General features: G+C 40.9%; 1 protein-coding gene and 1 non-coding gene across 6 annotated transcripts; one reads left to right on the top strand and one right to left on the bottom strand.

The window, feature by feature from the left end:
- Positions 1–31,837: 31,837 nt before the first annotated feature.
- Positions 31,838–31,908, bottom strand: TRNAG-GCC. Its single transcript has one exon. It is a non-coding gene; the product is annotated as a tRNA-Gly (tRNA).
- Positions 31,909–31,965: 57 nt separating this feature from the next.
- Positions 31,966–41,336, top strand: LOC110621352. 5 transcript variants are annotated; one of them, XM_021765610.2, is made up of 2 exons: positions 31,966–33,287; positions 41,297–41,336. In XM_021765610.2, exon 1 carries the CDS (start codon positions 32,069–32,071, stop codon positions 33,131–33,133), a length of 1,065 nt encoding a protein of 354 aa, XP_021621302.1. In that variant the 5' UTR covers positions 31,966–32,068; the 3' UTR covers positions 33,134–33,287; positions 41,297–41,336. The 5 variants fall into 5 exon arrangements, with proteins under 5 accessions (XP_021621302.1, XP_021621304.1, XP_021621301.1 ...); XM_021765612.2 differs by lacking the exon at positions 41,297–41,336 and adding an exon at positions 38,163–38,180; XM_021765609.2 differs by lacking the exon at positions 41,297–41,336 and adding an exon at positions 33,876–34,135.
- Positions 41,337–72,089: the final 30,753 nt, after the last annotated feature.

Raw genomic sequence — 72,089 nt, 5'->3', positions numbered from 1 at the left:
ACTGACTCTGCTAATGATGGGTCACATTTGGATCCACTGACCCAGAGAGGACAGTCTAACTCAGAGACTATCAGACCCAAACTCTCCACGGCTCTCGAAGCAATAAAAGAGTGAGAAGCACCGGGGTCCATCAAAGCATACACCTCAGAACACCCAATGATGAGATTACCTGACACCACTGTGCTCGACGTGTCTGCCTCTTGCTGTGTCAGAGTGAAGATCCGTGCCGGAGCTGATGAACCTTCACCTCGGGAACCTACTCCTAAAGAAGAGGATGACCCTCTCCCTCTGCCTCTGCCACTACTCTGAGGCATGGCTGGAGCTGCTGGCTGCGCCACACTACCTGAGGTCATCTGCTCGGATGGTGCCATAAAGGCTCCTCCAGGACATTCCCGTGCAAAATGCCCCTCTTGCCCACACTTAAAGCAGGCTGTAGATCCCAACCGACAAACTCCCCTGTGCTGCCTCCCACATCTCATACAAATTGAGCTGCCTGTGCCAGAGCTTGAGCCACTACCCATTCCCAAACCAGACTTAATCTTGTTCCAGAACTTACCCTTCTTGGACTTAAACTTTTCTCCCTTCTTGCTGCCAGAAGCTGCTGCACTGGGGGACTTCACACCCGAAGACTGTGCCACTTGCTGTTTAATTGTTCCCTGAATGATGGCATTCGCCTCCATCTTTCTGGCCGCATCCACTATAGAGTGGAAACTCTCTTTCTCTGCTGGAAGAATCAAGGAGGAATACCTGGGATGAAGTCTCATAGTATATCTCCTTGCCTTCTTCTGGTCAGTGTCATAAGCCTGACCCACATACTGTAGCAATTCCAGGAACTTATCAGTGTATTCATCAAACTCATCTCTTCAGTCTGTCTCAGCTGTTCAAATTCTATCACTTTCATCTCTCTGGAACTGTCAGGAAAAGCCCACCCAGCAAATTCATTGGCGAACTCTTCCCATGACATGCTGTCCAACCTGGGGTCCATATAATTCTTGAACCACTCTCGCGCTTTCTTGCATTTCAGTGTGAACCCCGCCATCTCAATGGCTCTACTATCATCAGCTCCTAACTCATCGGTTATCATCTTAACCGATCTGAGGTACTCAAATGGATCATCTCCCGTGTTGAATTTGGGAGCATCCAACTTCAGATACTCTGTCATTTTCACTTTACTTCCCTCAGATGAGCTAGGTTGAGGTGCTTGGACAACAGGGGCTACTGGTTCTGGTGGTGAAGGAGGAGGTGCTGTATCTCTGGGATTAGGGTGTGCTGTACTTGGATGAAAAGGTGAGGATGGATACATGGGATATGGTGGGTAAAAAGGAGGATAAGGCATATAAGGAATGTAGGTAGGATATGGGGTAAAGCTGAAATAATCCGACATACCCCCCATTAGATATCCCGGGCCCTGTGGAAAGGGTGGATAGTGGGGTGGATAACCAAACCCCGAGGCCTGAGCCCCTCCTTGAGACTCTCCCATCCCTTCTTCAGACCTGCCCATACCCATGCTTTCCTCTCTTTGCTGATCAACATCCATAGCCTCCCTCACTTCATCTGACCTCTCTCCTCTATTTGTTCCTCTTCTACTCTCGTCAAAAGACCTTATAGGGTCCCTTGACGTACCCTCCCTCTTGATCTCTGAGACATTGCCCTTGGCAACGCAGGAGGACGAGCATATGAACCCTCACTCACTGGTGGGACTCTAGTCAATCGTGCAGATCGACGAGTTCCTCGCATCCTAACTCTCTGGAAAACAACACATAACATAACACATTAGCATCATATGGTCCATGTGGAAACACATGAACCCTCAAGCATACATCACATAATCATGGCATTTCACATCATCATATAGACAGAACTCTCCATCCTATCCTAGTGGACATGATTTCCTATTGTGCTTGACCTACTATAACCTCTATGAGCCTGACACTCTCTCTAGGTCCGACCATATGAACCTAGGGCTCTGATACCAATCTGTAACGCCCCGAAAATCGAATCGCTACCGGCGCTAGGGTCCAGATCGACTTAAGGTCGCCGGGACCCATAGCAAGCCTGCTAAACTCTCTGAGTACCTGTAAAGTCCCATACATGATCATACATTTTCTGTAAAAAAACATAAAACTTTGCTCTGTACCAGGGCTCAACCTGTGCATGCACTATCTCTGAACTATAGAACCCCTTCCTAGAGCTCTCATCATTGCTCTAGTCGGGTTAAAACTCTTAATCTGTTAAGCCTGGGTTTTTCATACTCATAAAAACACATTTACAAAAACAGACCATGTCTACAAAAAGGGATTTACAAACATATGGGTCAAGCACACTACGATACTCTATACAATACTAAAACAATACTAAAACATCTCTTTACAATATTACATGTCCACACTATACTATTACACAACTCTTTACTCTTCATGTACCCTGCTGAACTCCCCCTGTACTATGATCCTGCAAGCCTGGGGTTAAGGGAGAGGGGTGAGCTATACTAGCCCAGTGAGTAGAACAAAATAAACATGTTCTCATGAAATGCATCACATCACAGGTAATCACATATCGGATGGACGGAAACAAAACTCCCTCAAACTATGCCCGGCCCGCGAAAGAGCTCCTCAGGTCTTGATGTGCTCGGCCCTCAATAGGGCTCCTCAGGTCTTGATGTGCCCGGCCCTCGATGGGGCTCCTCAGGATTTGATAGGAGGGCTAATGAATCTAACTATGTCCGTCCGCAAGTACAAGAAACAATGCAATGCACATATTCGTGAATTCTAATGCAATCAACCTATTGCATAATTATGATGAATGAATCATGCTCAAAGCCTTTAATTTCTCAATAGTAGCAACATTAAGTTTAGTTCCACTCACCTCTGGCTAACTCTGTACTGACTCTGAAGCAGTGCTCACTGTTGATCTCTTCGGTTCCTCTGGTCCGTTCCTACACAGGTGGACGCAAATGAGGGACCAAACTAACTCAAGAACATCTCTATAAACTCCCCAAAAACCCTCTTAAAACATCCTCACACAATCAAGGAAAACATGCAAAAGAAGGCTGGACAGGGCACTTTCGGCAGGTTCGGCGGCCGAAAGTCCCTTCAGAGCCGAAACTCAGGCATTTTCGGTGGCACCTTCGGCTGTCGAAAATCCTTTCCAGAGACGAAAGTCCCTAACCTTTGGCGGCACATTCGGCGGTCGAAACTCCCTCCAGAGCCGAAAGTCCAAACTTTCGGGGGCGAGTTTAGGCAGCCGAAACCACCTCCTTAGCATGTTCGGCGGCCGAACCTTCCATCGGCGGCCGAAACTGGGTTCTCCAGTAAGGCAGAACCCTGCTCTGCCTCATGCAAACTTCCTCCCAACTTCCTCATACATGCAACCAACAACTGAACAACATACATATACTCAAGTACATGCACAAAGGGGTCCAAAACTACCTTAAAACCCCAACAAACATCACAACTCAACACATAAACATACTTTGACCAACAATCAACCAAAAACTCTACTTAACCTAATCATGCATCTCTACCTATAAAACTCCATAAAACCTTCATAAAACATGAAAGAAGGTAGGGATCTACACTTACCTCTTGAAGATCGAGAGGATAGGTGATCCTAACGTGGAGATATGGAGCAACTCTCTCTCAAAGTCTCCAAGCTTCAAAACTTTGGTTTTTAGCTCAAAAGCTTCAAAACAACATGAAAACTTATCAAAACTAGAAAGATTTGAAGAAAACATGAAGATCACCCAAGGAAGATCATGGTCTCACCTCTGTCCGTGGAAATGGAAAGAAAATCTTATCCATTCACCGACCTATGGCCTTTTATAGGTGGCTGGCCAGACCACCTTCGGCGGCCAAACGTGATTCCAAAGTCATGCATGTTCGGCGGCCGAACCTGGCAATTCTTCCTTGGTTCTTTTCTTTCAAAAAAACTCATTTCCTTTACACTTAAAACACTAAAACATACTAAAACCATGTAGAAAAACATAATTCTTACCCTTCAAGAGGATTCCGACATCCTGGATTCCACCGGACCGTAGAATTTCGATGCCAGACTCTAGCCGGGTATTACAGCAAGAGCTAGAGGAAATAAGACGAGATGCATATGAGAACTCTTGGAACTACAAAACAAAAACCAAAGCCTCCCATAACAATCATCTTTCAAGAAAACAATTTGAGGTTGGTGATAAAGTCTTACTCTTTGACTCTCGTTTGAAATTGTTTCCAGGAAAGCTACGGTCTAGATGGATAGGACCATTCATGGTAGAACATGCCTACCCACATGGAGCTGTAGACATCAAAAGCATAGAAACTGGAAAAATCTTCAAAGTGAATGGACACTGTCTGAAACCATACTTTGAAGGATTCGCAGTACAAGTGGTGGAAGAAATTCCACTACAACATCACTCTGCCTAAGTGATCATGCCATGCACACCACACCCCAGGGGAGTATTCAGATTCCTTTGTTCTCTTCTTTTCTTTTACATTGAGGACAATGCATGATTTAAGTGTGGGGGTGCATACTTCTTCTTTCTTCTCCTTCTCTTCTTCTTCTTCCTTTCTTTCTTCTGCGAATTGCTTTCAGTTTCAGAATGCAAATTTTTTTTTCTTTTCTTCTTTCAGTTTTGCGTTTCTTTCAGTTAAATAGCCACAGTTGAAAATTTTTTCATTTTAGTTTGTTTATACTTTCAATAAAACACACACAACCACAACCTTCTTCTTCTTTTTGTTTTGCTCTACTCAAACTGATAAACTATGTTGGATGAGTTTTTCTTTTCATGACCCCATTGATGTGATGACTCTTTAAACTTATGTTGAATCAATTGCAGTGAGTTGTATTCATGCTTGAGAATTGCCTTTTGAATTCAATCTTTGAGCTTGCCATGGTGAAAAATATATTGATGACCCTCAATTGATGAGAATATATTGAAAATTGTGTGAATGAACTTAATGTGACTTGATTTAGCAATTGGTGTTGATTTGCCCAATTCATTGAGAGAAATAAAATTCAGCAAAGGCAAAGACCTCAAAAGCACAAATCAAAAACTGTTCCAATGGTCAAAAGACTAAGAACAAAGCTAGTAGCCACTTGAAAGGGTAACCAACTGAGTAACTGGGGGTGGGTATCACAAATATGTACCTTCACGTCAAAAGGTTGGTGACTTTTTCAAGGAAAATCTAAGTGCAAAAGCCTGAATAAAGTATTTCAAGGTAAGGGCAAGTCAATCCAAAAGCTAGAAAAAGTCTTATCTTAACAAAAATGTGCATGTATGGTCTATTTTGAGGAAAATAAATCCTAGCCATGGTAAGCAAAGAGAAACAAGGAAAGAAGGTAAGTAATCTTCATGCATATATTCTTCACTGCAATGCTTCAAAATAGGGGTCTAGAGTAAGAGCTTAAGTGGAAATAAGGATCTAGAGCAAAAAAACTTATTTGACTATGTTTATTTGCTTGAGGACAAGCAAAAGGTTATGTAACGACCCGAAAATCGGACCGCTACCGGCGCTAGGATCCAGATCGGCTTAAGGCCGCCGGGACCCGTAGCAAGCCTGACATCTAACCTGTAAACCTGTATAATCCCATACATGATCAACAACATACATAAAAATTAAAATTTTTCTTTCCATATACATCAACCAAACTCAACCTGAGCATATACATTAACATAACATTGATCCCTCTGTGGGATCTCATCAGTGCCCCCAATGGGTGACATAACATGTTGAGTTGGTTTACATAACCGTCATAAAAGTCTCTAAGATCATGTAATAAAAGGGATAACAACAATCTATGGTCAAGCACACCTCTAACATACATAAACATCATCTCATTACATATCTATACTGATTAAGACATTACATCAAAATCATTTATCATGTCCACACTAACTAATACATAACCAAAACTTCATTACTCTATCCGGACTCTTGCTCTATCCTGTACCTGCAAGCCTGGGGGTAAAGGGAGAGGGGTGAGCTAAAAGCCGAGTGAGCAGAACTATAAAACATATTAACACTATGCTCTATGAAATGCATCATAACACAGACAATTCACATAAGGGTTGGGTGAACTTGTCACCAATTAGTCCAAGCTAACTCTGTGCCAGGCCGTAGCATGGGGTCCTGGTCTTCCTGTCATAACATACATTACTTACCATTGCCCCAGGTCCTCCTCTGGGCTCCTGGTCTTCGAGTCCCATAACCGTGCCAGGCCGTAGAATGGGGTCCTGGTCTTTCCTTACTCTGTGCCAGGCCATAGAATGGGGTCCTGGTCTTCCTGTCATGGACTAATTGGGTCATCCAATATTCACCCACATCAACAACAATCGATGCAATGCGGCATATTCGTGAAAACTAATGCAATCATCCTATTGCATAATCATGATGCATGAAATATGATAAAACATTTAATTTCTCAATTTAAAAGATTAATTTTAGTTCCACTCACCTCTGGCAGACTCTGACAACACCGAAGCAGCTGAACTCACTGCTGGGGTCCTCGGTTCCTCGGGTCCGAACCTACACAGGTGGACTCAAATGAGGGACCAAACATTCCTGAACATAACTATAAACTACTCCCCAAAAGCCCCCTAAAACATCATGAAACAACCATAGAAAAACATGCAAAGGAGGCCTGGACAGGGCACTTTCGGCGGCAGGTTCGGCGGCCGAAAGTCCCTACAGAGCCGAAAGTCAGGCAGGTTCGGCGGCACCTTCGGCGGCCGAAACTCCCAGACAGAGACGAAACTCATGCATGTTCGGCGGCACTTTCGGCGGCCGAAACTGCCAGACAGAGACGAAAGTCTCCTTTCGGGGGCAGGCTTCGGCAGCCGAAAGGCTTGCCTCCCCAGCCATGTTCGGTGGCCGAAAGTCCTTCGGCTGCTGAACCTGGTTTCTGCCAAAGGGCAGAAACTTGGCTCCTTTTGCACATTTCGCCTCCCAACCTTCCAAACATGCATAAAAATATTCTACAACACACATACACAAGCATACATGTTCCTAGGGGCCTCAAACCATCATAAACCCCATCTACAACACATTAAGCATCCACATTGTTCAAAAACACACATTTATACCCATAAACATAACCATAACCTAAACATGCATTCTATCCCATAGATCTACTTAAAACTTACTTAAAACATGCAATGAGCTGAAGATCGGCTCTTACCTCTTGAAGATCGAGAGAGAGACGACCTAAACTCGAAGTTGGGAGAGATTGGGTTCTTGAACCTCCAAGCTCCAAAACTTTGCTCAAAAGCTCAAATCTTCAAAACAAAGTTAAAACAAATGAAAATCTTGAAAGATCTAGAGGAAAAACATCAAAGATTGGTGAGGGACGACGGAGAGCTCACCTTGGCCGAAAATGGGGAAAAAGCTCGCCCGTTTTCGGCTAAAGGACCCTTTTATAGTGGCTGGCCAGGCCACGTTCGGGGGCTGAACGTGCCTCCGCATGCATGCCATGTTCGGCGGCCGAACCTGGACTTCCTCACTTATGCCTTCGGGGGCCTAAGGCACACCTGAAATGCCTGTATGTTCGGCGGCCGAACTTGAGTTTCGACGGCCGAACCTGAGTTTTCCTCCAAGGTTCTTTTCATGCAAAAACTCATTTCCTTTTTACTTAAAACCATAAAACACATTAAAACATTTTATGAAAACATGGTTTTACCCTTCTAGAGGTCTCCGACATCCGAGATTCCACCGCACGGTAGGAATTCCGATACCGGAGTCTAGCCGGGTATTACATTCTCCCCCCCTTAAGAACATTCGTCCCCGAATGTTCCTCAACTAGCACTTGCAAGGCATACAACATAACATACACATAAAACACATAAGAAACTAACCTTAGAAAAGATAAGGGTACTGCTGGAGCATGGACTCCCGTGTCTCCCAGGTGCATTCTTCCATATTGTGGTGGTTCCACAGGACTTTCACCATCGGGATTTCCTTGTTTCTCAGCTTCCTGGTTTGAGTGTCCAGAATCCGTACGGGCTGCTCAACATAGGTGAGATCCACTTGGATCTCCACATCTGGCTCACTAAGAACCTTGCCCGGATCTGACACGAACTTCCTCAACATGGAAACATGGAAAACCGGATGGATTCTCTCCATGGAAGCAGGTAAATCCAGCTTGTACGATATATTCCCAATCCTTTGCAGGACTTCAAAGGGTCCGATGTACCGTGGAGCCAGCTTACCTTTCTTTCCGAAGCGAACCACTCCTTTCATTGGAGACACCTTAAGCAATACCAGATCCCCCTCCTGGAATTCTACTTGTCTTCTGTGGATGTCTGCATAACTCTTCTGTCTGCTTGCAGCCGTCTTGATTCTTTCTCTGATTAAGGGTACCACCCTGCTGGTGATCTCTACTAACTCAGGCCCTGCCAAGGCCTTCTCTCCAACTTCTTCCCAGCAAACAGGTGACCTGCACTTCCTTCCATATAAAGCTTCATATGGAGCCATCCCGATGCTAGCATGATGGCTGTTATTGTAGGCAAACTCCACCAAAGGTAGATGCTGCCTCCAAAAACCGCCAAAGTCCAGCACACACATTCTTAGCATATCTTCTATGGTCTGGATGGTCCTCTCTGACTGTCCGTCTGTCTGTGGATGGAAGGCAGTACTAAAATCGAACCTGGTACCCATGGCATCCTGCAGACTCCGCCAAAACCTGGAGGTGAACTGGGGTCCTCTATCTGACACTATAGAAACAGGAACCCCATGCAGTCTGACTATCTCATCAACATACACCTGCGCCAACTTGTCCACAGAATAGCCACTCCTGACAGGGATGAAGTGAGCAGATTTGGTGAGTCTGTCCACAATCACCCATATGGAGTCCAATCTGTTGGACGTCGCCGATAACCCCACTACGAAGTCCATAGCTATATTCTCCCATTTCCATTCTGGAATAGGTAGCGGGTTAAGCATTCCAGACGGCTTCTGATGTTCCAGCTTCACCCTCTGACACACTTCGCAGGCTGACACAAACTGTGCCACTTCTCTCTTCATAGCTGGCCACCAATAAACCTTTTTCAGATCTTGATACATCTTGGTGGCTCCGGGGTGAATGTTGTATCTTGCATTATGAGCCTCTCTCATAATGTCTCCTTTTAGCCCTATGTCATCTGGTACACATAAACGACTCCCATAGCGGAGGATCCCCTTGTTGTCGAATCTGAACTCGTTGTCTTTGCCTGACTGAACAGTCCTGGCAATCTTCACTAACTCTGGGTCCTCATGCTGTTTCTGAGCCACTTGCTCCAGAAACACAGGTGTCACTCTCATCTGGGCCACTAAAGCACCTGTACCAGACAACTCCAACTGTAGACCTTCATCAATGAGCTTGTAAAACTCCTTCACCACTGGTCTCCTCTCTGCCGTGATGTGGGATAGACTGCCTAGTGACTTCCAGCTTAGGGCGTCTGCCACGACATTCGCCTTACCCGGATGATACTGAATCTTGCAATCATAGTCACTCAGCAGCTCTACCCATCTCCTCTGTCTCAAGTTTAAATCTCTTTGACTCAGGATGTACTGCAGGCTTTTATGATCTGTGAAGATCTCACATTTTACCCCATAGAGGTAGTGCCTCCACATCTTGAGTGCAAAGATTACTGCTGCCATCTCAAGGTCATGTGTGGGGTAATTCAACTCATGCTTCTTTAGCTGTCTAGAAGCATAAGCAATCACCCTCTCGTTCTGCATTAGTACACAACCCAGTCCCACACGGGACGCATCACAAAAGACTATAAAGTCTGCATCACTAGATGGCAGAGCTAACACTGGTGCTGAAGTCAACCTCTTCTTAAGCTCTTCAAAACTCTCTTCGCACTGGTCAGTCCACATGAACTTCTGATTCTTCCTGGTCAGTCTGGTCAGAGGAGCTGCTATTTTCGAGAAGTCCTGAACGAACCTCCTGTAGTAACCTGCCAAACCCAAGAAACTTCTAATCTCTGTCACTGAAGTGGGTCTAGGCCAGTTAGCCACAGCTTCTACCTTCTTGGGGTCTACCTCTATACCATTTTTTGACACCACATGCCCCAAGAATGAAATGCTCCTCAGCCAGAACTCACACTTGGAGAACTTGGCATACAAGCCATGTTCCCTCAAGGTCTGTAGAACCAACCTCAGATGATGGGCATGCTCCTCTGCATTCCTGGAATACACTAGGATATCATCTATGAAGACGATAACAAAGTGATCCAGGTATTGGCTAAACACTCTGTTCATGAGGTCCATGAATGCTGCAGGGGCGTTGGTTAACCCGAACGGCATCACAAGGAACTCAAAATGCCCATATCTGGTCCTGAAAGCTGTCTTTGGCACATCTTCTTCTCTGATCCTCAGCTGATGATACCCAGATCTCAGATCTATTTTGGAGAAACAACCCGCTCCTGTTAGCTGGTCGAATAGATCGTCGATCCTTGGCAATGGGTACTTGTTCTTGGTAGTGACTTTGTTCAACTGCCTGTAGTCGATACAAAGTCTAAGGGACCCATCCTTCTTTCTCACAAACAAAACTGGAGCACCCCAAGGTGAGGTACTCGGTCGGATGAAGCCCTTGTCTACCAGCTCCTGCAACTGCTCCTTCAACTCTTTCAATTCTGCTGGCGCCATCCTGTAGGGAGGGATAGAGATCGGTCGGGTTCCAGGCATCAGTTCTATCTCGAACTCTATCTCCCTAGCAGGTGGTAAACCTGGCAGCTCGTCTGGGAATACATCTAAGAACTCTCTAACCACTGGCACCGAGGCGGGCTCTCTGACCTGACTGCTAAGCTCTCTCACATGAGCCAAATACCCCTGACATCCCCTCCTGAGCAACCTTCGAGCCTGAAGAGCTGATATTAGACCTCTAGGTGTACCCCTCCTGTCTCCTCTGAAGACAACCTCAGACCCATCCTGACCTCTGAACCTGACTACCTTGTCCCTGCAGTCCAAGGTAGCACCATGGGTAGATAACCAGTCCATCCCTAGAATGACGTCAAAATCTGTCAAATCTAGAACCACTAGGTTGGCGGACAAGCATCTTCCCTCAACAAATACAGGACTACACTGGCAGACTGACTCTGCCACTGATGGATCACACTTGGGTCCACTGACCTAGAGAGGACACTCTAACCCAGAAGTCATCAGATCCAACCTCCCCACGGCTCTCGGAGCGATAAAAGAATGAGATGCACCAGGGTCCATCAAGGCATACACATCTGAACAACCAATGATTAAATTACTTGCCACCACGGTGTTAGATGCATCTGCCTCCTGCTGTGTCATTGTGAAGATCCGTGCTGGAGCTGATGGACCTTCACCTCTGAAACCCGCTGAAGAAGAGGCTGCCCCTCTCCCTCTGCCTCTGCCACTGGCCTGAGTCATGGCTGGAGCTGCTGGCTGCACTACACTGCCTGAAGCTGTCTGCTGGGACTGAGCCATCGGGACTGCTCTTGGACATTCTCGAGCCATATGCCCCTCCTGATCACATCTAAAACAGGCGTTCGTTCCAAACCGACATACTCCCTTGTGTGGCCTACCACACCTCGCACAAACTGCATTATCTGCACCAGAGCTTGAGCCACTCCCAAATCCCAGACTGGACTTGACTTTGCTCCAGAACTTGTTCTTCTTACCCTTGGGTTTACCCCATCTCTTACTGCCTGAGGCTGCTGCACTTAGGGTAGAGGGATCTAACCTTCCCCCACCCGGAGTTTTAGAACCAGAAGACTGTGCCACTGTCTGCTTAACTGTCCCCTGAATGATGGCACTGGCTGTAATACCCGGCTAGACTCCGGTATCAGAATTCCTACCGTCCGGTGGAATCTCGGATGTCGGAGACCTCTAGAAGGGTAAAACCATGTTTTCATAAAATGTTTTAATGTGTTTTATGGTTTTAAGCAAGATGGAAATGAGTTTTTGAATGAAAACAACTTTGGAGGAAAACCCAGGTTCGGCCGCCGAACCTCAAGTTCGGCCGCCGAACATGGCATGCATGCGGAGGCACGTTCGGCCCCCGAACGTGGCCTGGCCAGCCACTATAAAAGGGTCCCTTAGTCGAAAATGGGCTAGCTTTTCTCCCCATTGTCGGCCAAGGTGAGTTCTCCGCCGTTCCTCACCAATCTTTGAGTTCTTCCTTCAGATCTTTCAAGATTTTCACAAGTTTTTGCTTTCCTTTGAAGATTTTCAAGTTTTGAGCAAGTTTTGGACTTGGAGGCCCAAGGAGCTAAATCTCTCCCAACTCCAAGTTAGATCGCCTCTACTCTCGATCTTCAAGAGGTAAGAGTCGATCTCTAGCTTACATTATGTTTTAAACAAGTTTTATGCAAGTTCATGGGGTAGAAAATGCATGAGTAAGCTTATGTTGAGTTTATGAGTTTTTGATGAGTTTTGAACAATGTGGCTTGTAAATGTATGTTTGATGTGTTGTAGTTGGGGTTTAAGGTAGTTTGAGACCCTTAGGAGCTTGTATGCATGTTTTGGTTGAGCTAAATGCATGATGGTATAAGTTTGGAGGCATTTGTGCATGTTTGAACCTAGTTTCTGCCCTTCGGGAGAAACCAGGTTTGGCAGCCGAAAGGGCTTTCGGCCGCCGAACCCTCTTATGGGAGCAGCCTTTGGCTGCCGAAGCTTGCCCCCGAAAGAGGACTTTCGCCTCTGTCTGGGAGTTTCGGCCGCCGAAAGTGCCGCCGAACATGCATGAGTTTCGCCTCTGTCTGGGAGTTTCAGCCACCGAAGGTGCCGCCGAACCTGCCTGACTTTCGGCTCTAGAGGAACTTTCGGCCGCCGAACCTGCCGCCGAAAGTGCCCTGTCCAGCCTTTCTTTGCATGTTTTTGCATGATTGTTTTGAGGTGTTTTAGGGGGTTTTTGGGGGATGTTTGTAGAGTTATGTTCTAGTTATTTGGTCCCTCATTTGAGTCCACCTGTGTAGGTTCGGACCCGAGGAACCGAGGACCCCAGCAGTGAGTTAGCTGCATCAGTCTTTGTCAGAGCTAGACAAGAGGTGAGTAGAATAAAGCTTTATATTTTAAAGCAAATGAATTATACAGTTGAGCATGTTCATGCATCATGAATGCCATGTGATGAATTAGGTTGTTTGCATTAGAAATCACGAATATGTTGCATTGCATTTATGATGTTGATGTGGATTGGTTATTGGATGATCCTTTAGTCCTCATATGGTATGATGATGTTACGGCATGATATGGTATGGAAGTCTAGGTTGTACCCATTCTACGTCCCTGGCACTATGTAAGAGAAAGTCCAGGTTGTACCCATTCTACGTCCCTGGCACATTGGAATGTTATGATATGTTATGTTAAGAGAAAGACCGGTTGTACCCATTCTACGTCCCGACACTTTGGAATGTAGAGGACTATTGGTCACAATACCATCCGAGATGTGATTTGTTGTGATGTGTTGCATTACATGATGGCATGAGATTTTTAAATGTTGTTTTCTATTATTCTGCTCACTAGGCTCTAGTAGCTCACCCCTTTTCCCTAATCCCCCAGGATTGCAGGTACGGGCTAGACAGAAAAGTCAAGAAGAGTAAAGTCTTGTAATTGTAATAGTTAGAAAGTGGACATGATAAATTGTAAGATGATATAAAGTTGAATAGTCATGTTATGTATAATGATATTGAGGATTAGAAGTTGTGCTTGACCCTATGGATGTTGTTATCCCTTTTAATACATGATCTTATATGTTTATGATGTGGATGTTTAACCAACTCAACACATGTTATGCCACCCATTGGGGGCATTGATGAGATCTCCCAGAGGGGTCAAGTTTATGATTATGACTATGTTCAGTGCATGCACAGGTTGAGTTTGGTGTATGATAGAATGTATAAAAGAAAAGTTTTAATTTTTATGTATGTTCTTGATCATGTATGGGATTAAACAGGTTTACAGGTTGCATGTCAGGCTTGCTACGGGTCCCGGCAGCCTTAAGCCGACCTGGATCCTAGCGCCGGTAGCGGTTCGATTTTCGGATCGCAGCTCCATCTTCCTGGCCATATTGACTATGGCATGGAAGCTCTCCCTGTCTACTGACTGAATCAAGGAGGAATACTTGGAATGAAGTTTCATGACATACCTCCTTGACTTCTTCGAATCTGTATCCAGACTCTGCCCAGCAAAAGGCAACAGCTCCAAGAATCTGTCGGTGTACTCCTCTACACTCATATCCTCTGTCTGCCTCAACTGTTCAAACTCTATCATTTTCAGTTCCCTTGAACTATCGGGAAAAGCCCATCCTGCAAACTCGTTTGCAAACTCTTCCCAAGACAAGCTTTCCACTCTCGGGATCACATAACTCTTAAACCACTCTCGGGCTTTCTTGCATTTTAATGTGAACCCAGCCATCTGAATGGCTCTACTGTCATCCGCCCCTAACTCCTCTGTAATAGTCTTGACCCTCTCAAGATACACAAACGGGTCATCACCTGACTCAAACTGGGGAGCACCCAGCTTCATGTATTCAGTCATCTTGACCTTGCTCCCACTGGCTGAGCTAGGTCTCGAAGGTTGAGTAACTGGGGCTGCTGGTTCTGTGGGTGGTGGAGGTGGTGCAACATTTTCTGAGGTAGGGTTTTGTAACGACCCGGAAATCCGACCCGTTACCGGCGCTAGGATCCAGATCGGCTTAAGACCGCCGGGACCCGTAGCAAGCCTACATACCTCCTGTAAACCTGTGGAATCCCATACATAACAACATATACATGATCTATAAAAATTTTTCTTTCCTCTTATCCAAGCAAAACCTGTGCATGCACAAAATCATACATAAACCCCACACTGGAGTCCTCATCAAATACTCCAATGGGGTATCATCATCATACATATCAGCTTGGATAATCATGGTCATTAACATCATTACTCATTAAACACTCTGTACATAATGGGGATTCACACACCTCTAGGTCAAGCACTACTATAATCCTCAATACATCATCAAAACATTCATTATATTACATGGCCATAAATACTCATTACATCATGTTCATGTCCACTACTATCTATTACAACATACATGACTTAACTTCACTCTAGCCGACTTCCCGATCTATCCTGTACCTGCAACTCTGGGGATAAAGGGAGTGGGGTGAGCTACTAGAGCCCAGTGAGCAGAATCATAAAACATCAATTTAAATCATGCTTTCATGTATGCGCCATAACACAAACATTTCACAACAAGGATGAACTTGTCACCATTTAGCCCCTATCTTTCTTACTTAGACATGCCGGGGGCGTAGAGCCGTAGCTGGCACACCCGGACTTCCATAATCTGTCATAGTGCCAGGGGCGTAGAGCCGTAGCAGGCACACCTGGACTCACATAGGCTATCATGACATACAAGGGCTAATGGATCATTCAACATTCATCCACATCAACAACAAAGTATCCAATGCAACATATTCGTGAATTCTAATGCAAACAACCTGATATATCTCATGGCATTCATGATGCGTGAATCATGCTAAAACATTTCATTAATTTGCTTTAAACTTAAAGTTTATTCCACTCACCTCTGGCTAGCTCTGAAGAGACTCTGAAGCAACTGGCTCACTGCTGGGGGTCTCGGTTCCTCGGGTCCGAACCTACACAGGTGGACTCAAATGAGGGACCAAACATACATGAATCTGACTCTAAAATACTCCCCATAAACCCCCTAAAACATCCTGAAAACATCACATGAAAACATGCAAGAAATGGCTGAACAGGGCACTTTCGGCGGCAGGTTCGGCGGCCGAAAGTCCCTCTGCAGCCGAAAGTCATGCAGGTTCGGCGGCACTTTCGGCGGCCGAACCTCCCAGACAGAGACGAAACTTGAGTTTCGGGAGCAGGCTTCGGCAGCCGAAACTGCCTCCACAAGGGGGTTCGGCGGCCGAAAGTCACTTCGGCGGCCGAACCTGAGTTTCTGCCGAAGGGCAGAAACTTGGCTCCCTTGTGTCCACAGCCTCCAAAACACCTCAAAACATGCATAAACTTGTTTCTACACATGCATACACATCATACATCACACTTAGGGGTCTCAAACTATAATATACCCCAACTACAACACTTTAAACAACACATTTCCAACATACATTGTTCAAATCACAACATAAACCCATAAACCTAACAACAAGCCTAAACATGCATTCTACCCCATCAACTTGTATAAAACTTTCATAAAACATAAAAGAAGCATAGATCGAAGCTTACCTCTTGAAGATCGAGAGGAAGAACGACCCTAGCTCGGAAAATGGAGGGATTTAGCTCCAAGACTTCCAAGCTCCAAACTTGCTTAAAAACACTCAAAAACCTTTGTGGAACCTTAAAACTCAAAGAAAATGGTGGGGATTGAAGGAAAAACACAAGATTTGGGAGAGGGAGGTCGGAAGCTTGCTGTGGCTGAAAATGGGAGAAAACTCTCCCATTTCGGCTAAGTGCCCCTTTTATAGGTGGCTGGCCAGGCCACGTTCGGGGGCCGAAAGTGCCTCCGCATGCATGCAAGGTTCGGCGGCCGAACCTGCATTTCCCTCACTCAAAATTTTCGGGCGCCTAAAGTCCCTCCGAAAGCATGCATGTTCGGCGGCCGAACCTCAAAGTTCGGCGGCCGAACCTGGGTTTTCCTTCAAGGATTTTTCATGCAAAAACTCATTTAATTCTTACTTAAAAACATGAAATACATGAAAACATTTCATAAAATCATAGTTTTACCCTTCTAGGGGTTTCCGACAACCGAGATTCCACCGGACGGTAGGAATCCCGATACCGGAGTCTAGCCGGGTATTACATTCTCCCCCCCTTAAGAACATTCGTCCCCGAATGTTCCTCAACTAACATACAAAGCATGGCATCAATCATAACATATAACATAGCATACAATATATCATACATGCAACACATAGAACAACTAACACTCACCTCAAAACAGATGGGGGTATTGCTGGAGCATGGACTCCCGTGTCTCCCAGGTGCATTCCTCTAAGTTGTGGTGGTTCCAAAGGACCTTTACCATCGGGATTTCCTTGTTCCTCAACTTTCTGATCTGGGTGTCTAAGATCCGCACTGGCTGCTCTACATAGGTGAGATCCTCATGGATCTCTACATCAGGCTCACTAAGAACCTTTCTCGGATCTGACACGAACTTCCGTAACAGAGAAACATGGAAAACCGGATGGATTCTCTCCATCGAAGCAGGCAAGTCTAGCTTGTACGACACGTTACCGACCCTCTGAAGCACCTCGAAAGGACCGATGTACCGTGGAGCTAACTTACCCTTCTTCCCGAACCGAACCACTCCTTTCATAGGAGACACCTTGAGCAAAACCAAATCCCCCTCCTGAAACTCTAGCTGTCTTCTGCGGATATCTGCATAACTCTTCTGCCGACTAGCAGCAGTCCTGATTCTCTCTCTGATTATGGGTACCACCCTGCTGGTAAGCTCTACTAACTCCGGACCCGCAAGAGTCCTCTCTCCTACTTCCTCCCAGCAGATAGGTGATCTGCACTTCCTCCCATACAAAGCTTCATATGGAGCCATCCCTATGCTAGCATGATAGCTGTTATTGTAGGCAAACTCCACCAAAGGTAGATGCTGCCTCCAAGAACCGCCAAAATCTAGCACACACATTCTGAGCATATCCTCTATTGTCTGGATGGTCCTCTCTGACTGTCCGTCTGTCTGTGGGTGGAAGGCAGTACTGAAGTCTAATCTGGTACCCATAGCGTTCTGCAGACTCCGCCAAAACCTGGAGGTGAACTGGGGCCCTCTATCTGACACTATAGATACTGGGACCCCATGCAGTCTGACAATCTCATCTACGTACACCTGCGCCAACTTGTCCACAGAGTAACCACTCCTGACAGGGATGAAGTGAGCAGATTTGGTGAGTCTGTCCACAATCACCCATATGGAGTCCAATCTGTTGGACGTCGCCGGTAACCCCACTACGAAGTCCATAGCTATATTCTCCCATTTCCACTCTGGAATCGGTAGTGGATTCAACATTCCAGCCGGCTTCTGATGCTCTAGTTTCACCCTCTGACACACATCGCAGGCTGACACGAACAGTGCCACGTCCTTCTTCATAGCTGGCCACCAATACACTCTCTTCAGATCCTGATACATCTTGGTGGCTCCAGGGTGAACACTATACCTGGTATTATGGGCTTCCCCCATAATATCTCCCTTCAGACCAATGTCATCTGGCACACATAATCTGTTCCCGTAGCGGAGGATCCCCTTATCATCAAACCTGTACTCATTACTCTGGCCTGACTGAACCGTTCGGGCTATCCTGACCAACTCTGGGTCCTCATGCTGTTTCTGAGCTACCTGCTCCAGAAACACGGGTGTCACTCTCATCTGAGCCACTAAGGCACCTGTGCCAGACAACTCCAACTGTAATCCCTCACTCATAAGTCTGTGGAACTCCTTCACCACCGGCCTCCTCTCTGCTGAAATGTGGGATAGACTGCCGAGTGATTTCTGGCTTAGGGCGTCTGCCACAACATTCGCCTTACCCGGATGGTACTGAATCTTGCAATCATAGTCACTCAACAGCTCTACCCATCTCCTCTGCCTCAAATTCAAATCTCTCTGACTCAAGATGTGCTACAGGCTCTTATGATCTGTGAAGATCTCAAATTTTACCCCATAGAGGTAATGCCTCCACATCTTGAGTGCAAAGATGACTGCTGCCATCTCAAGATCGTGTGTGGGGTAATTCAGCTCATGCTTCTTCAGCTGCCTAGAAGCATAAGCGATCACCCTCTCATTTTGCATTAGCACACAACCCAGTCCCACACGGGACGCATCACAATATACTGAGAAGTCATCATCACTTTTTGGCAGAGCTAACACCGGTGCTGAAGTCAACCTCCTCTTAAGCTCCTCAAAGCTTTCCTCACACTGATCGGTCCATATGAACTTCTGATTCTTCTTTGTCAATTTGGTCATAGGAGCAGCAATCTTTGAGAAGTCCTGAACGAACCTCCTGTAGTAACCTGCTAAACCCAGAAAACTCTTGATCTCGGTCACTGTGGTGGGTCTAGGCCAGTTAGCTACAGCCTCTACCTTCTTGGGGTCTACTTCAATACCCTGTTCTGACACAATGTGCCCCAAGAATGATATGCTCCTAAGCCAAAACTCACACTTGGAGAACTTGGCATACAAGCCATGCTCTCTCAAGGTTTGCAAAACTGTCCTCAGGTGATGGGCATGCTCCTCTGCATTTCTGGAATACACTAAGATATCATCTATGAAGACAATAACGAAGTGATCCAGATACTGACTGAATACTCTGTTCATGAGGTCCATGAATGCTGCAGGGGCGTTGGTCAACCCAAACGGCATCACAAGGAACTCATAGTGCCCATACCTGGTCCTGAAAGCTGTCTTCGGTACATCTTCATTCCTTATCCTCAACTGATGGTACCCTGATCTCAGATCTATTTTGGAGAAACAACCTGCTCCTGCTAGCTGGTCGAATAGATCGTCGATCCTCGGTAAAGGGTACTTGTTCTTGGTAGTGACCTTGTTCAACTGTCTGTAGTCGATACAAAGTCTGAGGGATCCATCCTTCTTCCTCACAAACAAAACCGGAGCACCCCAAGGTGAAGTACTCGGTCGGATGAAACCCTTATCTACCAGCTCTTGCAACTGTTCCTTCAGTTCTTTCAATTCAGCTGGTGCCATCCTGTAGGGAGGGATAGAGATCGGTCTGGTACCAGGCATTAACTCAATCTCGAACTCTATCTCCCTAGCAGGTGGTAACCCTGGCAGCTCGTCTGGGAAAACATCTAAGAATTCACTCACCACAGGCACTGAGGCGGGCTCTCTGACATGACTATCTAACTCCCTCACATGAGCTAGAAACCCCTGACATCCCTTCCTAAGCAACCTACGAGCCTGAAGAGCTGAGATCAGACCTCTAGGTGTACCCCTCTTGTCTCCTCTGAAGACGACCTCTGACCCATCCTGATCTCTGAATCTGACTACCTTGTCTCTACAGTCCAAGGTAGCACCATGGGTCGATAACCAATCCATCCCTAGAATGACGTCAAAATCTGTCAAATCTAGAACCACAAGGTCGGCGGAAAGGCATCTTCCCTCTATGAAAACTGGACTACATTGGCAGACTGCCTCTGCCACTAACGGGTCACACTTGGGTCCACTGACCCATAGGGGACACTCTAACCCAGAGACCATCAATCCTACCCTCTCCACGACTCTCGGAGCAATAAAAGAATGAGATGCACCCGGGTCCATTAAGGCATACACATCAGAACATCCAATGATGAGATTACCTGCCACCACGGTGTTGGATGTGTTGGCCTCCTGCTGAGTCATAGTGAAGATCCGTGCCGGAGCTGATGGACCTTCACCTCTGTATCCTGCTGATGAAGAGGCTGACCCTCTCCCTCTGCCTCTGCCACTGGCCTGTGTTGCGGCTGGAGCTACTGGCTGCACTACACTGCCGGAGGCTGTCTGCTGAGACGGTGCTGCAAAGACTGCTCTAGGACAATCTCGAGCCAAATGACCCGCCTGTCCGCACCTGAAACATGTGTTTGTCCCTGCCAGACATACTCCCTTGTGTGGTCTCCCACATCTCATACATGCTGTAACCTCTGCGCCAGAGCTTGAGCCACTGCCTAAACCCAGACCTGACTTGATCTTGTTCCAGAACTTATTCTTCTTAGATTTTCTATGGCCTCTGTCCCACTTCTTACTGCCTGCAACTGCTGCACTCAGAGAAGAAGAGTCTAACCTTTCCCCACCTGGGGTCTTGGAACCAGAAGACTGTGCCACTGACTGTTTTACCTTCCCCTCAACGATAGCACAAGCCTCCATTCTCCTAGCCATATCCACTATGGCATGGAAACTCTCCCTCTCTGCTGATTGTATCAAAGAGGAATACCTGGAGTGCAGCCTCATAATATATCTACTTGACTTCTTTTGATCTATGTCCAAATTCTGCCCAGCATATGGCAACAACTCCAGGAACCTGTCTGTGTACTCCTCCACACTCATCTGTTCAGTCTGCCTCAACTGTTCGAATTCTATCATCTTCTGCTCTCTAGAGCTCTCAGGGAAAGCCCATCCTGCAAACTCATTTGCGAACTCCTCCCAGGACATACTGTCAGCTCTCGGGTCCACATAGTTCTTAAACCAACCACGTGCCTTCTTGCACTCCAGTGTGAACCCAGCCATCTGAATGGCTCTACTGTCATCAGCCCCTATCTCATCTGTAATAGTCTTGACCTTGCTCAGATACTCAAATGGGTCATCGCCTGCTCTGTACTGAGGAGCACCCAACTTCATGTAATCGGTCATCTTGACCTTGCTCCCTCCAGATGAGGTAGGTTTGGGTACTTGTGTTTCCGGGACAGTAGGTACTGGTGGTGGTGGAGGTGCAACATCCCCTGGGGTAGGGTTTGCTGTACTGGTATAGGGAGGTGGAGGTGGGTACGTGGGGTACTGAGAGTATGGTGGGTAGTAAGGTGGGTGTAATACCCGGCTAGACTCCGGTATCGGAATTCCTAACGTCCGGTGGAACCTCGGATGTCGGAGATCTCTAGAAGGGTAGAATTATGTTTTATGGAATATTTTCATGTTTTTAATGGTTTTGAGTATGAAATTGAATGAGTTTCTACAAGAAAAGTCTTTGGAGGAAGACCCAGGTTCGGCCGCCGAAAGTCAAGTTCGGCCGCCGAACATGCATGCGTTTTGGAGGCACGTTAGGCCCCCGAAAGCATGAGTGAGGGAAGTAAAGGTTCGGCCGCCGAAAGGCAAGTTCGGCCGCCGAACATTTGCATGGATGCGGAGGCACATTCGGCCCCCGAACGTGGTCTGGCCAGCCACTATAAAAGGGTCCCTTAGCCGAAAACGGGCGAGCTTTTTCCCCATTTTCGGCCAAGGTGAGCTTCCCGCCGTCCCTCACCCATTTTCAATGTTCTTCCTCTAAATCTTTCAATATTCTCACTTGTTTTCACTTGGTTTTGAAGATTTAAGCTTTTGAAACAAGTTTTGGAGCTTTGGGAACTCAGGAGCTCACTTTCGTGGATCTCCAAGTTTAGGTCGTCTCCCTCTCGATCTTCAAGAGGTAAGAGCCGATCTTAAGCTCCTTATGAGTTTTAAATAAGTTTTATGCAAGATCTATGGGTAGAAATGCATGTTAGGTTATATGTTGAGGTTATGGGTATATATTGATGTTTTGAACAATGTAGCTTGTTTGTGTGTGATTGAAGTGTTGTAGATGGGGTATATGTATGTTTGAGGCCCCTAGGAACTTGTATGCATGTTTTGGTTGAGATATATGCATGATTTATGGTTTTGGGAGGCAGGAGGTTCATTTGAACCAAGTTTCTGCCCGTTTGGCAGAAACCAGGTTCGGCAGCCGAAGGGAGTTTCGGCCGCCGAACCCCTTTTGTGGAGGCAGCATTCGGCTGCCGAAGGTGCCCCCGAAAAGAGACTTTCGTCTCTGTCTGGCACTTTCGGCCGCCGAAGGTGCCGCCGAACCTGCCTGACTTTCGTCTCTGGAGGGACTTTCGGCCGCCGAACCTGCCGCCGAAAGTGCCCTGTCCAGCCATTTCATGCATGCATTCTTATGGTTAATTTATGATGTTTTAGGAGGTTTTTGGGGAATATTTTAGAGTTATGTTCAGGTATGTTTGGTCCCTCATTTGAGTCCACCTGTGTAGGTTCGGACCCGAGGAACCGAGGACCCCAGCAGTGAGTTCAGCTGCTTCGGTATTGTCAGAGTCAGTCAGAGGTGAGTGGAACTAAACTCAATCTTTTAAATTAAATGTTTTATCATGTTTCATGCATCATGATTATGTAACAGGATGATTGCATTAGTATTCACGAATATGCCGCATTGCATTGATTATTGTTGATGTGGGTGAATGTTGGATGACCCAGTTAGTCCATGACAGGAAGACCAGGACCCCATTCTACGGCCTGGCACGGAAATGAAAGACCAGGACCCCATTCTACGGCCTGGCACGATTGTGGACTCGAAGACCAGGAGCCTAGAGGAGGCCCTGGGAAAATGGTAAGTAATGTATGTATGACAGGAAGACCAGGACCCCATGCTACGGCCTGGCACTATGTTAGCTTGGACTAATTGGTGACAAGTTCACCCAACCTTTATGTGAACTGTTTGTGTTATGATGCATTTCATTTGAGCATAGTGTTAATGTGTTTTTACTAGCTCTACTCACTGGGCTTTTAGCTCACCCCTCTCCCTTTTCCCTCAGGCTTTCAGGTACAGGATATAGTGCGGGAGTTCGGATAGAGTGAAGAAGTCATGCTTATGTAATAGATAGAAATGGACATGATTAAAATTGTAATGTAAAAGTACAGTATAGTTATGTAATGAGTTTTATGGATGTTAGTGTGTGCTTGACCATAGATTGTTGTATCCCTTTTATGCATGATCTTAGAGATTTTGTTGTTGTTTATGTAAAGCAACTCAACAGATATATGTTACCCATTGAGGGTATAGATGAGATCCCACAGAGGGATCAAAGTTATGTTAATGTTATGCACAGGTTGAGTTTGGTTGATGTTCAATGGAAAGAAAAGTTTTAATTTTTATGCATATTGTTGATCATGTATGGGATTATACAGGTTTACAGGTTTTATGTTAGGCTTGCTACGGGTCCCGGCGGCCTTAAGTCGACCCGGATCCTAGCGCCGGTAGCGGTCCGATTTTCGGGTCGTTACAGTGGGTATGGCATGTGTGGAGGATAAGGGCTAAAACTGGGGTAATCCGATGTACCTCCCATCGAATACCCTGGATGGTGTGAATAGGGTGGGTAGTGATGTGGCTGGACATAACTCGAGGCCTGAGCGCCTCCTTCTGATTCTCCCATGCCCTCTTCCGGCATGCTCACACCGAGACTGCCATCCCTCCTCTGATCTACTTCCATATCCTCAGACATTCCTCCCTGCACTGTTCCCCTTACTGATCTGCTTCTACCTAGATCCAAAGACCTTCTAGGGTCTCTAGCTACTCTGTCTCTGTTGGACCTACTGGACATTGCCCTAGGCAATGCTGGAGGACGGGCATCAGCGCCCTCGTCCTGAGGTGGCACTCCAGTCAATCGTGCAGATCGACGAGTTCCTCTCATTCTATCTTCTGAAAAACAGCACATAGTATAAGAAATCATTAGCATCATATGGTTCATGTGGAAACACATGAACCCTCATCACATACATAGCATCATATCATAGCATTTATGCACATGCATATCATCATGGCATATCATATCATCATATAGACAGGACTCTACATCCTATCCTAGTGGACATGATTTTCCTAGTGTGCTTGACCTTCTAGAACATCTATGAGCCCGACACTCTAGGTCTGACCATATGAACCTAGGGCTCTGATACCACTCTGTAACGACCCGGAAATCCGACCCGTTACCGGCGCTAGGATCCAGATCGGCTTAAGGCCGCCGGGACCCGTAGCAAGCCTACATACCTCCTGTAAACCTGTGGAATCCCATACATAACAACATATACATGATCTGTAAAAATTTTTCTTTCCTCTTATCCAAGCAAAACCTGTGCATGCACAAAATCATACATAAACCCCACACTGGAGTCCTCATCAAATACTCCAATGGGGTATCATCATCATACATATCAGCTTGGATAATCATGGTCATTAACATCATTACTCATTAAACACTCTGTACATAATGGGGATTCACACACCTCTAGGTCAAGCACTACTATAATCCTCAATACATCATCAAAACATTCATTATATTACATGGCCATAAATACTCATTACATCATGTTCATGTCCACTACTATCTATTACAACATACATGACTTAACTTCACTCTAGCCGACTTCCCGATCTATCCTGTACCTGCAACTTTGGGGATAAAGGGAGTGGGGTGAGCTACTAGAGCCCAGTGAGCAGAATCATAAAACATCAATTTAAATCATGCTTTCATGTATGCGCCATAACACAAACATTTCACAACAAGGATGAACTTGTCACCATTTAGCCCCTATCTTTCTTACTTAGACATGCCGGGGGCGTAGAGCCGTAGCTGGCACACCCGGACTTCCATAATCTGTCATAGTGCCAGGGGCGTAGAGCCGTAGCAGGCACACCTGGACTCACATAGGCTATCATGACATACAAGGGCTAATGGATCATTCAACATTCATCCACATCAACAACAAAGTATGCAATGCAACATATTCGTGAATTCTAATGCAAACAACCAGATATATCTCATGGCATTCATGATGCGTGAATCATGCTAAAACATTTCATTAATTTGCTTTAAACTTAAAGTTTATTCCACTCACCTCTGGCTAGCTCTGAAGAGACTCTGAAGCAGCTGGCTCACTGCTGGGGGTCTCGGTTCCTCGGGTCCGAACCTACACAGGTGGACTCAAATGAGGGACCAAACATACATGAATCTGACTCTAAAATACTCCCCATAAACCCCCTAAAACATCCTGAAAACATCACATGAAAACACGCAAGAAATGGCTGAACAGGGCACTTTCGGCGGCAGGTTCGGCGGCCGAAAGTCCCTCTGCAGCCGAAAGTCATGCAGGTTCGGCGGCACTTTCGGCGGCCGAACCTCCCAGACAGAGACGAAACTTGAGTTTTGGGGGCAGGCTTCGGCAGCCGAAACTGCCTCCACAAGGGGGTTCGGCGGCCGAAAGTCACTTCGGCGGCCGAACCTGAGTTTCTGCCGAAGGGCAGAAACTTGGCTCCCTTGTGTCCACAGCCTCCAAAACACCTCAAAACATGCATAAACTTGTTTCTACACATGCATACACATCATACATCACACCTAGGGGTCTCAAACTATAATATACCCCAACTACAACACTTTAAACAACACATTTCCAACATACATTGTTCAAATCACAACATAAACCCATAAACCTAACAACAAGCCTAAACATGCATTCTACCCCATCAACTTGTATAAAACTTTCATAAAACATAAAAGAAGCATAGATCGAAGCTTACCTCTTGAAGATCGAGAGGAAGAACGACCCTAGCTCGGAAAATGGAGGGATTTAGCTCCAAGACTTCCAAGCTCCAAACTTGCTTAAAAACACTCAAAAACCTTTGTGGAACCTTAAAACTCAAAGAAAATGGTGGGGATTGAAGGAAAAACACAAGATTTGGGAGAGGGAGGTCGGAAGCTTGCTGTGGCTGAAAATGGGAGAAAACTCTCCCATTTCGGCTAAGTGCCCCTTTTATAGGTGGCTGGCCAGGCCACGTTCGGGGGCCGAAAGTGCCTCCGCATGCATGCAAGGTTCGGCGGCCGAACCTGCATTTCCCTCACTCAAAATTTTCGGGCGCCTAAAGTCCCTCCGAAAGCATGCATGTTCGGCGGCCGAACCTCAAAGTTCGGCGGCCGAACCTGGGTTTTCCTTCAAGGATTTTTCATGCAAAAACTCATTTAATTCTTACTTAAAAACATGAAATACATGAAAACATTTCATAAAATCATAGTTTTACCCTTCTAGGGGTTTCCGACAACCGAGATTCCACCGGACGGTAGGAATCCCGATACCGGAGTCTAGCCGGGTATTACAGGTTTGCTGGATTTGGATAGTAAGGAGGGGGTGGATACATTGGGTATTGTGAATATGGTGGGTAGTATGGTGGGTATGGCATCTGTGTGGGATAAGGGGTGAAGCTAGGGTAATCCGATGTACCTCCCATCGAATACCCGGGATGTTGTGAGAAGTGTGGGTAGTGGGGTGGCTGAACAAATCCCGAGGCCTGAGTGCCTCCTTGGGACTCTCCCATTCCCTCTTCTGACATGCTAACTCCCAGACTACCATCCCTCCTCTGCTCTACATCCATATCATCCCCCATGTCCTCTGACATTCCTCCCTGAACTGTTCCCCTCACTGATCTGCTCCTACCCAGATCCAGAGACCTTCTAGGGTCTCTTACTGCTCTTTCTCGGTTAGACCTACTAGACATTGCCCTAGGCAATGTAGGAGGACGGGCGCTCATGCCCTCATCCTCAGGTGGCACTCCAGTCAATCGTGCAGATCGACGAGTTCCCCTCATCCTGTTTTCTGAAAAACAGTACACAACAAGCAAACATTAGCATCATATGGCTCATGTGGGCACACATGAACCCGCATCACATACATCACATATCATAGCATATCATTAATGCACATGCATATTATCATGGCATTTCACATCATCATACAAGACATGACTCCACATCCTATCCTAGTGGACATGATCTTTCCTATTATGCTTGACCTTCTATAACATCTATGAGCCCGACACTTTAGGTCCGACCATATGAACCTAGGGCTCTAATACCACTCTGTAACGACCCGAAAATCGGACCGCTACCGGCGCTAGGATCCAGATCGGCTTAAGGCCGCCGGGACCCGTAGCAAGCCTGAAATCTAACCTGTAAACCTGTATAATCCCATACATGATCAACAACATACATAAAAATTAAAATTTTTCTTTCCATATACATCAACCAAACTCAACCTGAGCATATACATTAACATAACATTGATCCCTCTGTGGGATCTCATCAGTGCCCCCAATGGGTGACATAACATGTTGAGTTGGTTTACATAAACATCATAAAAGTCTCTAAGATCATGTAATAAAAGGGATAACAACAATCTATGGTCAAGCACACCTCTAACATACATAAACATCATCTCATTACATATCTATATTGATTAAGACATTACATCAAAATCATTTATCATGTCCACACTAACTAATACATAACCAAAACTTCATTACTCTATCCGGACTCCTGCTCTATCCTGTACTTGCAAGCCTGGGGGTAAAGGGAGAGGGGTGAGCTAAAAGCCGAGTGAGCAGAACTATAAAACATATTAACACTATGCTCTATGAAATGCATCATAACACAGACAATTCACATAAGGGTTGGGTGAACTTGTCACCAATTAGTCCAAGCTAACTCTGTGCCAGGCCGTAGCATGGGGTCCTGGTCTTCCTGTCATAACATACATTACTTACCATTGCCCCAGGTCCTCCTCTGGGCTCCTGGTCTTCGAGTCCCATAACCGTGCCAGGCCGTAGAATGGGGTCCTGGTCTTTCCTTACTCTGTGCCAGGCCGTAGAATGGGGTCCTGGTCTTCCTGTCATGGACTAATTGGGTCATCCAATATTCACCCACATCAACAACAATCGATGCAATGCGGCATATTTGTGAAAACTAATGCAATCATCCTATTGCATAATCATGATGCATGAAACATGATAAAACATTTAATTTCTCAATTTAAAAGATTAAGTTTAGTTCCACTCACCTCTGGCAGACTCTGACAACACCGAAGCAGCTGAACTCACTGCTGGGGTCCTCGGTTCCTCGAGTCCGAATCTACACAGGTGGACTCAAATGAGGGACCAAACATTCCTGAACATAACTATAAACTACTCCCCAAAAACCCCCTAAAACATCATGAAACAACCATAGAAAAACATGCAAAGGAGGCCTGGACAGGGCACTTTCGGCGGCAGGTTCGGTGGCCGAAAGTCCCTCCAGAGCCGAAAGTCAGGCAGGTTCGGTGGCACCTTCGGCGGCCGAAACTCCCAGACAGAGACGAAACTCATGCATGTTCGGCGGCACTTTCGGCGGCCGAAACTGCCAGACAGAGACGAAAGTCTCCTTTCGGGGGCAGGCTTCGGCAGCCGAAAGGCTTGCCTCCCCAGCCATGTTCGGCGGCCGAAAGTCCTTCGGCTGCCGAACCTGGTTTCTGCCAAAGGGCAAAAACTTGGCTCCTTTTGCACATTTCGCCTCCCAACCTTCCAAACATGCATAAACCTATTCTACAACACACATACACAAGCATACATGTTCCTAGGGGTCTCAAACCATCATAAACCCCATCTACAACACATCAAGCATCCACATTGTTCAAAAACACACATTTATACCCATAAACATAACCATAACCTAAACATGCATTCTATCCCATAGATCTACTTAAAACTTACTTAAAACATGCAATGAGCTGAAGATCGGCTCTTACCTCTTGAAGATCGAGAGAGAGACGACCTAAACTCGAAGTTGAGAGAGATTGGGTTCTTGAACCTCTAAGCTCCAAAACTTTGCTCAAAAGCTCAAATCTTCAAAACAAAGTTAAAACAAATGAAAATCTTGAAAGATCTAGAGGAAAAACATCAAAGATTGGTGAGGGACGGCGGAGAGCTCACCTTGGCCGAAAATGGGGAAAAAGCTCGCCCGTTTTCGGCTAAGGGACCCTTTTATAGTGGCTGGCCAGGCCACGTTCGGGGGCTGAACGTGCCTCCGCATGCATGCCATGTTCGGCGGCCGAACTTGAGGTTCGGCGGCCGAACCTGGACTTCCTCACTTATGCCTTCGGGGGCCTAAGGCACACCCGAAATGCCTGTATGTTCGGCGGCCGAACTTGAGTTTCGGCGGCCGAACCTGAGTTTTCCTCCAAGGTTCTTTTCATGCAAAAACTCATTTCCTTTTTACTTAAAATCATAAAACACATTAAAACATTTTATGAAAACATGGTTTTACCCTTCTAGAGGTCTCCGACATCCGAGATTCCACCGGACGGTAGGAATTCCGATACCGGAGTCTAGCCGGGTATTACAGGCTAAGTGTGGGGATATTTGATAGAACATATTTTAGTCCATATTATCATGATCTTATTAATGTTTATTTACTCTATTCTACCTAATTTTGTGGTTTTAATCATGTTTTGCAGGTATTAGGTATAAAGGAACAATTTGGAGAAAATGCTCTTAAAAATACCAAAAAGTGCCAAAAACAGAAAAGCCACTTTCGAAAGCCGAAAGTGAAGTTCGGAAGCCGAAAATCCCCTACCTTCGGCAGCTCCTTCGGCGGCCGAAAGCCTTGTCCAGAGACAAAAGTCCACCACCTTCGGCGGCACCTTCGGCCGCCGAACCTTTGCTCCAGAGCCGAAAGTCCAGCCTCCGAAACTTACCTTAGGCGGCCGAAAGTGCCTCCGAACAGTCTCCTCCTTGTTCAATAAGCCAAATCTTGAAGATCACATGTTTTCCACTTTATGCCATGCACATTCAATATTCAAATCAAGGCTCCACCTTCCTCTTTAGTGCATGAATAATGTGAAGAAGGCTTCTTGGACACACCTTGAGCAATTAAAAGACCAAAAAGGGCTTGCTACTCCACATGTGCACATAGAAGACATAAGGGCACTTTGAGCAGCCTCTAAAAGATACATGAAATCCTAGGCAGCCTCCCAAGACCTATTTAAAGGCTTCATGAAGGCAAGAAAAGGCAGATTTTGATCCCCACATCACCAAACAAAGGCAGCCGCACCACCTCCTTCATCCTCCCACTTTGGTTCTTCATCTTCTTCTTCTATTTTTCTGTTTTGGTTCAGCCATGAGTGGCTGAAACCCTTATTCTAGTTGAAGTTTAGTTGAAACTAAGGTTGTTTAAAGGGTTGTGAGATCTGAACATAAAGTGTTTGCTTTTGATTTATTCAATATTCATGCAATTGTGCTTAATTCTAAGATTGCTTTGTTGTTTTGATCAAATTGGCCACTTGATTCTTGATTGCAAAGTTAATTGATTGTTGGTAGGAATATTTATTAGTCCGTAATTGCTGAAAATATTCTGACCTAAGAACGCTTGGTGTAAAAACTAAGAAATTGTATGATCTAGCAATATCTCATGCGTTTGAGTAGCTAGGATTGAATCTCTCTCATTCTTTATGCAATTGACAATTGTTTTGATGCCTATGGCCCAAGGACATTCCTTGGCAATTTGTTAATTAGTAATTGATTTGAGGACGTTCCCTAATTGATTTAATCATAAGGAGAGACATGGTGGTGAAAAGCGTCTTCCACCTCCATAACTAATCTATTGAACCAATCAAGAAAACCTAAGTTTCAATGATCAACCCAAACAACCAAAGTGGATCCATATCTTCAACTAGACCTTTTTCATATTGATTTCCTCTTTTATCTTGATTACTTGCTGTTTTAATTGCTTTCAATAGTTGTTAATCAAATCAATCTCAAAACCCCCTTTATACTTTATTGAACTTTACTTTTGAACTACTTGCTTTCAATTGTGCTTTCAATAAGTTCTCTTGGTTTTGATTAAGAAAAATAGACAGGTACTCAATTCTCTGTGGATTCGATCCTTCACCACTATCTGCAGTTGTAAATTGTTGATAACCAAGAAGGTTATTTTTGACTGGTTTCGACAACCGCGAGTCACCTCATACTGAAGTGGTGAAACTCAACGGTCATCAAAAAATTCAAAATATATATATATATATATATATATATATATATATAGAAACAAAAGTTTAAGACATTTTTGTTATTTAACATTCTATTTTTCTGTTATGTTTTATAATTTTTTTTCTATTCAATGTAAATTGAAACAATGCACAAGTTGATGTAGAGAATTTTTTAAATTATTTTTTTATTCTTATTCTTCATGTATATAAGTTATTATTTTTGCTTCATATAAATCATTATTTTCATCTCTTATTATTTATATAACTTATTTTTTTCATTAAATTGAATTTCTTTCTTTTACTTTTTTAAATTACTTATTAAGGTATGTAGAAATATTAAATTAATACAATTTTACAAGCACCATGCATGGCGTGGAAATTTGACTAGTGTATAAATTATAAGCGACCTTTTACTCGAGGGGAGTTTGCGGCCATATATTTATGGATGCTTAAAAAATTCTTCAATGATTCACAGATATTTATTAAGGATTTTTCTATTTTAAAAAAGGATTAAAGGCAAAATTAACAAATACTACCCAAGTTTCAAGGAATAAGAAGAAAAAGAAAATGCACCAGCCGGGAATCGAACCCGGGTCTGTACCGTGGCAGGGTACTATTCTACCACTAGACCACTGGTGCTGCGACAAACGATCATTGCCAGATGATTATTAATTAGTTTCTAGTGGATGTCGGACTTCCCTTTATCCGCTCCCAGCTCCTCGTCTCCTCCGAGTCCGCCAGTTGGTTTGCAGTGGCCAGAATCATAGAGCTGTAAACTCGACATTGATTTCCATCATCCATGTCTCTATCAATTCCGATGCAGCTCTCCTTCTCTAAAACCTTATCTTCCCATCACCCACTCTTCTGCTCTCGGTTTTCCCACCTCTCCCTCCATACCTCACCCGTTCCCCGCAAAACCACTATAATTCGCATGGGCGGCGGGCCCAGAACCTACCCAGGCGGAGTATCCAAGTGGCAATGGAAGCGGATGCAGGCGAAGAAAGCTAAACAGCTTCTAAAAGCTCGGCTCTGTCGCGAGAGACAAATTTACGAAATGCGAAAGAGATCTGAGCTGAAAGCGGCGGTTTCGGAGCTCGAGCGCCCCTGGGAGGTGGTTGAGAGAGCACCGACGTTGTTCTCTGTTAGTGCGGATGAGCAAGTGAAGGTATTGGCTGATCGGTTTCAGAAACCTGGTGGGTTCGATTTGTGGTCGGAGAGGGATGGGCCTCAGTTGTTTGAGACCCCCGATGGGATCCCCTCCGCAAGATTTTTCCCGAAAGGTGTTGTTCATAGTGTCAGACCTTACGGTAAGATTGCTGGGAATGGTGATGGTGATCGTGAAGAAGAGGATTCTGCATTGGAAAGTGAAGGTGAAAATGAGAATGGAAATAAAGATAGATATGGTATGACAATGGCAAAAAATGGGTACAAGAGTAATGCTGTATCAGTTAATGGGAAATTTAGGAGGGGTGGTCTGAACAATGGAAGGAAGAAGGACTATATGGATTCTTTGGCAAGGGAAGATAAATCAGATTCAGAGAGTGGATATAACAAGAATTCTGCTGGAAAATGGGGCATGGATAAGAATTCTAGAAGTAGAAATGGTGGTGAAATTAGGAAGCAGGGCAACAGAAGTAGATTCAGGAGTGGTTTAGGCTCATTAGATTCAGGGCAAGTTGGTTTAGGTAGAAAGCAAAGAGGAGGTGGTGATTTCAAGAATAGTAGGAGTAAGATTGATGGTAGGATTAATGGGAGTAATGATTTTGGAAATCGTAGATATTCCAAGTCTGAAGTTCTGGATATGAATTTACAACAGGATGGGAGTTATGGGTTCCAATCCAAAAACAGGCAGATTGAGTCTTAATTTTCTAGCTTTTAAGTGCTGTCAGCGAAATGGGACTAATGGATTGAATAGCATTTGAGGCTAGCAATTGATGCTATCAAATTGTGAAGACTGGTGAGGATATCATATTTGGCACTTGATGTAAAAGAGATGTCAACAAATACAAGATGATCAGGTAATTTTTGTTACCGTCTCAAGCATAAATTGATGTATATTTGTGTACTATGTGTTGTGTTCAATTTAGTAAATCTGTATATGAGCTGTGAAATGATTCAATGGAGATTTTGCCCGATTTTAGTGTTTGGGATTTGCATCTTGTTTATTTTATTTTATTTTATTTTTTTATTAGAGTAATATATACTTGAAACATACATATGGTTTGTTGCTTCATATAACTTCCAGTATGCAAATTCTTAAGAGATCAAGAATGATTGATAAACAAGACTGGCATTGTCCAAAGTAAGCTATCTCCCCCATTACCCACCAAACAATAATAAAGAATAAATTATAAGAAAGCTTTGCATTTGCATTTGTATGCCTAGCATGGGTGCTACTTGAATTTGTTGCGAATTGAAAACAAGTGATTGCTACTTTCAAGGATCATTGTTTTACTTTTAATACATATAAGAGTTGGATTAGGTTAGATCTTTGAAAGAAGATTTAACTGAGCGGTGGTTGTGTGGACAAGTAAATGGTCTAAGCCTAATCTAATATAAACAAATTGACATCTGTACAAGGGTATGATTACGAGCTAACAGTGCAGGATGGAGAACTGGGTGAAGACGAAAATTGGCCCCTGTTTAGGCAAAATGCCATTGTTGCATGTACTTGATAACCAAAGATGCACGCATGGGGCTACTTTCAAGTAGGAATACTGGATAGCCTATTAGCCTATGTACTGCCTTCAAATGGAAATTTAAATAGTGAAATTTCAAGTGTAATGTGGGTATAATGTATATCTATATATTTTGTAAAATTGCTGATTGAGGAGTTACAAGAAGATTGATTAATTGTGTTGTTGAATTGGATTGCTTGTGCTTTTCAAACGAAGTCTTTTCAATGTCAAATGAAAATGATGTAGCATAGATAGCCCAAGACTATATTTAGAGTTAAGACACTTTCTATTAGGAAGAAATGGTCATATCATAGCATCATGGATATCTTTGGAGTTTGCACCAAATGATATAGAAACCATTGAGGCATTACAGACGAGTGATTCATAGACTTAGCCTCTCTGATTGTTGATGCATTTGGTCAAGGGTATGAGCAGAGTTTTGGAGAGGTAGGGCTTTTTGGGAATTTTGAGTGCTGGCACATATAATTTAGTAAGCCAATATTGTAAATAATTGAAAGATATTGCCTGGGAGGAAACTGAATAACCAAGGACATTGAAATTTGAACTTTGAATGCTTGGTTAACTAGCTGCATTATCATATTGTGTTGTTGAAATTAGGTTTGAAGTTAAGAAAAAAGTGGGTTTGCCTGGAAATGAATGAACATGAAAGGCTTTGAATACTATATAAATGGAATCTTCAAGTTTGTTGGTTACATTCCAGCTAGGTGCATGGATCTGCTCATAGTTGTCAAAGGCTTGCCTCATGCTCAAGGCTCGTCAGACTTCAACCCTAACGCCTTAAGTGCCTAAGCGTGCACCTTGTTCCAGGCTCATGGCTGTAGGAAAGCAAACCATTATTGCCACCATTGGCAAGTACTTCCATCGACAAAAAACCACTTTGGCTTGAAATTTTGCCAATCTATCACCATCCAATGTTGATGACTAAGATGTTCTGGGACTTAATATCACTAGTGAATAGCGATAATCAGTTGCCTTAATCTCTCTTCTCATATGTTGGTGTAATCTGCTCTTATTGTCTTTCTCATTTTAACTGTTTTTTATAATCTGTTTTCTTTTCTAGTTTATTTGACATTATCCCTTTTAATTATCATTGACAATTCTATATGAGTAATTTATTATAGCATTGTGATATTGCTTCTTTATTTTTTTTTTTTCAAACTTTTAACAACTGTGTTCTAAATTATTTTTTAACAAGTTTTCCCTAAACTATGACACTTAATTTAATTGTACCCTACGATGAATTTTCTTCTGTTAAATTTAGTTCTTTTGCTACATAAGCATCCTAAATGACTAACATTAATTTATCTTAACTTCGAATTAAAAACTCTAAACACTCTAACCCTATATTGGCATGAATTTTTTTTTTTTCTTCTTTTTCTTTTTCAAGATCAGGAGCATGCATATTCTTAAGATTTTTGTTTTAATTTTGTGAATTGTTTGGACGTTATCTGTTAGGGTACTCATGGAATCAATATTATGAATAGGCGCTCTACTGTTTCTGTTGTGTTGAAAGATTTTCAAAATATAAATATTTATTGTGAGGGGTTTGATAGTTTAATTTAGAGGCTATAGTAAAATTAGTGTTTAATTTAGAGGTTATAGTAAATTAATATTAGTTTGTTTAATCAGATACTTTATATAGAAAAGGTGTTAAATTTAACAGAAAAAAGCAACAGTGGGTACAAGTGAATTAAGTGGCATAGCTTAGGGTGGATTTGTTAAAATAAAAAAATAGTTTAGAGTAGAATTGTTAAAAGTAGAAAAGTTTGGAGTTTTCTTTTACCATTAATACTTTAGGTAATATTATAGTTATCAAATCTAGATTCGAATGGAGAATTGAAATCTTCATTTCAAGAATCGAATTGAATTATAAAATTCGCTAAAATTTCTAAAAATCAATTAAAAATAATAGATGTTCTAAAAATAAATGAAAAATATATTCTAATAACATTTTTTTGATAAATATAGAATTATCATTTACCTAATTAGAAATTTTATCGTATTTTAATTTTTTCATAATAGAATATAATGGGTGTCGAAACTATCAAAAATAAATTTCTGCATTAAAAATAAATTTCTGCTTTAAAATAAAACTTGTGATAATGGTAAGCAGAATTGATCCCACCGAGACTGGTAAATGGATTAATTCACTGAGACCGGTAAATAGATTAATTCTATTGAATGAAATAAAATGAAATGAAATGAAGAGGTTTTGAATGGAAAGAAATAAATAAAATCAATTTAAAAGAAGAAACGATTTAAATTTAAGAGAAAGAATCAAGGTGAGACATATTTAATTTTAGTTTCAGTTTTTGTGGATTCAGTTTTTGTGGATTGATCATAAATATAAAATAATTTCAATTTAATTATTGATAAATCAGTTATAGATATCGATATCGAAAACATTTCAGGTATCAAACTTTTTCTTAATTTTAAACTAGTTAAGAGACACTCATTAACTAGCTCTAACTTTTAGACAACCGTAGAAGACGCTCCAACAATTTAATCCAATTATTGCATTAAGAATTAAAAGAATCTGATTCTAACTAATAAATGCGAGATGCTCGGTTTATTTAAGTTAGATTATACTATTTTTTAGGAAGGCCTTACGCAATCTAATTCACTATTTATTTCTGTTTAATTAAATAATTACGAATAGCAATCTATCATTCTATAAATTGAGAAATGACGCCTTAATGCAACAACCCACAGAATGATATTGAGCAATAAACACAAGAATAATTGAGAGAACTATAGAATCACACAAATCTCACAACCGATTAAACTAAAACTTTAATTATCTTTTAACTAAAAAAAAAATTTAGCCACATATGTCCATGGCTAAGAATAGAAGATGAAAGATAAGATAAGATATCTAATACATCAGATTGCCCCTTTTTATAGTGCTAAGAGTCCTAAATACAAGTAACTAAAATCAAAATCAAGTACAGCTTGGCAAATGAGAGTTGTTTGTTTGATTCGCGAATTTAAAGCTGAATTTCGTTTGTCAAGTATGTTTATGTCCATAACGTAGTCCATAATTGTAATACCCGGCTAGACCCCGGCATCGAAATTCCTACCTTCCGACAGAATCTCTGTTGAAATTCGGAATTCTCGGATATCAGAGCCTTCTTGAAGGGTAAAATAAGGTTTTTATAGAATGTTTTAATGTTTTTAAAGTTTTAACAAAGAAAGAAAATTGAGTTTTGAAATAAAAAGTCATGGAGGAAAAACTCAGGTTCAGCTGCCGAACATGGGGAGTTTGCGGAAGCACCCTTGGCCCCCGAAGGTGGTCTAGTCAGCCACCTATAAAAGGCCCCTTGTTAAAAAATGGGCGAGTTTTCTCTCTCTATTTTCGGGCATATGTGAGATTTCGCCCTCCTTTGGTTGATTTTATGTTTTCCTTCAAATTCTTCAAGTTTTTGATAAGTTTTTACTTTGTTTTGAAGATTTTTGAGCTAAAATCAAGGTTTAGAAGTTTGGAGAACTCCGGAGACCTATCCTCCTGATCTCCAAGTTTGGATCACATATCCTCTCGATCTTCAAGAGGTAAATGTAGATCCACGCCTTTTACGATGTTTTAAGAAGGGGATAAGGATTTTGATGCATGTTTAGAGTAGATGTAAAATGTTAGGGTTATGTTAGTTTAATGATAAATGTGATGCTATGTTGATGTTTGTTGGGGTTTAGGCTAGTTTTATGCCCCTATGCGCTTGAAAATGTGTTTATGCATGTTTTAGAATAGTTGGATGCAAGTTGGAAAGTTTTAGGTGGCTGGATGAGTGAGGCGGAATCGGGTTCTGCCCTTTGGGAGGACCCAGGTTCGGCCGCTAAAGCTAGTTTCGGCCGCCGAACCTGCCTGTGGAGGCAGTTTTGGCCGCCTAAACTCGCCCCCGAAAGTTTGGACTTTCGGCTCTAGAGGGGAGTTTCGGCCGCTGAACCTGCCTCCGAAAGTGCTTGACTTTCGGATCTGTGGAGGACTTTCGGCCGCCGAACCTTGCCCCCGAAAGTGCCTGACTTTCGGATCTGTAGGGAACTTCGGCCACCGAACCTGCCGCCGAAAGTCCCCTGCCCAGCCTTCATTTGCCTGTTTTCTATGCATGTTTTATGATGTTTTGGGGGGGGGGGTTTTGGGGAGTTGTTTAGAGTCATGTTATAGTGTGTTTGGTCCCTCATTTGAGTCCACCTGTGTAGGATCGGACCTGAGGAACTGAGGTGATCAGCAGTGAGATAGCTGCTTCAGAGTTAATTCAGAGTCAGACAGAGGTGAGTAGAACTAAACTAATCTTTTATTGCAAGAAATCAAATGTTTTAAGCATGTTCATGCATCATGTATATGTAATAGGTTGGTTGCATTAGACCTCACGAATATGCCGCATTGCATAATTGGTTGTTGATGTGGATGGACAACAGGACGACCCATTCTGCTGATTCCAGACCAACTCTATCCCCCCTACAGGAATGCTTAACCCACTGCCGATTCCAGAATGGAAATGAGAGAATATAGCTATGGATTTCGTGGTGGGGTTACCGGCAACGTCCAACAGACTAGACTCCACATGGGTGATTGTGGACAGACTGACCAAATCTGCTCACTTCATCCCTGTCAGGAGTGGCTATTCTGTGGACAAATTGGCGCAGGTGTATGTTGATGAAGTTGCCAGGTTGCATGGGGCTCCCGTTTCAATAGTGTCAGATAGGGGACCCCAGTTCACCTCTAGGTTTTAGCGGAGTCTGCAGAATGCTATGGGTAACAGGCTGGACTTTAGCACTGCTTTCCATCCACAGACGGATGGACAGTCAGAGAGGACCATCCAGACTATTGAAGATATGCTCAGGATGTGTGTGCTAGGTTTTGGCGGTTCTTGGAGGCAGCATCTACCTTTGGTGGAGTTTGCCTACAATAACAACTATCATGCTAGCATAGGGATGGCTCCATATGAAGTTTTGTATGGAAGGAAGTGCAGGTCACCGGTCTGCTGGGAGGAAGTGGGAGAACGGGCCTTAGCAGAGCCTAAGCTAGTAGAGATCACTAGTAGAGTAGTGCCCATTATCAGAGAAAGAATCAGAACTGCTATGAGTCGGCAGAAGAGTTATGCAGATGTCCGCAGGAAGCATGTAGAGTTTCAGGAGGGAGATATGGTGTTGCTCAAGATGTCTCCTATGAAAGGGGTAATTCGTTTTGGGAAGAAAGGTAAGCTAGCTCCACGGTATATCGGACCATTTGAAATCTTGCAGAAGATTGGGAATGTATCGTACAAGTTGGATTTACCTGCTTCAATGGAGAGAATCCATCCGGTTTTCCATGTTTCTATGTTACGGAAATTCGTGTCAGATCCGGGTAAGGTTCTTAATGAGCCTGATGTGGAGATCCTAGGAGATCTCACATATGTTGAGTAGCCAGTGTGGATCCTAGACACGCAGAGTAGAAAGCTGAGGAACAAGGAAATCCCGATGGTGAAAGTCCTTTGGAATCACCACAACATAGAAGAATGTACCTGGGAGACACGGGAGTCTATGCTCCAGCAATACCTTCATCTCTTCTAAGGTTAGTGTTTTATGTTTTATGTGTGCTTCCTAGTTGCTTTTGTTTGTTTGTTGAACATTCGGGGACGAATGTTCTTAAGGGGGGAAGAATGTAATACCGGCTAGACCCCGGCATCAGAATTCCTACCTTCCGGCGGAATCTCTGTTGGAATCCAAAATTCTCGGATATCGGAGCCTTCTTGAAGGGTAAAATAAGGTTTTTATAGAATGTTTTAATGTTTTTAAAGTTTTAACAAAGAAAGAAAATTGAGTTTTGAAAGAAAAAGCCATGGAGGAAAAATTCAGGTTCGGCCGCCGAACATGGGGAGTTTGCGAAAGCACCTTTGGCCCCCGAAGGTGGTCTGACCAGTCACCTATAAAAGGCCCCTTGTCCGAAAATGGGCAAGTTTTCTCTCTCTATTTTCGGGCATAGGTGAGATTTCGCCCTCCTTTGATTGATTTTATGTTTTCCTTCAAATCCTTTAAGTTTTTTATAAGTTTTTACTTTGTTTTGAAGATTTTTGAGTTAAGATCAAGGTTTTAGAAGTTTGGAGACCTCCGGAGACCTATCCTCCTAATCTCCAAGTTTGGATCACATCTCCTCTCGATCTTCAAGAGGTAAGTGTAGATCCATGCCTTTTACGATGTTTTAAGTAAGTTTTAAGAAGGGGTTAAGGGTTTTGATGCATGTTTAGAGTAGATGTAAAATATTAGGGTTATGTTAGTTTAATGATAAATGTGATGCTATGTTGATGTCTGTTGGGGTTTAGGCTAGTTTTATGCCCCTATGTGCTTGAAAATGTGTTTATGCATGTTTTAGAATAGTTGGATGCAAGTTGGAAAGTTTTGGGTGGCTGGATGAGTGAGGCGGAATCGGGTTCTGCCCTTCGGGAGGACCCAGGTTCGGCCGCTGAAGCCAGTTCGGCCGCCGAACCTGCTTGTGGAGGCAGTTTTGGCCGCCTAAACTCGCCCCCGAAAGTTTGGACTTTCGGCTCTGGAGGGGAGTTTCGACCGCCGAACCTGCCCCCGAAAGTGCTTGACTTTCGGATTTGTGGAGGACTTTTGGCCGTCGAATCTTGCCCTCGAAAGTGCCTGACTTTCGGATCTATAGGGACCTTCGACTGCCAAACCTGTCGCTGAAAGTCCCCTGCCCAGCCTTCCTTTGCCTGTTTTCTATGCATGTTTTATGATGTTTTGGGGGGTTTTTGGAGAGTTGTTTAGAGTCATGTTAGAGTGTGTTTAGTTCCTCATTTGAGTCCACCTGTGTAGGATTGGACCTGAGGAACCGAGGTGATCAGCAGTGAGATAGCTGCTTCAGAGTTAGTTCAGAGTCAGCCAGAGGTGAGTAGAACTAAACTAATCTTTTATTGCAAGAAATCAAATGTTTTAAGCATGTTCATGCATCATGTATATTTAATAGGTTGGTTGCATTAGACCTCACGAATATGCCGCATTGCATAATTGGTTGTTGATGTGGATGGACAACAGGACGACCCATTAGCCCTCTAAATGTTATGTAATGGAAGACCAGGGCTGCCATTCTACGCCCCTGACACAGAGTACAGAAAAGACCAGGTGTGGCCTGCACTACGCCCCTGGCACAAAGCTTATGTTATGTAATAGAAGTCCTGAGGAGCTCCACCGAGGGTCGGGCACATAGTATAGGGATTTTTGGGTCAGTCCATCCGTGATGTGTATTGTTTGTGTTGTGATGCATTTCATGAAAGCATATATTTAATGAATCGTTTTTACTGTTCTGCTCGCTGAGTTCTTGTAGCTCACCTTTTTCCCCTAACCCCCAGATTTGCAGGGTCAGAGATAGCAGGAAGTCAGAAAGGGTAATGGCTATGTCATGTAATAGGCTAGCAGTGGACATGTAATATCAATGGATTAAAATTGTGCTTGGCCCTAGTCTATGTTGTAAATCCCTTTTTGTACATGATCTTTATGTAAATGTTTTAATAATAAGTTACGTGAACCAAGCTTGATGTATGAGATGTTGACCCAACTGGAGCATTTGATGAGGGCTCCAGTATGGGGTTTTTATGTTTACAGTTATGATGCATGCACAGGTCAAGTTTGGTATATGAAAAAGTTTAAGTTTTTATAAAAATGTGTGATCATGTATGGGATTCTATCAGGTATGACAGGTTGGATATTAGGCTTGCTACGGGTTCCAGCGACCTTAAGTCGATCTGAATCCTAACGTCGGTAGCGGTCCGGTTTTTGGGTCGTTACACTAACACAGCTCATCTAGAAATTAGAGTTCAAATTAAAAAATTTGATTGTGATCACGTTTGATCTCAGAATGTGGATTCCGAATTGGATTTTTCTCTTGTTATTCTCCAATCGTACCAAAATAACAAAATTTAAACGAATCAACCTGTTTTAAACGAAATCAAACTCAATATCTAAGTATTTTGTAATATTAAAGCTGAATAATTGTGCATATTATTAATTCTCCTACACTTAGATCAGACTTGCCCTCAAGTATGTACTCATTAATCAGAAAAAACTCACAAAAGCTACTCATAATCAGTGGCTCACAAAGTTAACTTAACTTATTTGAAGCAACCAACATTTCATAGCAAAGTCTCATCAATGTATATAAATCATAAAAAAAATACCAACACAATCTTTAAAACTGAAATGTAGCAAACTCATTCTTAATATGTGACCATGCAATTAAGTTCCATCAAATTCTTAAATTAGTGCATACAGAAACATATATTCAACTAACCAAGAAAATCTCTTAAAATTATAATTTTTACCAAGGATTTCGGAAATTCATTTTTTATTTATTTTATCATTTTTATTTTTATTTTTATTTTTATGGTCTTAGTTCGAGATTTTTTTGGCTCCTATGAGGGTATACTCTTTCAACACTGGTTTTCTCCATTCACAAGGGGAATGGGTCCGAACCACCCAAACCACTCAAACCAACCGATGATGGTAAATCATATTATTAGTGGTACATTTTGAATTATTGACGACCCCCTACGGGGTATAATTCTCTCAATCATTAGTTTTTTTCCATCTACAAGAGACATCACTTGCTTAAGGGGATCAAATGCCATACCATTTGAACCAGCTAATGTTGGTAAACCACCCAAAAAATAATTTTATTATTATTATTATTATTTTTTAACTTAGTTCCCTGATATAGTATTAAGACTCATTGCATTAGGTTAAAGTAGAGTTTCAAAATGCAATATTGGTTTTTTATCAAACAATATCAATTCACTTAAACATAAGTTTGCATATTTCAACCCATAAAGAAAAATGCTAGAATCTCTTAATGATTTGCATAAAAAAAAAAAGAGAATGTCATTTGTGCTAGCTACCTAAAATAATTCCATTTAACTCTGAAAGTCAATTTTTATTTTATTTTTATTTTTTTATTTATTTTTATTTTACTTTTTAGTTTTTTTAATGAGGATAAACGAATCAAACAAAAAAAAAATAAAAAAAAATTAAAACTAAAGCAAATGAATAGCATGTATATAAACGGACTCTCCCCCACACTTGGATCACAATATCCTCAATGTGATAAAAAAAAACAAGACAGTCAAAGCAGATATATGTTCAGTTTTTCCCCTACACTTGGATCACAATAAAAAAAAAAAACAAGAAGATAGTTTAGAATGTGACCTGGAAGAATGTCATGTGACGGGTTGCGCCCATTGAAGGTGCAAGCTCGTCGCCCATCAGTGGTGGAGGATTTGCATTTGGGATTCATGAGAGTATGTGAGGTGCGGCTACCTAATACTATTTCCTTCACCTAAAACACACCGTTTTGTGAGAGAAAAAAAAAAAGAATAAAAATCACAAACCTGCAAAATACTTACGATTAGAGAAGAAGACGGAGAATAACAAAAAATTAAATGAAACAAATAAAACAGAAATAAATAAAGATCAAAACAGAGGGTTTTTTTTTGTACCCATCATAGGATTGGTTATGGGCATAACCAAAAACACAAATATATCCCTGTAAAAAAATTTTTATTTTATTTTTTTTAACAAAAGAATTAAAATCTAACTAGAGAATGGAAGAAGTAGTTCTAGTTTATAGTCGTAGCTGGACTTCATTTGAATATCATGGCTATCAGACAATTGGTGTTGGTTCACTGAAAGTGATCTCTTTAGCTGATTCCACCTTGAACCCTTTATAAAATGGCTTAAGGAATACTTGTTGGAATGGTAATTTCAAATTGTATGAAGTGCAATTCTCATTTATGAATGGAGGTGGTTGATCGGGTAGTTGTAATACCCGGCTAGACTTCGGCGTCGAAATTCTAACCTTCCGACGGAATCTCCATTAGAATCCGGAACCTCGGATGCCGGAACCTCTTAGAAGGGTAAAATAAGGTTTTTATAAAATGATTTTTATGGTTTTATTGTTTGATTTTGAAATAAAGTTTTAAAAGAAAAGAAAATGTTTTTTGGAGGAAATCCAGGTTTAGCTGCCGAACCTTAAGTTCGGCCGCCGAACATGGTGCTGCCGCAGGAGCTCTCCTTTCGGCCCTCGAAGGTGGTCTGGCCAACCACCTATAAGAGGCCTCCAGTCCGAAAATGGAAGAGTTTTCTCTCTCCATTTTCGGGCAAAGATGAGTTATTGCCCTCCCTTTGATGATTTTATGTTTTTCCTTCAAATCCTTCAAATCCTTCAAATTTTCATGAGTTTCCTCTTGTTTTTGAAGTTTTAAGCTTGGATCCAAGATTTTAAAGTTTGGAGACCGTTTCTCCTCAACTCCAAGCTTGGGTCACATCTACCTTAGATCTTCAAGAGGTAAGTGTAGATCTTTGCCTTTTCATATGTTTTAAGTAAGTTTTAAAAAAGGGATAAGGGTTAAAAATGCATGAAATGGCTAGATCTAAGGTTATAGGCTTTGAGTTGGGTTTTGATGAATGTATGCTCCCTCTTGTGTTTTGTTGTTGTTTGTTGGGGTTTAGGCTAGTTTTTATGCTCCTTATGCATATTGGAGTGAGTATGCATGTTTTGAGAAGTTGAGTGTGAGGATTTGAGAGTTTTGGGGTTGAAATGCATAAGGCAGAATCGGGTTCTGCCATTCTGGAGAACCCAGGTTCGACCGTCGAAGCAAGGTTCGGCCGTCGAACCTGCATGGGAGGCAGCCTTTTGGCCGCCTAACCTGCCCCCGAAAGCATGCACTTTTGGATTTGTAAGGGAGTTTTGGCCGCCAAACCCGCCCTCGAAAGTCCCTGACTTTTGGATTTGTGGAGGACTTTCGGCCGCCAAACCCGCCCTCAAAGGACCCCCCCGACTTTTGGATCTGTGGAGGACCTTCGGCCGTCAAACCTGCTGCCGAAAGTCCTCTGCCTAGCCTTCCTTTGCTTGTTTTATATGTATGTTTTGAGATGTTTTAGGGGGTTTTTGGGGAGTTGTTTAGAGTCATGTAATAATTGTGTTGGTCCCTCATTTGAGTCCACCTGTGTAGGATCGGACCAGGGAGACCGTAGAGGCCTTCAGTGAGCTAGCCATTGTTAAGCAAACGTAGCCAGAGGTGAGTAGAACTGAACTAATTTATTGTTTTAAAGTAATCAAACTTTTGAGTATGTTCATGCATCACGAATGCCATGTTATATGATAGGTTGTATGCATTAGAATTCATGAATATGATGCATTGCATATTTTACTGTTGATGTGGATGAATATTGGATGACCCACTGGCCCTCGAGTAGATTATGTTATGACGGATACGGAAGACCAGGGCTGCCCATTTTACGTAACCTGGCACTATGTAAGAGAAAGACTAGGGCTGCCCATTCTACGCCCCTAGCATTTATGGATATGTTATGTTATGTTTAAGAGGAAGTCCTGAGGAGCTCCGTTGAGGGCCGGGCACTATTTGGAATATGTAGAGGGTTACTGGTGACAAGTCCATCTTGTTGTGATTTGTTTGTGCTGTGACGCATTTTATATGATCATATGTTTATTAAACTGTTTTTGTGGTTCTGCTCACTAGACTCTAGTAGTTTATCCCTTTCCCTTAACCCCAGGTTTACAGGATCAGAGATAGCACGGGGAGTCAGCTTAGTGGCTGGTGTAGCTGATGTAATAGAATAGTTGTGGACATGTAATGTTTAATGGATTAGTATTGTGCTTGACCCTAGTTTTCTTTGCCTTGTAATCCCTGTTAATATGATCTTTATGTAAAAGTTTTAAATATGTTTTATGTTTGAACCAAGCTTGAGGCATGTGATGTTAACCATACTACAGCATTTGATGAGGGCTCTAGTATGGGTTTTATGTTTTCAGTATGATACATGTACAGGTTGAGCTCGGTTTCATGGAAATGTTTAAATTTTGTTATTATGTATGATCATGTATGGGATTTTATCAGGTACACAGGATGTATAGTAGGCTTGCTACGGGTTCCGGCGACCTTAAGTCGATTTGAATCCTAGCGCCGGTAGCGGTCCGGTTTCCGGGTCGTTACAGTAGTGATTTATGTTCCACTTTTATTCCTGCACAATAGAAAGTGAAAATTTAGTATGAATATTAGGTGATTCCTCAATAGAAACAATATGGTATAATGGTTTGTTTGCTTTTAATTCATATACGCGACTTACCTGACGAGGATCGTCATGCAGTTCTTTTCCACTTTTAAGTGTAGCGGCACTTACATTCTGCTTAGAGTTCACTATGATCTGAGAGGGTAGTTTACCTTGATTTTCCAGTTTGTTCATTAATATTGCCAATTGACTTATTTGTGTTTCCAAGTTGCGAATACTCATCCGGGTCTCTTGTTGAAACTGTTGATTCTCCTGTTGAAATTATTGAGTGTTAGTTGCGAAACTTTTAATAATATCTTCTAAGGACATACCTGAATTAGATGAAAACACTTGCTGCTGAAATAGTTTAGGCTGATAGCTTTGAAAATTTTACTGTTTATAGCTAAAATTCGGATGATTTTGCCATCCTGGATTATACATATTTGAGAAAAGATCGTACCCTCTTTGTGGAGGACCTAGGAACCCATTGACAGCATCCACATGCTGGTCATCCTCTTGAAGTGATGGGCACATGTTAGTGGGATGACCCGTGTTAGTGCAAATTCCACACGCTTTGGCTTGTGCCTTCTCTGCAACAAGATTTTCAAATAAAGTGGTTAGATGAGAAAGTCTAGATTCAACAGAATAATTACTTACCTCAAAAACTCTCCTATGAGAGTCTTGTATAGATACAAATTGTTGTGAATTTGCTGCCATCGTAGATATCAATTCTCTGGCCTCTCGGGGTGTTCTTTTGCGTATCGCACCTCCACTTGCAGCATCTATTCTTTCCATGCTTGTGAGCCCCTCATAAAAATGGAGTATGAGTTGTTTATTTGAAATTTCATGCCTAGGACAGCTAGCACATAGGCGTTTAAATCTCTCCCAATAGTCATGGAGAGTTTCTGTTTCCTTTTGCTTAATTCCTAATATTTCTCTTCTTATTGCAGATGCTCTAAAAGCAGGAAAGAATTGGTCTAAGAATAATTTTACCATTTCTCCTCATGTAGTGACTGAACTTGGAGGTAGGTAGTACAACCAGTCTTTTGCATTATCAGTTAGAGAAAAAGGAAATGTCCTAACGCGGAACCCTATAGCACAAGCCTTAAACCCACACGCACAAGTAGATATGGAATCCAAAGATTTGATAAATCCACCTCCTATGGCACCCCACACTTAGAGAAGCTGAAACACCAATGATTGAAGGATTTAGATGAGAATCTGACAAACGCCACAACGAATAGTTGATAAGTTAGCCAAGATTCTTGGTGCCATTGATGAAAGCAAATCCTCACTTTCACTCAAAGTAATACACGCCAAAGGCATGAAAAGAATTCTGAAATTTTAATTAAAAGCTGTATCTTACAAGTGTTTCTTATCCTTATATAATAAGGAGAAAACAAATAAAATCCTAAGACACTCTACTTAGGCCTGGTCAAAACATATATAAGGCCCAAGCCCAATCACACACTAAAATAACACATCAAACACATAAGAATTAAAACATAAGCCCAAAACATGACCCAATACTCTAAAACTTAAAAAGATAAAATATGGCCATAATACAAGACCAAACAAAACTAAAATAAAACAAGTGTTTAAATAATAAAATATAGCAAGCCCATCATAACAAAGCTGAATCTTCACAAAAGCCTTTCTTGATCTTCACTTTAGGCTTCCTTTTGTGTAGTTTTGGCCCATAGGTTTGATTAGGCTCCCTAAACCTATGATTGCAAGTGTTGCATAAAATCTGCCCCATATGAGTTTAAACATGCCCCAAATGTATATGGATGATATGGATATGATTTTGAACTCCTTTTAGATCCATTTGAATGATATAAGTTCCCTCTTTCTTTAGAAAAAATTCATCCTCGAATCTTGCTGATATTTATGTCAGGAAGGGAAGCTTTAGGAACCAATGCATCTTCAAAGACCTCCTCTTGAATAGGTGAAAATAGCATAAAACTTTCGTCATGGATGTTTTCATCAACAATCTGCACATCAAGAACAAATGAACTAGGCATAAAAATATTAGTCATAGAAAGATCCTGTGGATGTGACCCATTTTCCTCTACAACTTCCAAAACAGTGTCATTCGCCTCCTCCACCTCATCAATCACGTGATCCCTATGTCCACCATCATTCACAATCTCTTCTATAAGCTCATTGATGGAATTTTCAGCAACAACTATATTAACTTCATGCATTACAACTTCCTTTTCAATTTCAATCTCTATGGAAGTTGAGATTGGAACTTTAGCCTTTTCTTTCTCCATCTTCCCTCCTTGAACTAGTCTTGATTCTTTTCCAGCCTATTTACCCTCAAACTCACTCTTTTCTCTCATTTTTTTCCGCAGAATTCAAGCTCTCATTCCCTTTTGTGGCCAAGGCCGAAGCCTCCCTCTCCCTCTCCAGCATCTTTATTTGATCAGCATATACCTCTTGAGGTGATAAAGGAGCAAGTATAACTTTCTGTCCTTCATGAGTGAAGGAGTACTTGTTATTGAACCCATCATGTTGCACCTTTCTATCATATTGCACCTTTCTATCATATTGCCACGGCCTACCCAACAACATATGGCTTGCCTGCATAGGTACCACATCACACAAGATCTCATCCTTGTACCTACCAATAGAAAATGGTATAACCATCTGACGTGTAACTCTAACCTCACCACAATCGTTCAACCATTGCAATCTGTATGGCTTAGGGTGTTTAATAGAAGCCAAGCCTAATTTCTCCACCATATACACACTAGCCACATTTGTGCAACTACCTCAATCAATAATGAGAGTACACACTTTTCCATTAACCAAACACCTAGTGTGAAATATGTTTTCCTGTTGTTCTAGGCTTTCTTCCTTAACCTGTATATTCAGAGCACACCTAGCAACAAGCATCTCACCATGTTCAGCAAGCAACACATTATCAACAAACGCATCCGAATCATCACAGTCATTATTGCAATTAAGAGTTCTTTGAGGTATTCTTATAGAAGTGAAAGCTTGTGAGACATTCAAATTCTCCATAGTTTCAGTCAACCTCTCAAGAGTTATAAATCCTTCTAAACTCACCACTAACTGACTTTTTGAAGAGAACTAGCAAATATGGTGTCAGAAATAAAAGCACTCAAGTGTTTGTACTCTTACCACTCTTTTTGTTGATTCTTCAATTGCACTTCAGAAACTAAGGTCAACCAACCAACCACAAGGTGCGTTTAATGAAAACAAAGAAGAAAACCTAACGAAAGAAGGAAGCACACAAAACTAGAAAGAATACGCTGACAATTTAGAAAGTAACACAAGAACTAGGTTTTGTGCTACTTGAAAAATATCACCTAGAGTATAGACGCAAGCAAACAATACTCCAGCAATGTCAAGGAAGTAAAAGCAAGCTTAAACCAAAAAGGAAACTTAGAATTCAAATAAAAACGAACCTGGACAAAAGTTTGAATTTAATTCACTTCAAAGTAAATTAAATATAGATCTATTTAAATCTACCCAAAAAGGCAAGTATCAAGACCCACAAATAGAAACAGAAAAGAAAAAAAAAATTCAATAGGCAGATTTCTTTTGTCTCCTAATCTGGAATCAACCCAATTCAAAATTTAAAATTTAAAATTGATTCCCATAAACTACAGCAATCAATTGAGATAGGTAAGAGAATATAGACATAAAAGGGAGCATATCACAATTTCTGCCAGATCAAGATAAGTAAGGCAAATGCAATTTTTTTTTTTGATTTTTTTTTTTTATGGATTTCTATTTTTTTTGTGATGATTAATAATCAAGAAGGTGCAGCCATGGACACAAAAGCTTTCACCGAAATCAATAACGAAGAAAAGAAAACTAAAAAAAAAACTCTAGATCCTGAGATAAATAAGAATTTACCTCACTTTGGCTCTGATACCAACTGACGCAGAACCCTATGGCACAAGCCTCAAACCCATACGCACAAGTAGATATGGAATCTAAAGATTTGATAAACCTACCTCCTATGGCACCCCACACTTAGAGAAGCTGAAACACCAATGATCGAATGATTTAGATGAGAATTTGACAAACGCCACAATGAATAGTTGATAAGTTAGCCAAGATTCCTGGTGCAATTGATGAAAGCAAATCCTCACTTTCACTCAAAGTAATACATGCCAAAGGCATGAAAAGAATTCTGAAATTTTGATTAAAAGCTGCCTCTTACAAGTGTTTGTTATCCTTATATAGTAAGGAGAAAAGAAATAAAACCCTAAGACACTCTACTTAGGCCTGGTTGAAACACATATAAGGCCTAAGCCTAATCACATACTAAAATAACATATCAAACACATAAGTATTAAAACATAAACCCAAAACATGGCCCAACACTCTAAAACTTAAAAAGATAAAATATGGCCATAATACAAGCCCAAACAAAACTAAAATAAAACAAGTGTTTAAATAATAAAATATAGCAAGCTCATCATAACAAAGCTGAATCTTCACAAAAGCCTTTCTTAATCTTCACTGTAGCCTTCCCTTTGTGTAGTTTTGGCCCATAGGTTTGATTAGGCTCCCTAAGCCTATGATTGCAAGTGTTGCACCAAATCTGCCCCATATGAGTTGAAACACACCCCAAATGTATATGGATGATATGGATATGATTTTGAACTCCTTTTAGATCCATTTGAATGATATAAGTTTGCTCCACACTATTGTTAGAAATCTGCCCTATTGGATCCGTATCATGTCCTTAGCTTGATTTGTTCTTCTGTAACTCCTTGTGGTCTCATGCTGGAGCATACTGACGCGGAACCCTATGGCACAAGTCTCAAACCCACACGCACAAGTAGATACGGAATCCAAACATTTGATAAACCCACCTCCTATGGCACCCCACACTTAGAGAAGCTGAAACACCAATGATCAAAGGATTTAGATGAGAATTCGACAAACGCCACAATGAATAGTTGATACGTTAGCCAAAATTCTTGGTGCAATTGATGAAAGCAAATCCTCACTCTCACTCAAAGCAATACACGCCAAAGGCATGAAAAGAATTCTGATAATTTTGATTAAAAGCTGCCTCTTACAAGTGTTTTTTATCCTTATATAGTAAGGAGAGAAAATAAAACACTAAGACACTCTTTTTAGGGCTGGCCAAACCACACACAAGACCCAAGCCCAATCACACACTAAAATAACACATCAAACACATAAGTATTAAAACATATGCCCAACACTCTAAAACTTAAAAGATAAAATATGGCTAGAATACAAGCCCAAGCAAAGCTGAAATAAAACAAGTGTTTAAATAATAAAATATAGCAAACCCAATATAATAATGCCGAATAAATTAGACAACGCTATATCCATTACATACCTTAAGCAAGGGTAGTAGCTTAGGTGTGTCTTCAAGCTTCACGAGACATTTGCTAATGGAAAACTCAGTCAATTCTTGTGTTACTTGTTCTTGAATGTGTAAGTTCATAGCTGCTTCAAGCTTCTTAGCTTTGCTTCTTGTCACTGGTCCACTAGGGAGCACCAATAGATCCTTGCTTCTTTGATTCTCATGTGATTGTGCTTGCTGGTTCGTATCATTCCCTCCTTCCTCAAAAAGATTTGTCCTCAAATCTGCAATATGGTCAAAAGGAGACAAGTCAGACACATTAAATGTAGCACTAACCCTATACTCACCTGGCAAGTCTATTTTATAAGCATTGTCATTGATTCGCTCTAAGACTTGAAATGGACCATCACCACGAGCATCCAGCTTATTCTTCCTCTGATTTGGAAACCGTTCCTTTTGGAAGTGCACTCAAACCCAATCACCAGGGACAAACACCACTTTCTTCCGTATCCTATTTGCCTTGTCAACATACACCTTGTTCCTCTTCTCTATGTTAGACCGAGCCTTCTCATGTAAGGACTTCACCAATTCTGCCTTTTTAGCACCATCTAAACTAGCAAGCTCATGTAAAGGTAAAGGAACAAGATCAAGTATAGTCAGTGGGTTAAAACCATAAACAAGCTCAAATGGAAAAAAACCCCATGGAAGAATGTATGCTACGGTTATATGCAAACTCAATGAAAGGCAAGCAATCTTCCCAAGTGTTCAAATTCTTACCTACTATAGCTCTGAATAAGGTACCAAGAGTTCTATTCACTATCTCTGTCTGGCCATCTGTATGTGGATGACAAGTAGTAGAATATAAGAGTTTAGTACCCAACTTACCCCACAATACTTTCTAAAAATGCGAAAGGTACTTTGCATCTCTATCTGACACAATTGTCCTTGGCACTCCATGAAGTCGAACCACTTTCCTGAAGAACAAGTCAGCTACATTGATGGCGTCATCAGTTTTATGGCAAGGAATGAAGTGAGCCATCTTGCTAAACCTGTCGACAACAACAAATATGCTATCTCTACCACGCCTAGTCCTAGGTAAGCCAGGTACAAAGTCCATAGAAATATCCATCCAAGGTGAACTAGGAACAGGTAAACATATAATGACCATGAGGCATAGACTTAGACTTTGCCTGTCTACATGCAATACAAGAAGCGCACACTTTCTCAACGTCTTTGCACATAGAAGGCTAATAAAAATGCTCAAATAAGGTGTCATAAGTCTTATGTACTCCAACATGCCCCATCAAACCCTGGCAATGAGATTCAAGCACAAGCAAATCATGCATAGAGCATCTAGGCACACAATTTCTTACCCTTAAACAAGTAACCATCATGCCTATAAAAAGAGTTAAAAGCTCCATGACTCGCGGTTGTCGAAACCGATAAAAAATAACCTTTCCGGTTATCAACAATATTACTACTGCAGATAGTGGTAAAGGATCGAATACACAGAGAATTGAAAACTAATCTATTTTTTCTCAACAAGACCAAGAGAATTAACTGAAAGTGCAACTAAAAGTAAGTAACTGAAAGCGGAATAAAAATAAAGTGCAGTAAAAGTAAAATGGGGGTTTTGAGATTGATTTGATTAGCAACTACTGAAAGCAATTAAATAAGCAGAATATGAAAAATAAAAGGGAAATTCAATATGAGAAAGGTCTAGTTGAAGAGTTGGATCCACTTTGGTTGTTTGGATTGATCACTGAAACTTATGTTCTTTTGATTGATTCAATAGATTAGTTATGGAGATGGAAAACACTTCTCACCACCATGTCTCTCCTTATGATTAAACCAATTAGGGAACGTCCTCTAATTAATTACTAATTAACAGATTGCCAAGGAATATCCTTGGGCCTTAGGCATCAAACAATTGTTAATTGCATGAAGAAAGAGAGAGATCCAATCCTAACTACTCAAACGCATTAGATATTGTTAGATCATACAATTCCTTAGTTGTTACACCAAGTGTTCTTATGTTTGAACAATTCAAGCAATTACGGACTTAAAATTATCCAAACTAATAATTAATTACCTTGCAATCAAGAATCAAGTGGCCAATTTGATCAAAACAACAAAGTAATAATAGATTTCAAGCATGAACTGTATGAATATTGAATAACCAAAAGACAAACAATGTGTGTTCAGATCTCACAATCCATAAAACAACCTTAGTTTCAACCAATCTTCAACTAGAATAAAAGGTTTCAGTCACTCATGGCTGAACCAAAACCAAAAATAAAAGAAAAGAAGAAAGGTAGAAGAAGAAGATGAAGAGAAGATGGAGCCGGATGAGAGGCTTGCGCAGAAGGCGTTGCAAAACGTGGAGAGAGGCTCGGCTGGCCTTTAAGGAGTCTTTACATAGGTTTTAGATGCTGACCTTGCTGCCTTAGAGGTACTTGCTGCCCAAGTTGTGTCTGAAAAGGAAAGATTCACGTTCCAAAATTATTCAGAAGGAAAGAGGCGTGCGCTTGCTCTTCAGATGGAAGGTGGCGCGCGGAATGGACTGCAGAGGGAAGGTGGCGCACGGTCATTGAATGCAGAAGGGAAAGTGAATATGTCTAGTCTTTCCTTTTTAGGTGGAGCCTTCGTTTGAATTTTGAATGCTGAATGCAGGAGAGGCAAGTGCGTCTTCATGAAATCTTGCTGCCTAAATAGGAAGATATGACTACTGCAGTGTGTGTACATCTTTGAATAAGGAAAGAAAGATCTGTGATTTGAATTTCAAATAATCTTCTGATTGAGCTTTCCTTATTTGCTTTTGCTTCTGCACTTTCCTTATTTGAAAACTTTCCTTTTCTGAAAACTTTCCTTATTTGAAAACTTTCCTTTTTTGGCACTTTCCATATTTGGCACTTTTAAGAGCATTTTCTCCAGATCGTCTCTTTACACCTAATATCTGCAAAACATGATTAAAACCACAAAATTAGGCAGAAAAGCTGTAAATAAACATTAAGAACATAATGATAAAATGGACTAAAATATACTCATCAGTCCATGTTCACAAGCCACAAACACATTGCCGAAATTAGCATCATTAATGTACAAGTCCTTAACATGCTCAAAACCAAGCAATTTAGAACTCACAACATTAATTAAAGCACACCTCCTAGACAAAGTATCTGCAACCACATTATCTTTCCCATGCTTATACTTAATCACATATGGAAATTGTTCAATAAACTCAACCCACTTACCATGCCTCTTATTCAAGTTGCCTTGTCCCTTCAAGTGTTTTAAGGACTCATGATCCATATGTATCACAAACTCCTTGGGCAAGAGATAGTGTTGCCACACGTCCAGTGCTCTCACCAAGGCATACAGCTCTTTTTCATAGGTTGAATAATTGAGATGTGCTCCGTTCAACTTCTCGCTGAAATAGGCTATTGGTTTCTTCTCTTGCATCAACACAGCCACAATACCTACGCCAGAAGCATCACACTCAATTTCAAAATTTTTATCAAAGTTAGGTAAAGATAATATAGGAGCGGATGTTAACTTCCCTTTTAAGCAGTCAAAAGCTTTCTATTGCTCTTCTCCCCACTTGAACCCAACTTCCTTTTTAATAATTCCTGTGAGTGGTGCTGCAATCGTAGAGAAATCACGCACAAACCTCCTGTAAAAGCTTGCAAGGCCATGAAAGCTCCTCACATCTGAAATAGATTTAGGAATAGGCCACTCCTTTATAGCTTTCACCTTCTCTTCATCTACCTCAATTCCCTGTGCACTCACAACAAAACCAAGGAAAACAAGTCTATCTATACAAAATGTACACTTCTTAAGTTTAGCATACAAGCTCTCTTGCCTCAAAACCTGCAGAACCAACCTAACATGCTCAATATGTTCGTCGAGAGACCTGCTATAGATCAAGATATCATCAAAATAAACAACTACAAATTTTCCCAAGTATGCACGCAACACATGGTTCATTAGCCTCATAAACGTACTAGGTGCATTTGACAAACCAAAAGGCATAACTAACTATTCATACAAACCATACTTTGTCTTAAATGCAATTTTCCATTCATCACCGGGTTTCATCCTAATATGGTGATATCCACTCATAAGATCAATTTTTGTAAAGTACCTAGCACCATGAAGCTCATCCAACATGTCATCTAGCCGAGGTATAGGATGCCTGTACTTCACTGTGATCTTGTTAACTGCTCTACAATCAACACACATTCGCTAAGTGCCATCCTTCTTGGGAACAAGCAGCACAGGAACAACACATGGACTTAAACTCTCTCTCACTAATCCCTTCTCCATAAGCTCGTCAATTTGCCTTTGCATTTCCTTTGTTTCCATTGGATTGCTTCGATAAGCTGGTCTATTTGGGATGCTAGAACCAGGTATGAAATCTATCTGATGCTCAATCCCTCTCAACGGTGGCAATCCACTAGGTAGCTCACTTGGAAAAACATCAGTCAATTCCTGCATCATAGACTTAAAACTAGATGGCAAAGAAGAAAGGTTAATATCAGTGTCAGCAAATAAAATCTCCTTATACTTTATAAGCAACACGGGTTGCCCTAAAGAAATAGCATTCTTAACCTCTTTCGCTCTCACATAAAATGTCTGTTTTGCCCTCCCCTCTTGCATCTTTTCTCTCACCAATGGGCCATTTATTGGTCTTGATTCTTTTCCAGCCTCTTTACCCTCAAACTCACTCTTTTCTTTAATTTTTTTCGCAGAACTCAAGCTCTCACTCCCCTTTGTAGCCAAGGCCGAAACCTCCCTCTCCCTCTCCAGCATCTTTATTTGATCAACATATACTTCTTGAGGTGATAAAGGAGCGAGTATAACCTTTTGTCCTTCATGAGTGAAGGAGTACTTGTTATTGAATCCATCATGTTGCACCTTTCTATCATATTATCACGGCCTACCCAACAACATATGGCTTGCCTGCATAGGTACCACATCACACAAGATCTCATCCTTGTACCTACCAATAGAAAATGGCATAACCACCTGGCGTATAACCCTAACTTCACCACAATCATTCAACCATTGCAATCTGTATGGCTTAAGGTGTTTAATAGAAGCCAAGCCCAATTTCTCCACCATATACACACTAGCCACATTTGTGCAACTATCTCCATCAATAATGAGAGTACACACTTTTCCATTAACCAAACACCGAGTGTGAAATATGTTTTCCCATTGTTCTAGGCTTTCTTCCTTAACCTGCATATTCAGAGCATGCCTAGCAACAAGCATCTCACCATGTTCAGCAAGCAACACATTATTAACAAACACATCCGAATCGTCACAGTCATTATGAGCATCAATCAATTCAGTCATATTAGCATATATCTCATCATCACTATGATCAGAATCAGACACTAGACCCCATCAGCAGTTGCTATCATAACTCTCTTATTAGGACATTGAAATGCAATATGTTCTTTCCCCAAGCATTTAAAACATTTTATTCTACTAGGGTTAGAAGAGTTAGAATTACCTGACTGTTGCTTATTATTCCCTTGAGAAGGTCCTTTGTTAGTGGAGACAGAATCTTTGGCCCTTTAGATTGGGCTTTTGTAATCTTTCTTTTCTATACTTCTATAGCTTGGAAATCCACCACCACTATTTGAAGACTTGTATGTAATTTTAAGGTTATTTCTATCCTTGTGATGCCTTTCTATTTTCATTGCTTTATCAACCATATCCTCCATGGTATTGTATTGGTACATGTCAAGTTCTTCAGCAATATAGTGGTTAAGACCACCTAGAAACCTAGACATCAGCATTTGCTCATCCTCCTTAATATGAGCCCGAGCCAACATCATCTCCATCTCCTTGTGGTATTCTTCCACACTCTTTTCTCCTTGCACCAGTCTTGCCAACCTGTTGTACAAATCCCTATAATAGTGCGAAGAAATAAATCTTTGGCGCATCAACTCTCTCAAGTATTCCTATGGTGGAACTGCCCTTAAGCCCTTATTCCTCCTAGTGGATTTCAATTGATTCCACCAGAAAGAGGCATAACCCGTGAACTCAACAGCGGCGATATGAGACTTCTTTTCCTCAGTATAGTTATGACACTCAAATATTTGCTCAGTTTTTCTCTCCCATTCAATGTATTCTTCAGCATTGTTATTCCCTTTAAATTCAGGAGCTTTCATCTTTATGAAGCTCAAGTCACCGTCAATAGTGTTGGTTTGGTATGTCTCGGTGTCATCATCATTTCTACCAAGTCTAGCATGCGCATCACCACCTCTATTCCACCAAATGCCTGTTCTATTACCTCCATGAACTTCTCCTCTCCCCCTTCCTTGTCCGACATTATCTTATGTATCATCAACTTCACCTCAGACTTGAGATTCTTGGACTTGTGGTCTATCGGGGGTTAAGAATTCGATGAGTCATTCTTGTAGAAGTGGAAGCCCATGAGACTTTCAAACTCTCCATACTTTCGGTCATCCTCTCAAGAGCCCTATTGAGTCTTTGTAACTCACCGTTGATTGACTTCTTAAAGAGCTTATAATCGTTACCGATGTCTGATTCACTCTCATCAGTACTATCCACCAGATTCTTGTCTTTACTCATCCTACCTTAAATCAATAAAGAACAAAGAGAACTAGCAAATATTGTGTTAGAAAAGAAAGCACTCAAGTGTTTGCACTCTTACCACTCTTTTATTGATTCTTCAATTGCACTTCAGAAACTAAGGTCAACCAACCAATCACAAGGTGCATTTAAAGAAACAAATAAGAAAACCTAAAGAAAGAAGGAAGCACGCAAAAACTAGAAAGAAGACACTGACAATTTGGAAAGTAACACACGAACTAGATTTTGTGCTACTTGAAAAATATCTCCTATAGTATATATACAAGCAAACAATACTCCAACAATGTCAAGGAAGCAAAAGCAAGCTTAAACCAAAAAAGAAACTTAGAATTCAAATAAAAACGAACCTGGATAAAAGTTTGAATTTAATTCACGTTAAAGCAAATTAAATATGGATCTATTTAAATCTACCTAAAAAAGCAAGTATCAAAACCCCACAATAGAATCAGAAAAAAAAAAAATTTCACTCAATTCAGCATCATGGACGAAAATTCTGGTGTTAAAAGAAGGATTTAATATCAAATCAATTTAAATGCAATTGCCTTAAATGTGCGCTTTAGGAAATAGGCAGAATTTCTTGTCTCCTAATCTGGATTCAACCCAATTCAAATTTCAAATTTCAAAATCAATTCCCATAAATTACAACCATCAATTGAGATAGTTAAGGCAATATAGATGACATAGGAAGTATATCACAATTTCGGCCAGATCAAGATAAATAAGGCAAAAACGATTTTTTTTTTTTACGGATTTTAAATTTTCTTCTAAAAGAGATTATGTGATGATTAATAATCAAGAAAGTGTAGCCATGGACACAAGCTTTAAGCGAAATCAACAAGAAAGAAAAGGAAAACTCAAAAACCCTAGATCCTAAGATAAATCAGAATTTACCTCACTTTGGCTCTAATACCAACTGACGCGGAACCCTATGCCACAAGCCTTAAACCCTCACGCACAAGTAGATATGGAATCCAAAGATTTGATAAACCCACCTCCTATGGCACCCTATACTTAGAGAAGCTGAAACACCAATGATCGAAGAATTTATATGAGAATCCGACAAATGCCACAACGAATAGTTGATAAGTTAGCCAAGATTATTGGTGCAATTGATGAAAGCAAATCCTCGCTCTCACTCAAAGCAATACACGCCAAAGGCATGAAAAGAATTCTGATAATTTTGATTAAAAGCTGCCTCTTACAAGTGTTTCTTATCCTTATATAGTAAGGAGAGAAAATAAAACCCTAAGACACTCTTTTTAGGGTTGGTCGAACCACACACAAGACCCAAGTCCAATCACACACTAAAATAACACATCAAACACATAAGTATTAAAACATAAGCCCAAATCATGGCCCAACGCTCTAAAACTTAAAAGATAAAATATGGCTAGAATACAGGTCCAAACAAAACTAAAATAAAACAAGTGTTTAAATAATAAAATATAGCAAGCCCATCATAACAATGCCAAATAAATTAGATAGCGCTATATCCATTACGCACCTTAAGTAAGGTGAGTAACTTAGGTGTGTCTTCAAGCTTCATGAAACATTTGCCAATGACAAGCTCAGTCAATTCTTGTGTTACTTGTTCTTGAATGTGTAAGTTCATAGCTGCTTTAAGCTTCTTAGCTTTGCTCCTTGTCACTAGTCCACTAGGGAGCACCAATGGATCCTTGCTTCCTTGATTCTCATGTGATTGTGCTTGCTGGTTTGTATCACATACCACATGGAACTCTTTCAAATTTGTATGAGGATCCTCCCTTTCAACTCCTTTAAAGATGGGGAGGACATTAATTAATCCTGACTTTAGCTCAAGTGGTGCATTTAGTGCAGGATAGACAATGCAAAGGGGTTGAGGGTCATCCACATTGTCAACATCATGTATTGCTTGTTCTTCAGCCATTTTCATTGCTTGTTCTTTAGCCATTTTCTCTTCCACGTCAGATTCACCAGAGGTATCGTCTGGGTCAGATGTTGTTTCCTTCGTGCCCACGACCTGTTCGTTGATAGCAACCTATTCTTCAACCACCATCTCCTCTTCAACCTCAGCAACCTGTGCTTCAATTGCGAGTTATTCCTCAACGCTGGATGATGAGAGGTCTTTGTTCCGCTGTTTAGCCTCTTTTTTCAATTTTCTTGCAGTTTTCTTAATTTCTGCGTTGAACTCGAGCCTGCCTGCAAGATTAGAACATGTCATTCAAAAAGAATTAATAAAACAATTTAGAACCAGTCCCCGCAAACGGCACTAAAATTTGATGGGCGTCGAAACCACCAAAAATAAATTCCTGCTTTAAAATAAAACTTGTGATAATGGTAAGCAGAGTCGATTCCACAGAGACCGGTAAATAGATTAATTCTATTGAATGAAATGAAATGAAATAAAATAAAATAAAATAAAATGGGGAGGTTTTGAATATAGAGGAATAAATAAATCAATTTAAAAGAAGAAACAATTTAAATTGAAGAGAGAGAATCAAGATGAGACACATTTAGTTAAAGGAATAATTTTAGTTCCAGTTTATGTGGGTTGATCACAGATACAAAATAATCTCAATTTAATTATTGATAGACTAATTATAGATATCGAATACACTTTAGATATCCAATCCTTTCTTAATTTTAAACTAGTTAAGAGACGTTCGTTAACTAGCTCTAACTCTTGGACAACCGTAGGAGACGCTCCTACAATTTAATCCAATTATTGCATTAAAAATTAAAAGGACCTGATTCTAACTAACAAACGCAAGACCCTCAGTTCATTTAAATTAGATTATACTATTTCTTAGGAAGGCCTTACGCAACCTAATTCATTATCTATTCCAGTTTAATTAAACAATTACAGATTTAAGTAACCTGAATAACAATCTACCATTCTATCAATTGAGCAATGGCGCCTTAATGCGACAACCCACAGAATGATATTAAGCAATAAACCCAGAAATAATATAAATATCAAGAATGATTGAGAGAACTATAGAATCACACAAATCTCACAACCGATTGAACTGGAACTTTAATTATCCTTTAACTGAAAAGAAGAAATTTAGCCACACATGTTCATGACTAAGAGTAGGAGATGAAAGATAAGATGAGATATCTGATACATTAGAATGCCCCTTTTTATAGTGCTAAGAGTCCTAAATACAAGTAGCTAAAATCAAAATCAAGTATAGCTTGACAGATGAGAGTTATCTGTTTGATTCCCGGACTTAAAGTTGGGTTTCATTCGTCAAGTATGTTTATGCTCATAACATAGTCCATAATACAGCTCGTCTGGAAATTAGAGTTCAAATATGACTATGTTTCGTATTCTTCTATGAATTTAATTGTGACCACGTTTGATATCAGAATGTGGATTCCAAATTGGATTTTTCTCTTATTATTTTCCAATTATACCAAGATAACAAAATTTAAACGAATCAACCTGTTTTAAACGAAATCAAACTCAATATCTAAGTATTTTGTAATATTAAAGTTGCATAATTGTGCATATTATCATAACAATATGTATATATTATATTATATAGTTTTATGTTATAAATTATGAACTTTAGAATTGTAGACAATAGTCATTATTATACATATATATCATTATACATATATTGAAACTTTCATTTAAATTTGATCAAATAGTTAAATAGTAAAAGATAGCAGATTATTTTATTGATATAAATTGTCATAATTTGACAACTAAACTAATTAAATTAACTATAAAAAAAAAAAAGAAAAAAGAGGGAGAGGAAAAAGAATGGTCGGTGAAAGCAAAATAGTTGAGGGTTTATATACACTTTTATAGTAAAAATGAATAAGATCTTAAATTTTGTAAAAATAAGATCTAACAAACTCTTTATAAATAATTAGTTGAATCGAGTGATTCACCTGATTCAGATTAAGTCACAATTCATATATTCTATAAATTTGAATTCCTAAGATATAGAATCGAATCATAAATTATAAGATTAAAATTAAGAATAATAAAATTCATATGCATTTAAAATTCAACTTATAGATTCGAATCGATTTATTGGAAAATAGATTAAGATTCTAATAATAGTGGGTAATATATTTCTTATTTAGGTCTTATGCTTCTTAGTTATCTAAAATTACTTTTTTATTAAATTTTATTTTTCGCACCTCACTTCATTAAGGTGCAAGTTTAGTGTGCTTGAGCCTTTAATGACTGAATCTCCTTAGCATTTTAGATTTCTTTTTCCCACTTTAACAACCTATTTTCTTCCACCCAAAATTAGGTGGTGTTCATAATGCCCCATTCTCATTGCCAATAGCCCAATATGGAATCTTCATAGTTATAGGAGCTAACTTGCTTATGAAGATGGAATAGAAGGGAAATAGCAGCTTACAGAATAGTTCGGACAGTCAAAATCATATTGATATTTTCTTTTTTTTCTAATCTATTCATTTTACATTTAACTAATCTGCAAATGAAGGCTACAGCTCTTTTCTCAATCTATATATGAACTGCGAATCACCTTTGTCACATGATTGTACGAAAGTGATGCCTCCCGAAGTGTATCTACTAAAGAAACCCTTTCAATGGTCTAAATTAAGCTGCATTTATGAAGTGGATGAAGTTTGAAATGCCTTCTTGTTGGATGAGGGTGAGCTGTCATACGCCAAATATACCAAGTTGCTACCTTTTATTGTCCAATCTTAGGTCCCTGCTGCTTTTTGCATACAACATTAGCCTGTCAACAAGATTAGGGAATCCTAAAGTTGATCTGTTGTAGAACAGTGGATAATGTAACATTAACCTGTCGGCATAAGGCTGTCATAATTGAGTAATTGACACAAAACTGTACTGTGGATAATGTAACTTAACCTGTCGGCATAAGGCTGTCATAATTGAGTAATTGACACAAAACTGTACTGTGCAGCAAGGATTTTGTGGTGGCTTTCTCAGTCAGATTCATTGCACTGCCAAAAGGAAAAATGAAGAATAATAATAAAAAAGAAAAGACAATATGTTTGCTAGTGTGTAATGCAATGTAATGTAATCAAAATTTTATTTAGAATTTCAGTAGAAAAAGTTGATTGCGTTACACTGTAACATGATCTACCAAAGGCAAGCTATTTCTGAGACTTACTGTATCAACCTTGAAGCTTTTGGCAGTTTACACTCTTGTGCAATTTGTTTCTCATTTTTAGGTAACTGTTACTTGTACATGAAGAACCTTGTTCTGCATCTCTCTCACCCGCACACGCGATCATGTATCCGCACGCATTTGTGCACGGTGCAGGCATGCACATTTATCTGGTAGAGGATTATTGTTTATGAAGGAATAGGATTAATATTCCTCATTGAGATCCCACATTGGAGAATTATGTAGTAGTGTCAAATCTTGAAAATGGCTTAGTTAGGATGGATCAGTCTTCCCACAAAAAACCTTATCTGATCTGGGGATATTGGTTTCTTACTCATTTTGGAGAAGAGTCTCTTTTTAATCCTTTTTTAGAGCAATGAAGATAATCAAATTTGATAAAGTCGCACCCACTTTTCTATAGTCGTCAAGCAAAGGGAATGATAACTTAGATCTTCTGAGATCTTGACTGCATTTTGTTTATTGACTGTTAACACAGTCAACCATGTCAACTTCTGCTCACAAATCCTGAGTGGTGTAGTGGGCCGTCGCACTTTTCTTTACCTACCCACTTATACAGATGTTAGTGGATCTCTATAGAATTTGCTTCATAATTTTCTTACAAATTTGACTTGCTTTACAAGGAGGATTCAAGTGTCACCAGTTTATCAAGCCATACCTATTTTTTTGGGTGTTGAGATAAGACATATACCAGTGGTGATCACATTTGTGCTTCCTTTTCTTGACGTTGAGTGTAAGTCTAGATGTTTCTTTACCTTCTTGATGTTGCCCAAATTGTCTTTTGACTCCTCAATCAAGATATCATCTATAAAATAAGAGAAAATGAGATAGTGTCTAATTAGCGGCTGTTCCGAAACTGAAATAAATAATTGTTATAGGCGGTGAACTTAAAATATAATTAAGTGTTAATATAATACTTTAAAAAATTGTGTATTTTAAATGTTGATTTTCAATTACTTTTATATTATAAAAAAATAAGGTTAGTTGTGTATTATTTAGAAAGTCGAGATTATTGACTAATGGATAATGAACATGATGTTTATAGGGATTTTATAGATGATGAATCATCTGTTGGCAATGGCTAAGTGAAGAATACTACGCTTGCACAGTCCAAACGAGTCTTGTCATGCCTAGTCCTGATGGAACTGAATTGAAAAAGAATCTACATTGTAGGAGCCGAACCGAATTATACCTAATTGAATTTATTTAATTATTTGGTTATTGTTCTTTTTTAAATATTATACTAAAATTACATCGAAATAAAACTATATCGAAGAGTTGTATTGAAACTGAAAAAAAATTGACGTTTTATGAATCAAACCATATTGAATCAAATTTAATCAGTTATTTGGTTCTGATTCTATTTTCTTGTCAAAAATTTTAGAATCGTACCGAAAAATACACCAGAAAATTAATTTTATATGTATGTTTTTTTTAAATATTTTTAATAATACTATAGTTTCATTAATAATTTTATTAATGTATTTTATATCTTATATAATTTTAATAAACTTAAAAAATATATTATTAAAATTATAATATTTTATTTAATGAATTCAAATTTTAATTTTATAAATGGTTAAATATAATATAGTAGAAAATTATAGTATTTGATTTAATGAATTTAAATTTTATAAATCATTAAATATAATATAGTAGAAAATTATAAATAAGTAAGAGTATAAACAAAATAATTATTTGAGAGTTATTTTTATTTTAATAAAAATTTAGTTTATTATATGTGTATACATATGCTTTTTTTATTATTTTTATTATATAATATTATTTAAATATTTTTATAAATTAAATTATTCATATAATTTTAATTATAATTCTCTCTTTTAATTATTAAATAATTATTAATAATATTATAAAATAATTATATATTTTAATTAATTATTAAAAATTTCTAATAATAATGATTTAAATAATTAGTTAATTATAATTTATTATATATTTATATATAAATATATTTATTATTTCAACTATAAATATATTAATTACTTTATAGTTTTTAATTATATTATTATTATTATTATTATTATTATTTTGATATTAGTAAATTTATTATTTTAAAATAAATGTAAATACATTATAATTTTATTTATAAAAATTAAGATTTAAATCGAAATTAAAATTAAAATTAAAAAAAATAAAATAAAAATCGAAATCGAATTAGAACCGTAATAAATTTGTTTCTTAATATAATTTTTAAAATTTAAGTTATTGAAAATTTAATTCTAACTCTAATTTTTAGTGAAAACCATATCAGAATCGAAATTAAACGCTCCTAATTTCAATACTCTTTATTTGATCAATAGTTTTTGCTTGATCAATGACCAACCCACCTAATCAATGAGTGAGAGCTGAGTTGTATCCATGCCATCAATAACAAGCCAATAAGAGTTGGTCAAAAAGTCTTTACATGATAGATGAGAAATGAGTCATCGCTTATGAATCTCCCCATTTTATTTGAATGAGTTTTACCTCAATAATATTAAAGTTGTTTTGAAGATGGTGAAACATCGAGTTTAAGTTGCAATGAACTCTAGTGTATAAAAAATATATAATTTTTCACTGATATTTCTGTTTTATGACCATTTGTTCATTGAAAAATATCAATAGAAAAACAATTCTTTTAAAAGTTTTAAATAATAAGGTCATAATTTTGGATTTAAGGTCAAATACGTGATACATTAAAAAAATTAATTTTTAAGAAAGTTTTGAACTGCGGTTTTCATTTTTTTTATTTCAATTAAAAATATTATATAAGTTTAATTTTTAAAAATTATAGAAAATAATAATTTATTATTAAAAATTTAATTTTTTTACAATGTTATTAGCCTATTCGGTCTAAAAAATTAAAATGAACTTCCTTGACCCTCAATCAAAAGTACAACAACCGATTTACTGTTGAGTTTTAATAACCAAAACTGGTTTTTAAGAATTTTAGATATTATTGAAGAAAAAAAAAAGGTTGTGAAATAAGCTATTTTGTTATCTTCATCTTTTTCTGATTAAAATTTATTCAATTTAATTTTAAATTACTTTTTTTAATACTCTTTACTAAGATATTTAGAAAATTAATTTTCCCAATAACAGTTGCAGCATCAATGACAAATAAATTCTTAAAAATCAAGCAGCATCAAAAATTGAGATGTCTATTTCAGTTGAACCACTGTAAGAGGAAGTCACAAACAGCAAACTCATCATCTAACACAATTTTAACAGAATCTTTTTGTAATACCCGGCTGGAGACCGACATCGGAATTCTACTTTCCGGTGGAATTCGGGATGTCGGAAGCCTCTAGACGGGTAGGATTTATGTTTTACTCCAGTGTTATGCTGAATTTTAGGTTTTGAGTTGCATTGGTTTGAGGTTGGAAGAGAAAAGGCTATGGAGACTTTTGCCATGTTCGGCCGCTGAAGGTAAGTTCGGCCGCCGAAAGTGCTCAATGTTCGGCTTCCGCAGTTCAGGTTCGGCCCCCGAATGTTGCATGGTTTTGCATGCGATTCGGCAGCCGAAGCTGAGTTGCTCAGCCAACTACTGAGCAGTCCTGAGTCAGCATTTTGGACAGGTGTTGGCTCCACACCCTGTCCAGAAGCTTGGCCACGTCTCTTATATGGTACAGCTCCTGCAAAAGTGTGTGTTTTGTTGGTTTTCACAAGGTGGTGAAGGTTTTGAAGCAAAAAGCTTAGGTTTGAGAGTTTATGAGTGTGAAGAGAGTTTTCTTTGTTCAGATCGTTCATCTTCTTGTATACAGGAGGTAAGTGAAGATCTTGAACATGTTTTACTGTTTTACAGAAGTTTTATGAAGGTTTGGGTAGAGATGCATGCTTAGGTGACAAAGGGTGTTTTTGATGGTTTAGCTTGTAAGCATGATTATGTGTTTTGTTTGATGTGTTTGTTGGGGTTTTTAGGTAGTTTTGGACCCCTTTGTACATATACATGAGTATGTGTGTGTTGAGGAGTTGAAGTTTGCATGTTTTGCGAGATTAAAGGGATGGAGGAGCTTGTTTGCCGTCGGGGCTGAGTTCTGGATGAACTCAGGTTCGGCAGCCGAAGGTTCATTCGGCCGCCGAACCTCTTGCATGGTGGCTTAGGCTGCCACAGCTTGCCCCCACGAGTTTTGCATGTTCGGCTCTGTTTGGGGGATTCGGCCGCCGAAGGTTAGAGACTTTCGTCTCTGGAGTGCCTTTTGGCCCCCGAAACTTGCCCCCGAAAGGGTTCGGCCGCCGAACACAGAGATTCGGCAGCCGAAGGTGCTTGAGTTTCGTCTCTGGAGGGGTCTTTCGGCCGCCGAAGGTGCTTGAGTTTCGCCTCTGGAGGGGTCTTTCGGCCGCCGAACCTGCCGCCGAAAGTGTTCTGTCCAGTTTTCCTTTGCTTGCTTTGCATGACTATTAGAGAGAGTTTTAGGGGATTCTTGGGGAGTTTAAATAGAGTGAGTCATAAGCTAGTTTGGTCCCTCATGTGTGTCTATCTGTATAGGTACAGACCAGAGGAACCAGAGAGAGCAGCAGTGAGTTCTGCTCCAAAGCCTGCAGAGTCAGTCCAGTTAGCCAGAGGTGAGTGGAACTAAACTTAACTCTTTTCCTTGCCTAATGGAATGTTTTAGCATATCTCATGCATCATGATGCTACCATAGGGTGAGTGCATTAGTATCCACGAATATGTTGCATTGCATTGTTATATGATGATGTGAGTAAATGCTGAATGATCCAATAGTCACAGACAGGAAGTCCAGGAGCCTTTGACTACGCCCTGGCAAGTATAGAGAAGTCCAAGAGCCTTTGACTATGCCCTGGCAGGTATATAGTAAAGTCCAGGAGCCTTTGACTACGCCCTGGCAATGGTAAGTACAAGGGTGTTATATACACATATACATATATGACAGGAAGTCCAGGAGCCTTTGACTACGCCCTGGCACAGAGTTACTGGGACTATGTGGTGACAGGTTTACTCTTGATGTGAAATGTTTGTGTTATGACGCATTCCATAAGATCATGTTTTAATGAATTGTTTTACTGTTCTACTCACTGGGCTATAGAGCTCATCCCACTCCCTTAACCCCAGTTTTGCAGGTTCAATGTACAGTGTACAGGGACAGTTCAGCAGAGTTCAGAGAAAGAGTAAAGAGAAATAGTATAAAGTGGACATGTAATGTTAAAGAGATGTGTAATAGTTATAGATGTGCTTGCCTTAGTTGTGGTAAATCTATTGATCTATACATGATCGGTATATGTATCTGTTTTCCTGTATGTGAAAACCAGGCTTACCAGGTATGAGATCACCCATCTAGAGGAAACTCTAGCCAGGGGTACAGAGTACAGAGTACAGAGTACAGTGATAGTGCATGCTCAGGTTAAGCCTTGGTTCAGACAAGAGTTGTTTATTTCATAGAACATGTATGAGATTTACAGGTACACAGAGAGTATAGCAGGCTTGCTACGGGTTCTGGCGGCCTTAAGTCGACCTGAATCTTAGCCCCGGTGACGGTCTATTTTGGGGTCGTTACAGATTGGTATCAGAGCCTGGTTCACATGATCGGACCTATAGAGACAGTGTCGGGCTCATACAGGGTAGAAGTGGTCCAGCACAATAGGAAATCATGTCCACTAGGATAGGGTGTTGAGTCCTATCTGCTATGATATGCCATGAGTTATGCATGTGCCTTATTGATATGTGATGTTTAAGTGCTAAGTGCTTTGTTATGTGTTGTTTTTCAGCGAGTAAAGATGCGAGGAACTCGTCGATCAGCTCGATTGACTGGAGTCCCACCAGAGAGTGAGAGACCAGCTGCTCGTCCTCCTGCATTGCCAAGGGCAAGGTCTCAGAGATCTAGCAGGGAAGGTACGTCAATAGACCCTAGAAGGTCTGTAGATGAGAGCAGAAGAGGTCCAGGTAGGGGAGGAAGCTCAGAGGAAAGGAGGGAAGCTATGGAGATTGATCAGTCTAGAGATGACAGTATGGGTATAGGCAGCTTTGAGGAAGGTATGGGAGAGTCGCAGGGAGGTGCTCAGACCTCAGGTTTTGGCTATCCAGAGTATCCGATGGGAGGTATGTCGGAGTACTCGAGTTTTGTTCCATATCCCCCTTACATGCCATATATGCCTTATCCTCCTTATTATCCCCCATATCCTATGTATCCCTCTTCCCCTACCCATCCAAGTGCAGCACACCTAGAACCAAATGACCCAGTACCATCACCAGAACCAGTAGCCCCTGTTGTTGACAGACATCAGCCTAGCTCATCTGGAGGTAAGGTGCAAATGACGGAGTACTTGAAATTGGATGCTCCTAAATACAACACGGGAGATGATCCATTTGATTACCTCAGAGCAGTTAGGATGATAACCAGTGAATTGGGAGCAGATGATAGGAGAGCCATTGAGATGGCAGGTTTCACATTAAAATGCAAGAAAGCTAGAGAATGGTTTAAGAATTATGTGGAGCCTCGAATGGACAGTATGTCATGGGGAGAGTTCGCCAATGAGTTTGCAGGGTGGGCTTTTCCTGACAGTTCTCGGGAGATGAAAGTAATAGAGTTTGAACAGTTGAGACAGACAGATGAAATGAGTGTTGATGAATTCACAGATAAGTTCCTGGATTTGCTTCAGTACGTGGGTCAAGCCTATGATACTGATCAGAAGAAGGCAAGGAGATATACTATGAGATTGCATCCCAGGTATGCTTCCTTGATTCTTCCAGCAGAAAAGGAGAGTTTCCATACCATAGTGGACGCAGCCAGGAAAATGGAAGCTAGTGCCAATATTCAGAAACAGTCAAAGGCACAGGCTTCGGGTTCTAAAGCCCCCACTCCAGGCAGTAAGAGATGGGATAGAGCAAAAGGAACAAAGAGTAAGTTCTGGTGTAAAGTCAAGTCAGGTCTGGGAATAGGTAGTGGCTCAAGCTCTGGCACAGCTCCAGTATGCAGACAATGCGGAAAACCACATGGAGGAGTTTGTCGGTTGGGATCTACAGCTTGTTTTCGATGTGGACAGGAAGGGCATATTGCTCGGGATTGTCCGCAGATGACTTTTGCACCATCCCAGCAGATGAGTTCAGGTAGTGTGGTACAGCCAGTTGTTCGGCCAGTAGCTCCAGTCATGCCTCAGAGTAGTGGCAGAGGTAGAGGGAGGGGGGCAGCCTCTACTTCAGCAGCAGGTTCCCGAGGTGGAAATCCGGTAGCCCCAGCACGGATTTTCACTGTGACACAGGAGGAGGCTAACACGTCGAACACAGTGGTGTCAGGTAATCTCATCATTGGGTGTTCAGATGTGTATGCTTTGATGGACCCCGGTGCTTCTCATTCCTTTATTGCGTCGAGAGCCATAGAGAGTTTGGGTTTGATCAGGTCTGAGTTAGAGTATCCTCTCTGGGTCAGTGGACCTAAGTGTGACCCATCAGTGGCAGTGTCAGTCTGTCGTTTCAGTCCAGTGTTTATAGAGGGTAGATACCTTCCAGCTGACCTTGTGGTTCTAGATTTGACAGATTTTGATGTCATTCTAGGGATGGATTGGTTATCTACATATAGTGCTACCTTGGACTGTAGAGAGAAGATGGTGAGTCTCAGAGACCAGGATGGGTCAGAGTGTGTCTTCAGAGGAGACAGGAGAGGTACACCCAGAGGTATGATTTCAGCCCTTCAGGCTCGTCGTTTGTTTAGGAGGGGTTGTCAGGGGTTTCTAGCTCATGTGAGAGAGCTAGACAGTCAGGTGAGGGAACCAGCCACAGTACCAGTAGTCCGAGAGTTTCTCGATGTGTTCCCAGATGATTTGCCAGGACTCCCACCTGATAGGGAGATAGGGTTTGAAATTGAATTACTGCCAGGTACCAGACCTATCTCTATTCCTCCCTACAGGATGGCGCCAGCAGAGTTAAAAGAGTTAAAAGAGCAGTTACAGGACTTGGTAAATAAGGGTTTCATCCGCCCTAGTACCTCACCTTGGGGTGCTCCAGTGCTCTTTGTTAGAAAGAAGGATGGATCCCTCAGACTTTGTATCGACTACAGACAGTTGAACAAGGTCACTGTCAAGAATAGATATCCCTTACCTCGGATTGATGATCTATTTGACCAGCTAGCTGGAGTAGGTTGTTTCTCGAAAATAGATCTGAGATCCGGGTATCATCAGTTGAGAGTCAGAGAGGCAGATGTGCCTAAGACAGCTTTCAGGACCAGATATGGGCATTATGAGTTATTAGTGATGCCGTTCGGGTTGACTAACGCCCATGCAGCATTTATGGATCTCATGAACAGGGTATTCAGTGAGTTTCTGGATCACTTTGTCATTGTGTTTATCGATGATATCTTAGTGTATTCCAGAGATGCAGAGGAGCATGCCCAGCATCTGAGGATCATTCTGCAGACACTGAGAGAGCATGGTTTGTATGCCAAGTTCTCGAAGTGTGAGTTTTGGTTGAGGAGCATTGCCTTCTTGGGACATGTGGTATCAGCAGAGGGTATTGAGGTAGACCCCAAGAAGATAGAGGCGGTAGCTAACTGGCCCAGACCCACTACAGTGACTGAGATTAAAAGCTTTCTGGGACTGGCAGGGTACTATAGGAGGTTCGTTCAGAACTTCTCAAAGATAGCGGCTCCTATGACCAAATTGACTCAGACGAACCAGAAGTTTATCTGGTCAGACCAGTGTGAAGAGAGCTTTGAAGAGCTCAGGAGAAGATTAACCACAGCACCAGTGTTAGCTCTGCCTGTGAGTAATGAGGATTTCACAGTGTTCTGTGATGCGTCTCGAGTGGGATTGGGTTGTTTTTGATGTAGAGTGATAGGGTGATAGCTTATGCTTCTAGACAGTTGAAGAAGCACGAGTTGAATTACCCCACCCATGACCTCGAGATGGCAGCAGTTATCTTTGCACTTAAGATGTGGCGGCATTACCTCTACGGGGTTAAATGCGAGATCTTCACTGATCACAAGAGTTTACAGTACATCTTGAGTCAGAGAGAGCTGAATTTGAGGCAGCGGAGATGGGTAGAATTGCTCA

The sequence above is a fragment of the Manihot esculenta genome, chromosome 8, assembly GCF_001659605.2.
Source record: "Manihot esculenta cultivar AM560-2 chromosome 8, M.esculenta_v8, whole genome shotgun sequence".
Classification (NCBI taxonomy): Eukaryota; Viridiplantae; Streptophyta; class Magnoliopsida; order Malpighiales; family Euphorbiaceae; genus Manihot; species Manihot esculenta.
The sequence above is the reverse complement of the archived record's forward strand: the minus strand, read 5'-3'. Positions and strand labels throughout refer to the sequence as shown.

What these genes read in the sequence shown, in the direction of transcription:
- LOC110621352 (XM_021765610.2), top strand. Translation starts at nt 32,069, where the DNA reads ATGTCTCTATCAATTCCGATGCAGCTCTCCTTCTCTAAAACCTTATCT.